At 39.0% G+C, this 72,089-nt stretch overlaps 2 protein-coding genes across 2 annotated transcripts; one reads left to right on the top strand and one right to left on the bottom strand.

Moving 5' to 3' along the window:
• The first annotated feature begins 29,531 nt into the window (after positions 1 to 29,531).
• LOC145738157 (uncharacterized) lies at positions 29,532 to 30,265 on the top strand. The gene is made up of 2 exons (XM_081993019.1): positions 29,532 to 29,755; positions 29,806 to 30,265. The coding sequence occupies exons 1-2, from the start codon at positions 29,589 to 29,591 to the stop codon at positions 29,966 to 29,968; spliced, it is 330 nt and encodes a 109-aa protein (XP_081849145.1). The 5' UTR covers positions 29,532 to 29,588; the 3' UTR covers positions 29,969 to 30,265.
• A 1,895-nt stretch (positions 30,266 to 32,160) lies between these two features.
• On the bottom strand, positions 32,161 to 33,463 carry LOC145738158 (uncharacterized). The gene is made up of 2 exons (XM_081993020.1): positions 32,697 to 33,463; positions 32,161 to 32,646 (listed from the first exon to the last, which is right to left on the bottom strand). Exons 1-2 carry the CDS (start codon positions 32,861 to 32,863, stop codon positions 32,484 to 32,486), a joined length of 330 nt encoding a protein of 109 aa, XP_081849146.1. The 5' UTR covers positions 32,864 to 33,463; the 3' UTR covers positions 32,161 to 32,483.
• Positions 33,464 to 72,089: the final 38,626 nt, after the last annotated feature.

Consider the following 72,089-nt stretch of genomic DNA (forward strand, 5'->3'; position numbering starts at 1 on the left):
AAAATTGTTGCAGTTCTGGTGGCTGTAACGAGTTGGCAGTAAATAAAGCAAATATGGTATTTTCAAACAATTTTATTCTGCATTTCAGCTAGCTTTTATTAATTAGAACTGGTTAAATATCTGCCGCAAAAGGGCTGCAGCTAATTGGTCTGCAAAAAGAAGAAAATAGTTATTATTTAAAAAATATATGCTTTATTGCTGTAAGCTTACTATTGGTAATTCGAAGGCCCCGGCCACGGCCTCGCCCACCTCCACGGCCTCGGTTCTACCTCCACCGACATCGATTCTGCAAAAAAAAAAAATACAAATTTTTCCGATTTATTTAAGTTTTGGTGGTGCGATAAATTTGTTGTAAATGTTAATTCTACATACCATCCGACAACAATAGCTCCTCTTCTGGGATGGATGCCAGACTAAACTCTGGCATCTCACCCCAATTTACAGCATTATTTTAGCTCCTGAAACAATTTGGTAATGTAATTGAAAAGCGGGTAATTTAAACAACCAACAATGTAGTCTAGTCTAGTGATCGACCGATATGAAATTTTGGACCCATACCGTTTTTTCCGTCCCAAAATAGGTAGCTTTTAATTCTTTATAAAAAAATGTCGGCCCCGCGAGGCAGATATTTTATACATATATCGGCCGCTATATCGGTATCGGTATCGGTCACTACTAGTCTAATTTTACTAAATTAAACGCTGGGCAATTAAAACATATCGCTTATACTTCAAAATATTTTAACTGAAATTTCTTTGAAAGAAATCTAGCGGTTTCTTTCAATTTGCCAGCAATTTAGTTACTTAACACCAGATATCATTGATGCTAGACCAGTATTTAATTACTTACATTTTTCCAGCAACTGTTGACTCCACCAACCAAATAAAAATGAATGCACTATCCAGCAAAATAACTGACGCCGGACAAAATTGGAATGGTCGAAACTTTAAAATAAACAAAGACAAAAATTATAAGAAAGACGAAGAACGAACATTTTTGACCGTTACACAAAGCGTGCCGACTTTTTTTTATTATCTCCGACACCAAGTCTTTCAGAGTGGAGAACTTTTGTCGGCAAATTAATCCGTGCTTTCCGCGAATTTTTTAAATCTGAATGTCATATGCGCTGGCTTGCTAGACTAGTGAATTCAAAATTGCCGCCCTCTGACGGGGTGTAAGGAGTTCTCACTACCCTCTAAAGATACATCATTATGAGCTCTATAAACGTACCAAAGGGCGTTGTGATACTATGATTAGTTTTGGATTAATTTAAATCTGAATGTCATATGCGCTGGCTTGCTAGACAAGTGAATTCAAAATTGCCGCCCTCTGACGGGGTGTAAGGAGTTCTCACTACCCTCTAAAGATACGTCATTATGAGTCCTATAAATGTACCAAAGGGAATTTTGTCACATTATTATTATTATTAGGAATAGTATTATTGAACGCGCTTATATGTAGATCGTAGATGTGGCCACGCAGCAAAACCTGATATACACCATACAGGGTAGGTAAGAAGCCTGTTTGTTGGTTTTGTTGTTGATTGTGCAGATGTTAAGCGTTAAGTAGATATATGTGGAATTATAGATATAAAAGGAGAATGCTGGAAATAAAGGTATGCAAATATGTTGTTCTAAAATGTCCTGTGGATAGTGAAAGAACGAAGTAACTGCTCACAATGTTTATTTAACACATTTTAAGTGAAGAAAAAAATAAGTCCGACGCCACTGACCGATCGGACATCTTCGGCTCCGGCTTGCTGGAATCCGGCTTGCTGCCTTCACACCAGTGAAAAAACTCTGCTGATGCATTTTTTGTATACATTACTAAAAATTTGTCTCGTCTGACAATTTTTTAAGGGTGGTTCAACTAACAAATTGGGCCTATTTTACAGATCTGTATCCTGTATATGCTGAATACTTCACTACTTTTCTATGTGGATGAGAAAATACAACTTTTATGAAGAAATTGACCTAAGTGAAGAGCAAATTACCCACTAAGAAGATTGCAACAACTTAATCAAGTTGAAGAGTGAAATTGTGTGCAATGGGTTCAACTACTTACATTAGAACAGTGAATGAAAAAGCAAGGTTTAAGGTCAGTATATTGATTTTATTGAAATTAACATTCAAATGAAAACCAATGCAGTTTTCATTATTGTTTTATGTTTAACAATTATCATTATACACTGCATTGCTCAACTTTGAGTTAATATGTATTATACAGTGTCTTTGTACAGTAGGTACTGCATAAATTTGATGAAATGGAAGGGACTTAAGTCTAGTTTATACGAAGGGAAAATCAGTCTCCAAAATCTGTACACTAAAATACCACTTTCGGCAAAAATACCATGAAATACCAACTTTTCATCCCAAACTTCCACAAATTACCACTATATATGCCGAAATACCATGGCCTTCCACGAACTATTACAAATTCCGAAAAATACCATGCACTTTCACCGAAATACCACGGACTTCCACAAAATACCCTACACTTCCACTGAAATACCGGTAAACTTCCATAAAATATCGAAGAAATTGAATAGAATATTGGTCTAATTGGTTCTAATATTATGATTCCCTGGTAAACAGAATAACAATATGTTCCAAGTTCCAAAATAAAATATATAGGTGTATGAATATAAGGTTAGTTCGTTAAGTTAATAGCAATTTAGTAGGAATAATACAAATTAATAAAATGTTTGTTATTACCTCCATATATTAAAAACTGAGTTAAAAACTAAAGTTCAGTAAATGAATATATTTATAGTACTTTTAAGTCTTAGTAAAAAAAAAAGTAACAAATGTAGTAGCTAAAATATTCAAAGTAAGTTATGCAAATCTTTCAGTTAAAATTTAAAGATATCAGAAAGGAACTTATGTTTATTGTATTAAAGCCGCATAACTAATAACAAACAAAAGACTAGATAACTATCTACAACTCGGATAAATTATTAATAACAGGTCAAATAATTATGCTGTCAAAATGTCAATTGTTGTACTTAATTATTTGATTCTATTGCAGCTTATCTCAAATTATGTTTGTAATTTTTATATTGTTTGTTAATGGCACCTAAATCATTACTACAAATTTGAAATGGACCCGATCCAATGAGTTGTATAGGACCGTAAAATATAAATTTTTTATTGACTTCTGTAATGTCATCATTTTTTGGCCAAATAAAAACATTTACCTCTTGTTTTAAAAATTTCATTCTAAAAACATCACCGTCAAGTTTCTCTACTACCCTTCCTACGTACCAGCCTTCATCATACAGAACCGCATAATAATGTTCTTTTAAAACCGATTTTGAAACACACTTCTCATTTTTGTGCCTCAACTTCTCGATCATATACTCTCGTTATTGCAATGCTCTGAGTCCGAGAAACTTTCAGAATCTGTCGAGTCATTTAGTGAGTAATCGGATTCAATATCCGTTTCTGGAAATTGGTTTTTGTTTTTTCGCTTACCACCCAGTTTGACAGTTTTTCTTGTACATTTTCGTAAAGTTGGATTCTTTTTAGTTGGATTTTTGGAAAGCTTAGTATTGGTAACAAAACGTCTTAATCTGTCAACACTGACCTTGCCTTTCCCTTCATAGAGCAACCAACAAAAAGAGGATTTTTTTATTATTTTGCTTTTGCCATTTGACAAATTTACTCTTACAAAGAATAATCTTGAAGATCTAGATTAAGATACATATATAGATTAGATTAATTACTTTTTTCTCGATTAAGACCTTCTAACACAGAGTCATTAATAATAAATGTCTTAAAATTATCTGTCAAATTGAGATCTAAGTTTCCACATGTATTAACGGTTTCACATTTTACGGAGTCATTCTCCTCGTCTTGCCAATTATTTGCAATGTCTACTATATTGCAATCATCATGTTCCAATTGCAAACCTAATTTTTGACATGTTGGCGTTTTTTTGACGTCGCAGATTTTCTCTGGGGAAAATAAATACATTTTGGAGATCATTTATTACGAAATTAATTAAAGAAGTCCTATCGATGCGACTCATAAAATCTTTTATGCTAAAGTTTATTACCGTTGAAAAATTTGAGGTTATAGAACGTGCAGATCGAAACAGCTCTTCGCATGGCTGACTACTAAGTAAACTGGGAATAAACATGTTGGAATCTAAATTGTCCGCGTTTTGAAGTGTTTTTATGAACTCAAGTAAAACATGTGCATTAATTTCGATACATGTATTGTAACGAAGTTACTAATTTTTTGTTAATATGTAGAATTAGATTAAAGAAAACAATGCGCAGCCTCACACGCTTAAGGTACATTGCGTCTTCGCGACAGAATGCGCGCAGCCGCGGTAGCGTAAACGAAGCAACATCGCGCCGTCGCGACTCGCGAGCTGGTAAACAGGTGATGCGCCGCGCGCTACATTAATCAGTTGATCCCGGAGTTCTTATCGAACCGAACCAACCGACGCTGCAGTCAGTTCATCCCGGACCATCGACTAGTGACTACCGACCGACGCTTCAGCCAGTTGAACGGTAAATTTTATTGTTCCTGGGGGCAAGCTTTGAAGGTGTAGGTATTTCGGAATCGTTTCCTTCGGACCGCCAGTACAGGATGTTATAACACTGCTGGTTAACTTCGAGGGCCACGACTCCGAAAACCACTCGGCGATTTGAGTTGTTTCCTCTGGACTGCCAGTACCGGATGTTATAACACTGCTGGTCAACTCCGGAGGCTACAATCTCACTATCGCCTAGGTATTTCCGAATCGTTTCCTTCGGACCGCCAGTACAGGATGTTATAACACTGCTGGTTAACTTCGAGGGCCACGACTCCGAAAACCTCTCGGCGATTTGAGTTGTTTCCTCTGGACTGCCAGTACCGGATGTTATAACACTGCTGGTCAACTCCGGAGGCTACAATCTCACTAACGCCTAGGTATTTCCGAACCGTTTCCTTCGGACTGTCAGCTCCGGCCGTTTTTAGCCCCCAACTGGTTAACTCCGAGGGCTGACCGTTTGAAAGCTGTTACTGATTCTCTGACCCCGTCTGTACCCCCAGAGCACAGTTTTCATACCGTCCGAATCTGTCATGCATACCGTAACCGTCTGTTTACCGTTTCGAAACCGTCCTAGTTCTCCGTACCGTTCCCCGTTCTGACCACTAGGTTGTGTTGTCCCCTTGTTTTCCGTTTCAAAGTTACCGTATTAATTTAGTTGGGATCTCCAGGTCCGACTGTACCGTTTATTAATATGAACACGAGGCTGTGTTGTTCTCTGTTTGTTCATTTGTGCTAGAGTTTTAAGTAAGGATATGAATGTTTGTTATTTTTCATGGTTAACACGACTTGTTTAATTTTGCTGACTACCCCGTGTTTCCTTATTTTTGTCCCACTCCCTTCATCCACTCACAGATAAACGTGAACTCTGTCTTCGACTGTGTAAAAGCTCCCCAGGTATACGAAGCGAGTTCCTTAGTTACGCTTCTTCAAATAAAACTAAGGTGGCGCCCGAGTTTCAAAGCACCTACCCCTAGGTGTGGCAAAAACCGTACCAGGACCGGTACGTAAAGGTCGTTACAGTATAACAATTTAATGTTATGAAGTTTTTTTGTAGAGTCAAATTAGGATGTCGTTTGACATGTTGCCTCCAAATTCTACACAAAAAAACTACATACCATATTTTGTATACTCGCTTCTCCACACTTTGGTCATTCCGTAAAAACGAGTCAATAAGATAATCCACTATTTTTAAAAAAGTTCTTGTTGCAGAAGTATCATCATTTTTCAACAGTGTCTGTACTTTCGGCGAGCAGATTCTTTCTGCAGAACTGTAATTCATTTTATCTTCAAGTGAAAGATCAGACTGTGTTAAAAAATCTTTTGTATTATTTTCTACAACGGCTTTTAAATGATCTACGCTAACCAGATACGGGCCCATTGCTAATTGAACATTCGAATTTAGAAGCCGTGTTCGCATTTTTGTTAAAATGTGCGTTTGATCTTGAATACATAATATATAGTTTCGATTGTCATTGTCATTGTCTAGATGATACCACAGTTTGGTGTGATGTTGCCGTGGAAACCTTAGTTCAGTTTTCATGGCTTTCAGTAATCTCGTGTCCCCGTCCGAAGAAAATCCTAATTATTCAATGTTATTAGCTGAAGCAAGTTCTCTCATTTTATGCCATCTTTGTGAGACATCAAGATTTGTGAATTTGTTGTCAGTACCAAATACCGCTAAACAAAAGGCTGGAGTCTTGGAATCTAATGGCTGTGCCATAACTACATATGCGTATTCAGCCTTACTAGCATTATTAAAGTAATATTTCATTTGATCCGCATTTCTAGCTAAATACGCAGATGAGTTTGGCATGCCATTCTGCAAAGGTAATACAAATCCCAAAACTTTGTTTGTTTTGGAATCATATTCTATTTTGCCGTTGATTCGAGTGGCATCTTCAGACACCCACACAATTCGTGGAAGATTCCTTTCTTCCAGATAAGTACTCAAACCTTTAAAGTTAAATTCCCCTTCTTCTATTTGCCCCATTTGTAAATTTCTTCGAAACCTGTACAATGTGGACAAAGAAGGCAATATATGTTTTAAGTTAGCTTGCGAAGTTTCGTATAACATATTTTTAAGCTGTTCGTCATATGAATTTACTTTGCTGTTACCAATGAAGTTTTTAGTGGCCACATCAACAAGAATTTCGAAAAATTTACTTTTTGTTAATGTTTCGGTTGAACTTTTGGTGCTCCGAAGTTCACAGTTATTAACTGTTTCGTTGATGCAGTCGGTTATAGTTGACATATTTATATTGTCAATAGTAGAATTTATTGCTTCCACAATATTAAAAAAATTTGTAATCAAAGGTTGGTTACTTACAGGCAATTCCCGTTTGCGGCGTTCTCTTTCTGGACGGCTATATTTTACCGCTGACCGAAATACCGTGGGCTTCCGTGAAATACCGTGGACTTTCACGAAATGCCACGAACTTCCGCGAAATACCGTAGACTTCCACAAAATACCATGGACTTCCGTAAAATACCAGTGAAATTCCATGGAATACTATGGATGTGTACACTAAAATACCACAGTGATTTCCCCCTCGAGTTTATATAAAAAAATTTAATTTTAGTAATAGTATTAATATTAGCACTAAGAATAGAATCAATGCTTATGACCAAAGGAGTTATAAAAAAAATAATTTAAATTTAGTATTAGTAATAATTGAATTCACTTAAAAACCAAATTTTTTTATGACTAATACTAAAATTAAATCTTTTTGCCTTTTTCGCACCTGCAGTAAGGTTAGGTTAGGCATTGACATGAATATTATCACAAAAGTGATAGTTTTTAGGTACATGATTTTATTAACAAAATTTTATCAAATGAGCGCTTCAATAGCAAAGGTAATCCCCAAAAAATCACTAAATAAATCAACGTTACTATCCCTAGCCAAAAGAAAATAATACTTAAAATTTCTTTTATAGCCCACACATTATTTTCCTGAATCTGTATCATACCCCAAAAAATAAAAATAAAAAAAAACTCAACTATTGTTTTTCATCCATCTCAAAACAGACCGGCGCCTCCACCAAATGTCACGTTTAATTTATGAGCCCTTCTGGATTCATTAATTAAACTAACTCGCGACGTCGCGCCGGGATCTCAGTTTTAAGGATGAAATCAAACAATGAGTTTTCTATTAAACACTTAAATTTATTAAACAAACATTTATAAGTGGGTCGGTACAATACAGTCACACTAAAAGTTAATAACTCAACAATTGTACTTACATGAAGACATAAGCTAAGGACTTTGTATTTTCTGGCGGCATGCTTAGTCACTTTCGTGTTGGAACAGTTCTGGAGAATGGACTACTTAACTTGATCTTCTTTTCCCGAAGAGAGTCGACATCTCGACTTCTTGGTTCAGCTGGTCGCACTAGTGTCGATTGGTTCACACTCATCCTATACTGCTGCGATCGGCGTGTTTTATACCCGATTGATCGGCTGACGTAGTTTGTTATTGTTCGTCGCCTATTTTCATATTCCTGCAAAGCAGGTGGTGGTGACTCATCACCGGTATGATGCACTCGGTGCATCATGGTGCGACCTTGCCTCGTGCGCTTAATATTTCGCAATCCTCGAATATTCTTATGTTTTTAAGTCAATAAGTCCATCTTTTGAATTAATGGATTTTCCATTCGTGACAATATCATTTTTCCATTGTAGTCAAATAACTTGTAACATGCGCGCTTAAACAAAATTAATACTTTGTATACAAAGTGTTACAAACTTCATGTCAGTTAGGGATAGACGGTACCTTATTATCGTTTATTTATTTTACTTATGCGGCACTGCATTCACAGCAGTTTTGTCATTTTATGGGCGAAACGGTCCTTTACTTTTTCGTCTCCAGTCACTTTCTTTGTGAGTGAAGTTGTTTCTTCTCCGTTGAAATCAAATAATTTTCCTTTTTTTTTCTCTGTGCCTAATCATGAGCGGTAAGTTGATTTGTGCTCTTTGGCTCGTTACTCGTAGGGTATGTAACCTCGTGTTTTCCTTTATTTTATAGACAATTTATTACCACGATTCACCCCAACTCCCGACAGTAGGTGCGCGAGTCGCGCATCGCCGCCCTACGTGTCATGGGCTGCCTGGGGCGCCCGTATGAACGGTGACAGGGGTGAAACCGATTCCCGACCACTCGTCACAGCAATCCGTGGGTGTCCCCTGAGCCGTCAAGGCCGCGACGCCCCCGGCCCAAGAGCAGGAACCTGCTAAAACGGGGGACAGGGCTGCAACACAGCTCGCTGATGAGGAGGCTCCTTCTCCCAAGCATGGAGCCACCATTATCATTAGTGGGACTAACTGCACTGTTAATGTTAATTATTATTAATTTTTATTTTATTTCATTTTTTATTTTTTTTTTCGTTTTTTTTTTAAACAAAATTTTTAGTCGTAATAAAATCTTTGGTGTTTAAAGTTGTCGCTTTTGTGTGTCCTTTCCCATCTTTTTTTTTTTTTTTTAATCTTATAAAGGCGTGCATTCTGGGGTCCAAAGATCATAATAGGGTAACATTCTGCTTCCGTGCACAACTTCCCTCTTTGCTTTATCTGATCTGCCCTTTTGTATCTCATAGTCCACGTCCGACATAATTCGTCTTATATAATAAGGTCCGAACCACCTAAGCAGCAATTTTTCACTTTTCCCAACTTTCCTTACCGGGGTGAAAACTTTCACTTAGTCACCTTCATTAAACTCCACATGTCTATGTTTACAATCGTAACGCAGTTTCAGGGTTTGGTTGTTTTAAAACAACTGTTTTAACACAGTAGTTTAAAACACGTTTAAAACACTGCAAATAAAACAGGTGGTGTTTAAATCAGTGCTTTAAAACTTATGTTTAAAACACTGTTTTTTTTTTTCAACTAATTAAAAGCTGATTATTATGCGCCTATATTTAATTTATTTAGTGTTTTCAATTCTTTGAGCCTGTGGTCTGCTGTATTGTAATTTTTAAATTAGAGTTTTTCTTGTTTTTTTTTTAATTTTTTTCAGTATGAAAGAACCAAAACTAAAAAAAAAATCAATTTGAAACATACATTTTAATGCTACTTTTTTAAAAGGAATATTTATGCACTAGGCAGCTACCAGCTCTACAAAACTTTATTGAAAATATAGTTAACTACATAGGAACAGAGGTATAACACCTGTAAAGTGTAAACTGTAAAAAAATCTGAACTTAACATGTCACATGGGTAATAAGTTATAAAAGTTAAAAGTCAAGGCCTTAAAAAAAAACATAAAAGCTAATCTTCAGCATTACTAGTAGTACTAGTAAGGTAGTGCCCACGTTCCCAAGCTAAAAACTATGAAAACTTTTACGTACATTATTTAACATTTTTATTTAGATGTTGAAACATGGTTACAAGTTTTGCAGCCTTATCGCCTCCTAAACGATTTCTTAATTTCGAATGTACTAATCCAAAAGAAGAAAACAGTCTTTCAACTCCAGCAGTAGATGCAACCGCGGAAAACAGCTGATTAACTAAAGACAATAGTTTACTTGAAATACACCGTTGTTGTGCTCGCCACCACCTTAAAGAAGTTGTATTTATTACAGTATTTTTTGCGAATAGATACTGTTTAAATGGTGTTGCTTTAGCTTGAAATGCTAGAACTTCAGGCATTATATCTGGATAAAAATCAGTAACATAAGTCATTGCCTTATCAACCTCTTCTTCCGTCAGTTGTTCCCCTTGATATTTGGGGTCCAATAAGTTAGCTAGTAAATGAGCTTCTGTAATAGCCATTTCATAACGTGTGCGCACCTTTTGCAGCTCCTTCTCGTCACTCCAACCTCCTCCTGGCTGAGCTTCTTTTTCAAAACACTGTATCACGTTTTTCCAAATTTCTGTGGCATCCGCTATATTGCAAGTATTGCGTTGACATTTATCCAATGCGACGGCAATGACTTTTAGCTTTGCCAAGTAATCCTGGGCGTTGCATTTTATCTGTATATTCTCGACTTTTGCAATTATATTTTTATCAAAAGTCAGGCGATTTTCTGTGCATATCTTGCTCAGAATATGCCGGTTGTCCAAATAAGCTTCGATAGTATCAGCAATTGTGTTCCATCGAACTTCAGAAGGCAAGACCAGCATTTTTCCACCTGCCTGACGATATTTGGCTGCAGGGATGTGGGTATTTCTAAAATATTTCACTATTTGCTTAATTATTGCAATGCCCGGTATCTCAACGTCTTGAGCTAACAAATTGAAAACGTGCGACGAACATCCGTATGTTATTACATCATTGTGGTGCGTCTGCAATTCTTCGGTCTCAGCGAGAGACTTACGCATTTTGGTCATATTTGCCGCATTATCGGTAACAAAACTCGTTACCAGACATTTGAATTCGTCATTGCATTTCTTGATGGCTGCCACTGATATTTGAAGCAAATATTCGGAATCATGTTTGTTATCTTCCGTGTTTATGGTATCAATTAAATATACTTTTTCGGTAGTCACGTCTGTAACCACTGCACATACAACAGGTTCTCTGTGGATATTGGACCACCCATCCAAAGACATGCAGACATTTTTACCAATCAACTCAGTTTTGAATTCATTACAAGTGTTTTCAAATACATCATCGAGAAGGGTAGTGCTTAATTTTTTTCTGGATGGAGGGTTGTATCCTGGATGTAAGAGTTCACATAGATTTTTGAACTCGCGATGTTCAATGTGATTAAATGGAGTATTTGTCGCAAAAAAATACTTGGCTATCTGAATGTCAAATTTCTGTGATTCCTCAGCAGATGTTTTAACCACAAAGTTATCAAGATTGCTCTTTTTTAGATGTGCAAGATGATTCTTCTTTTTCGGGGGTACGTCTACGACATCACCTTGCTGGCTTTGTTTGAAAGTTGAGTTACTACCACTAGATGAACTTGGACCTTTAAAAAAAAGATGCACTTGTTTAAAAAGCCTAGTATTTTTAATATTTTTAAAAGCTAAACAAAGTCAATTTTTATCAGTTGGCTTAAATAGTGGAGTTTATTCAGTTTCCTATGATTACTACTAAAATGTGCACACATATGCTCGACAAAATAGGTGTAGATCTATTGGAAAATATCAGTATGATCAAAGTAAAAGCACAGTGTAAAAGTATCAAAGAGGGAAAAAACTGTAATGGGAGTAAACGTTAAGCGTGGTGCCATTCGAAATCGGAAAATTGACATTTTGGAATAAACGAAAAAAAAGGTACGTGTGTGAAGTAAAATAAACCCTTTGTTCTTAATTAAAAAAAAATGAATCACACATCACATAAACTGAATAAAAGTGAATCAATGTTCATGTTGCGAATTGAATTGATCATAAGGCTTATAGATTACCTACCTGCATAGATCTCGAAAGTCTCGGAATTTGAATTCATTTTCCATTCATTATCTGAGGCATCCATTTCCACTATTTCATTTTCATCGTCGTCTTCACAGTCTCCAGACTCTTTACGAGAACAAATTGCATTTTGCATTCTTGCATTCAGCTTTAGGCACAGCTTTATTATTAGCATTCATTATTTTTATCTCATTAAAATGAACCCATATAGGGTCTCTTTTTCGACCCTGGCCGTGGCCAAACATCTTTTTCAAGTTTTACGATTTACAATATTTTAATGAGTAGAAAGAAACAAAAATCAACGGCCGCCCAGTGTCGACTTGTCCCAACATGCAAGATGCAAGTAAAGTGAGACAGTTTAAAGAATAAATAAAACAGTTAAATCCCCCACTCCGACAAATCGCGGCGTTTTGTTCTGGCGCCACGCGCCAGGATATAATTAAAAAGCGAGCATCTTCGAAAACGGAGGCGTGGCCAGAATGCGACGTTAATACACGGTGGTTTCCGGATTCCCAAGGTTGCCTGTATACTGTATTAGATAGCAAGATAAATATTGTTTTAAAACACTTTTTTGATTTTAAAACAATGTTTTATTTCACACGCAAGAAAAGACTGTTTTAAAACAAAAAACATTTTTGGTTAAAAAACAAGTTTTTTGTTTTTTTTAGAAAAAAACAATTTTCACCCAACCCTGATTTTGAAGCAAGTTCTCTAAATGATCAGGCAAACAGGCTGCTGCTGAAACTGCCACTAAGTGGATAGAATGGCAAATGCAACCATTAGAGATCAAAAACTGATTGGAATTTAATAAATACTGTTTGACATTTTCTTTCTTGCCCATCATTACGCTGGCATTGTCTGCACAATAACCAACTACATTTTTTTGTTCAACTTCAAATTCCTCTAGTGACTGTTTTAGCAGCGAATATAGCCCTTTTGCTGTGCCATGATCACTGTCCACCTCCTTCATACCAAGGACTTGAGTTCTAACTTCATTTCCTTGTATAAACTTAACTAAAATGCATAATATTTTTTTATTACTAACGTCACTAGCCTCGTCTAATAGAATTGATACAAATTTGTCTTTTACTTGTTGTTCTAATTCATTTTTTATGACATCAGCTAAGACATTTTTAATTATCATTGTACATTTTGTTCGGCCTAATTGTAAATAATTGGCCACCATCGAATCTTTAAAATTTATTTTACTAACTTCTGTAATGTTATCCACAACGTTAAAACTTAAATTATGCTCAGCTACCAATAGTGAAGACCGAAGGTTTGCCAAAACAACGTCTACATGTTCTCGATTTTGTGCGAGATTAGTTTTCATTATAGAATCGATTTTTTTTGAAAATTTAATATTTCTTTCTGCTATTTGATGTTTATTTGATTTGGAATGATAAACTAAGTCACTGTATTTAGCTTTGAGTTTAACCAAACACACTTTGCATTTGGCATATGTGTTGTCTTCACCATCACAAGGGTCACAAGCCTCAATCCAGTTTTGTAATTTTGGGTCCGTTAACCATTTCAGCGAAAATTTTTGAATTCGACTAACCGGATTAACTCTCTTAAGTTTCACCTGAGTAGTTGGAGAAGATTCATCTTGGAGAGTGCTGGCAGAGGTGCTGGCAGTGCTCATTGTCCGAGTATTTTCAAACATCTCCAAAGAAGTCCATTGCTGAATTTCAATATCTTCTGCAGGTTCGGCGCTCGATTTGTTCGGACTAGGGCTACTAGGAGTTTGTTTTCCTCTTGAACATTGTGTATGAAGGCGGCGTTTTCTTTTTGCCCGTTTTATCAGTTTGGCTTCATTGCTGTAGCTTAAGTTTTCCGAGTCGCTTGAAATCTTTAATACGTAGTAAAAATATGTTGAAATATTTTGAAACTTTTAGTCTGTTTTTTAGATTACCTGATCCATTGTAAACTAGACACACAGTACACACACAAAATGACGAGAAATTTTATTCGTTTCCGATTTTAGCAAACCGTAAAGAACAAATAATGTTAAATAAAGACTAAATCTTTTTGTCCGATTCGCAGTATAAAAAGAAGCGTGAACACCGTGCACTAATTACTACTCACAACCTTTTGTCCCTTTTGACTAAACTAAAAGTAAAAATCCGAAATAGGGAAATTACACGAAATCGACAGGGGAATCCCCTACCTAAAACAAATCATCGTCTTTAAAAACATGCTGACAAGGCTACTGGGTACTGGGGGAATTACCGGAACAAGTAAATCAAGAAGGGAGTTCACCGAATACCAATCCTTTAAAAAACTGTTATGCAGTTAAATGCGTAATAATCTAATTTTTAATATGTGGTTATTTTTTTAACATACCACTGCTTAATTTTTAATGTCTGAAAATATTTAAATTTCCGCTACCCAAGCTACAATATGTTAGTTCCGCCGCTACGCCGCTACATAGATCGAAAATCCGCTACAGTAGCGGAATTCCGCTACGGTTGGCAACACTGTTCTTCAGGATGTTTTATAGCCTGAATTATTTCCAAAATGTTTTCATCTTTTGCTTGTAATTCTGCAATGTTACGTATATCTAATAAAATGGTTGGTATTTCGTCAATTTCTTGTACTTTCGTATTCGCTGGCAAAACAGGATATCTGCTTACGCAGTCTGCATCTCTGTGAGCAATTCCTGATTTATGATGTACTGTGTAGTCTAATTCCGATAATTTTAACGCCCAACGCGCTAAACGTCCAGTAGTCTCTTTCAAGGTTTTTAGCCAACATAGCGCATGATGATCAGTCACTATTTTTATAGGTTTTCCATAAATAAAATGTCTAAAATAGGATAGCGCCCATATAGCTGCTAACCCTTCAAGTTCTGTTATAGAATAATTCTTTTCAGCTTTACTAAGGCTTCTACTTGCATATGCTATTGGGTGTAACGCATTTTCATGATCTTCCTGCAATAATATTGCTCCGATTCCATATTTACATGCATCTACCCTTAATTCACATCCTTTATTTGGTTGAAAATGTGCCAAAACTGGTTCACTAATCAATTTTTGTTTTAGTGTTTCAAACGCTTTGTCATGTATGTGCTGCCAATCAAATTTATTTTGTTTCTTTGTCAGATCATGTAAAGGACGTGCGATTTTTGCAAAATTTTCTATAAACTTCCGGTAGTAGTTACAAAGTCCCAAAAAAACTTTGTACACCCTTTACATTTTTTGGCCTTGGAAAATTTTCAATTGAAACTAATTTTGATTTATCAGGAAAAATTCCATCTTTCGAAATTGTAAAACCAAGAATATAAATTTTTCTCTTAAATATTCACATTTTTTAGGTTTTAGTGTTAGGCCTGCACTTCGAGGTCTATTGAAAACTTTACGTAATTTTTCCAAATGTTCATCTATTGTTTTAGAAAAAATTATAATGTCGTCCATGTAAATTAAAACTTCTTTCCATTTTAAATCTCTAAACACTACATCTCCTAACTGTTGAAATGTTGCCGGGGCATTGCACAATCCAAAAGGCATTACATTAAATTCCCATAATCCGTGACCTGGCGCTGTAAGGCAGTAAGTGGCTTAATTCTTCTTTTACTTTGACTTGCCAATAACCTGAATACATGTCTAACGATGAGAAATATTGGGCGTTTCCTAAGTAAGTCAAAATATCCTCAATATTAGATCCTGACCACGAATTTTTTACTGTTACATTGTTTAACTTGCGATAATCGACACAAAATCGCGTCTCTCCAGACTTTTTCTTTACTAATACGACGGGACTTGCCCAGGGCGAGTTACTTTGCCTTATTATATCGTATTGTTCCATTTCCCTTATTTGATTATCTATTATCTCTCTTTCTTTTTGTGCTACTCTGTAAGGTTTCTGTTTTATAGGTTTAGCATTCCCTACATCAATTTCATGTTCAATGACATCGGTTTTTCTCATATATTTTGGTGTTTTTGAAAAAACGTCACTATATTCTGAAAGTAATGTCTGCAATTTGTTACACAATCCTGGGTTCGTTATATTACTTAGATTATGGTCATTCATGGTAATCATTTCTTCATCATCTTCAGTTTCATCAATACAATGAACTGGAATTTTTGTTATATCCATTTCTATATTTTTCTCTAAATAACCGATTGTGGTATTTTTTAATATGAACACTTCTTTAAAACTCATATTTTTAATTTTGATGTACCAATTGTCATCTCTTGCAAAAACATTAGAACAAATCAATCCTCTTGGTCGTAGGTATTTATCGTTCTCGATAAAGCAGTACTTCGTGAACTCGTGCGGAGATAAGGCGCAGTTCAGTCGAACCGTTATCTCGCGACCAACCTTGACCATGTAGTCGGTTGCAAGTGTAACCTTCAAACTTCGCGCGGTTGACTCAATCTCGACGTTTGCAAATACCTTATTAGTATCTTCCATTTGTTCTATTTTTCCCATGTTGTTGTTGACATTGTTGCCAAAATGTAAAATCAATGGGTCAAGTTCATGGTATAATGTCACAGTATTGGTTAACAATTCAACAATTGTACTTACATGAATACATAAGCTAAGGACTTTTCATTTTCATTTTCTGTCGGCTGGCTTGGTCACTTTCGTGTTGGAACAATTCTGGAGAATGGACTACTTAACTTGATCTTCTTTTCCGAGGAGAGTCGACATCTCGACTTCCTGGTTCAGCTGGTCGCACTACTGTCGATTGGTTCACACTCATCCTATACTGCTGAAATCGGCGTGTTTTATACCCGATTGATCGGCTGACGTAGTTTGTTATTGTTCGTCGCCTGTTTTTCATATTCCTGCAAAGCAGGTGGTGGTGACTCATCACCGATATTGTCACGATCTAATTTTTAGTCGTAACGCGGGGACGTGTAGGCTGGGGTCGTAGTCAAGTTAAACTCAAAGATTGGATAACAAAAACAACAACGTTTATTCATAGAGAAAGATTAAATGAATACTGAATTAATAATACTGAATTTATAAAAAGCATTGTCAGACATAAGTTGGTCTAATTCAAATTATCTTGTACTTACATGACGATTAATTCACAAACCATTTTGAACGAGGGTAAGTGTCAGGGTAGAGTTCCCTTAACTTTCGCGACCGAACCGTTTAGTTTTGCGGATAATTTCTGACTAACTCTTCCTTCCAAATTTCTCGGCTATTTATTGTAAGGTATTGCGATCCCTTAGTCAGTTCAATTTCTTAATTGCTTGTCTAAGCACTTGGATCATTGTCCGAACAATTGATGACTTATTGCTGACTGGCGATTGCAACACCTTAGCTAGCTTCCGTTCTAAAAAGGTTCGATTGCTTATTTTGCAACTCAAGTGGTCGACGACTTGTTTCGGTCAGTGGCCGATTATTTGCTGAATAAGTAATTAACGAAAATCTACTTGTGACACATTCCCCCGGCCGACAAAAGGTAGTCCCTAGCTTTTCACAATCTTAAAATTAAAAATAAATCATAAAATGTAGTATCTATGGACATAAGTTCCGATAGGTTGATAAAAAAAAAATAAATTGCGTTATTTTCGTTAGTATCCCGTTCATACCCCAAAAGAAAACATATAACAATAAAAATAAATGTTTTTGTTATTTTCTTACCTCTAGAGTTTGTAAAAAAAAAACTTAATGTCTCTATGCTTTAACACTGAGGCGGGAGACTTTTCACTCGCGATTCACTAATATTCCGCGCACTATTGTTTGTTTGGGGATTCTATTTTCTTTTCGCGGCACTTCACTGCACTAAACATGCCTTCTGAAGACAATTTGGACGGTGTCTGGAGCCTGGAACTACATATCTGTTCACGTTGGATGTGCAGGTGGAACAATTCCCAGAACTATATTTTGACGGTTGCCTGGAACCGATGATGGTAGGATGGTACTGGCCGAGGACAAAAATATCACTAGAGCAACATATTTTCTGCCTTTCTGCTCTGCTTCTCGGTCTTTTGGCTAAGATCAAAGTGTAGGCCCTTGTGCTGGACCTTTTCGCTAAGATCAAAGTGTAGCTCCCGACAAAACTTGACGGGAGCCGATTTGGAATCATCCCCCGCGGCAGGTCACCACGGCCCCGTGTGTCTATTCCTACCGCGGCCACGATCACAAACCGACTCAACTGTGGTCGCGGTCTGACGTCCCGTGGCTGGTTTTTCATCGTCAGCGTTTCCAGTCTCCTTAGAGAAATGCCCGGACCTTTAACTTTTGCTGATTCTAGTTTCCATTTCCAGTGGCGTGTATTAGTTTTTACCGAGTCTGATCCAAAGCCTTGATCGCTCTTCATTTTGTAGTGGTTTCCTTCTGGCTTCTTCGCGTAGTAACTCCCGTCAGTGTTAAACGCAATAAAAAAAAACGTATTACTACCTACTGCTAATTAAATCTTAATGTCTAACATTCCCGTTATAATCATGAAATCCCTCGTAAAATATATAGGCATATTGATAATAGCCTTAGTTAAGTTATGCACTAAAAAAAAATAAATCCCTTTGTTTTTCTTAAATATGATATAAACCTATATTATAAATTGTCCATTTGCCTACCACTGGTTTTATTTTGATACATTGTAAAGCCTTACTGTAATTCTTCGAAAACTTGCAATATGCTGATCAAGCTCTGCTTGCTCATATCATTTCATGTGAAAACAGTTAACGTCCTAATATTGAAACTTTGTAATCTTTTTCTTACGTGCCCCGTTTGACTTTTATAAAGTCTTCAAGTTACATTTTGCAATCGTTTATCTATTACATTTAGCAACTCATATAATTTTTGAAATTGTAAACCCGTGGAATTTAACGCCCCATATTTTGACTACGGTACTTAATTACCGCATATGCTCGTAGTGTATTTTTTGCCCCAATATACTTTTTCTTTCATTTGCCCCTTATTATTTTTATATAATTATTTTGTTTCTTTACATACCATTATGTAATTATTAATCTTCGCGCGCGCTTTTTATTAATTATTCTCGTATGCTGGATTGTGCAAGTTAGAAATGAAATAACGATGATATTTATTCATCAGCAGTTTTTTGTGAACGTTCGTACCGCGATGACTTAAATAACAAAGTGATTGTCATCCGCTTGCAGCATAGGAGAAGAATTAATTGTAGATACATGTATCATTTTTTCCTTTTTCCCTTACTAAATAAAAAACACTTGCGTACTTTAGTACACTCTATTTGGGCTAATACTGTTTCGCCTTGGGACAGTGAGCGTAATTCTTTATTTTCTTTTAATTCGAGCGTAAAAATTTTTGATTCTGTAGAGCTTTTATTTTCGCCCATCTTAGTCATTTCAATTCTTTCTTTTTCTTTTGTAGGCGATTTTGGATTTCCACGGCGTCTGCTTTTCCTGCAGTTTACTACGTATTTTATGAGTTTATGTGCTATAATAATTACGAAAAGAATGAGGCACGCACAAGTAGTATAAAAGAATACATCATGTAGATATTCAGAGGATGCTTCCCCTTTTTTGTCTGCTCTTGCGGCAGCTACTAAATTTGACGCTACTATTACTCTATTTTGACTTTGTATCAAATATACTACAAGAATTGACAATATGATATTCCACACCAGGAATATTGTGTCACTGTGCAGACCGTATCTGTCACTATAAGTATTCTCTTGGCTTATTTCGTCAATTTGGTCGATTACTGTCCTGACTAGATTCTCGTTGCTAGTCAGATTCAAGTGCGGTATTTGCAGGGACCAATTCGTATTTAAACATTCTTCTATGTTTTTATAAGTAACATTATTTGTTATTTTAGGGTTAAGTATGAAAGACTGTAGGTTGGACCATGTCGCTGGGATGATGTGGATAGCCATTGGTTTGAGAGTTACGACGTCGGGACAGGGAAAACGCTGAGGAATGATACTTTTGCCTTGCGCTATCAGTTTGCAATTACAGGGCAGTTTTATCTTAATTGAGCCCTGGTGGCTGTAATTTTTTGGTATTGTTGAACTGGTTTCGCCGCATTTGATAATCGTTGTAGGGTCGGGGTGGGTAATAATGTATGTTTCTTCTGCTATTTCGGAAATTATTAGTGAACTTGACGTGTGGCAGTTCATTGGACAGAAATGACTTAACTCTTGTACCGTACATCCCTCGTACAGTTTTTTCTTGCACATTCAGGACCTTGGGTATTATCTGATGAGAATCGTGGGATGAAATCAGATTTGCTTCTGTAGGTAATATTGGTTCTCGTCCGTATACTAACATAAAAGGTGAGAATTGTGTCGTATCTTGTCGGCTTGTATTGTAGGCAAAGGTGACTTGGCCCAAATATTCGTCCCAATCTGTCTGTTGCGTGTTTGTATAGATTGATAACATGTCCGCCAGTGTCTTATTTAATCGCTCCGTGAGACCATTCGTACTTGGGTGGTATGCTGTTGTGAATTGTTTAGTTGTACCCATTTTTTTTAATAATTCGTTGACTAATTCGGACTGAAACACCTTTCCTCTGTCGCTAAGTAAATATTTTGGTGCTCCGTGTCTTGTTACTATATTTTCGAGTATAAATTTTGCTACGGGTCCGGCTTTTCCGTTCGGTAATGCTTTTGTTTCAGCCCATCTGGTTGCGTAATCTGTTGCGACTGTGGCTTTGGATGCCGTGGAGGCGTCGAGAATAAGCCACTCATGTAATATTCAACACTAACTGTTTATTAGGCAGCTACAAACGTGATATTACATAAAAAAAAAACATCTTAAAATCTAGGTCGTACGAATTGGGTTGTAATCGCGGATCGCCAAACCTCTCTTGCCGCTCTCTGTCACTGTCAAGTCCCCCCCGTCGATGTCCGGGGTCTGTCTATTGTCGTCTACCGACGAGGTCCGCGGTGTTGCCAATACGATCAGCTGACGCTGATCTGGGGCGAATGCCAATTCGCCACAGGGCTCCCCCCCAGTGAACAACCCCGGCGGTTGTGAACGATGAAAGGCATGGAGTTGTAAACGATTGGCGTAAGAATGTTCTTCCAACAGATGGTGGGATGCTGGAACGTAGGCTGGCTTAAGTCTGTCCATAGAGACTCGTTGCTGAACATTCTTGACGTCTATGGTCAAAAACTTGTCGTGGCGCTCCACCACTTTGTACGGTCCGCTATAGGGAGGCGTTAGCGGGGGCTTCACTTGGTCTGCACGAACGAACACATGCGTTGCGGTTTGCAGATCTGGGTGGACGTAGGCGGTGCGAGCTGCAGTTGAGTGATCACTTGTTGGTTGTGGACGTAATGCCCTCATGACGTCGCGTAATCGCTGTACGAAGAGATGTTCGTCTGGTCTATTTTCGCTGGGGACAAGTAACTGTCCAGGGAGGCGGGCGGGCGTACCAAAGACCATCTCGGACGCGGTGCAAGCGATATCCGGCTTGAACGTATTGCGGAGGCTGAGTAACACCAGAGGGAGGGCTTCCACCCAAGAAATCACATCCGCGGCAATCAGGGCTGCCTTAAGTGTGCGATGGAAGCGCTCGATGCATCCATTTGCTTGTGGGTGGTAAGCGGTCGTCTTAATGTGCTGAACGCCGAGCATGGCGTTGAGCTGTCGGAAAAGTTGGCTTTCAAATTGGCGGCCTCGATCTGTCGTCACCGTCGCTGGAACACCAAAACGGGAAATCCAACCCTCCAGAAGTTTGCTTGCCACGGTCTCGGCGGTTATTTCCTTAATCGGGATAGCTTCTGGCCACCTTGTAAAACGGTCAATGATCGTAAGAAGGTATCGGTAGTCATGACTCGGTGGAAGGGGTCCTACAATGTCTAAATGAATATGAGTGAATCGATCGTCAGGCATACCTAGTGGTGCTAGCGGTGTCCGAGTATGTCGTCCAACTTTGGCTCGTTGGCACTGGAGGCATTCTCTAGCCCAATGCTTCACTTGGCGGTTCATGTTGTGCCAAACGAAACGCTCTGCAATCATCCGCAACGTTGCGGCGTATCCTGGGTGTGCTTGGTCATGAAATTTGCGAAAAATGTCTCGCTGGAAAGCAGCTGGCACATACACGCGTATGCGTTCATTTTGTATAGAACAGTACAGCGGCTGCTGGCTATCCGGTGGAGTAATACGTTGAAGTCGTAAGGAACTGTTTGGGTCACGTAAAATTCGTTGCAGGTCATCATCGGTAGTTTGGGCATCAGCAAGGCGGTCGAAATCAATTGTAACGGCTGCGGCTACCGCGTCTAGTTCGGTGCGGGAAAGGCAGTCAGCAACTACATTATCTACTCCTTGAACATGTCGAATGTCGGTGGAGAATTGTCCTATAAATTCCAGCTGTCGAATTTGTCTCGGGGATTGACGATCATGTCGTTGTTGGAGAGCATATATTAAGGGCTTGTGGTCAGTGTAGATGGTGAACTGTCTTCCTTCGAGAAAATGGCGGAAGTGCTGAATGCCACAGAATATAGCTAGCAATTCTCGATCATAGGTGCTGTAGTTCCGTTCGGTCCTAGATAGCTTACGGGAGAAAAATGAAATCGGTTGCAAGTGTCCGCCAACCAGTTGTTGCAGTACGCCTCCAATTGCAGTATCCGATGCGTCGACAGACATACTAAGTTGAGCATGTGGTGCTGGGAAGACTAATTCGGAAGAGGCGGCTAGGAGTTCTTTGACTCTCGAGAAAGCTTCTGCTGCGGTGGGTGGTAGACTGAGGTCACGCTGGTTCCTCTTTTGAAGAGACAGAAGCTCAGTTAGAGGCATTAGCTCTGTCGCGGCGCCTGGTAACCAACGCCTGTAGAAATTCACCATCCCCATAAAGCGGCGTAGCTGTCGGTAGGTCGTAGGCTGCGGAAAATCTCGTATGGGACTGACTTTAGCAGGTAGGGGCAAGATACCCGTTGGTGAGATTTTTACACCTAAGAAGTTAGCCACTTGGGTTCGAAATCTAGATTTCTCCTGGTTAATTTGGAGTCCGTTTGATTCCAGAATGCGGAGAACTATTGCTAGGTGCTCTTCATGGTCGACCTCCGTTGCTGAAGCTACCAAAATGTCATCAACATAGACATAGACAAAGGGGCATCCACGGAAAAGATGGTCCAGGTAACGTTGTAGGGTTTGAGCAGCGTTCCGCAACCCAAATGGCATCCGTAGGAACTCATACAACCCAAAAGGCGTCGTCACCGCCGTTTTTGGGACATCTTTCGGGTAGACCGGAATCTGGTAAAATGCACGAACGAGATCAATAGTCGAGAAGATTCGCTTACCGTGCAGTTGATTAGCAAAATCCTGTATGTGTGGTATTGGGTACCGGTCGGGCTTGGTAACAGAGTTCAGGCGGCGAAAATCTCCACAGGCGCGCCACTGGCCGTTGGATTTCTGGACCATATGCAGCGGGCTGGCCCAAGGTGACTTTGACGGTCGGATAATGCCAGCTTGCAAAAGGTCGTTGAACTCGTTACGAGCTACTTGCAGACGATCTGGTGGAAGCCTACGCGGCTTGGAATGAACTGGACTGCCCGTGGTTTCTAGGTAATGTTGTACCATTTCGGGATCTCCGGGGAGGGAGATTGAGCGCTCATAAGGGTGAGCAGTGGACAGCCCTACTTCTAAAGCTCTGACCCTTCGGGAAATGCACCTTACGTTGGCAGGTACCTTAGGACCTATAAGTCGTTTGTTACGCAAATCTACTGAAATGCCGAAATGTGACAGAAAATCGGCGCCTAAGATTGCTGTGGTAACATCCGCCACCACGAATGTCCAGGTAACTGGGCGTTCAAGACCAAGGTTGAGAGTCAGCTGTTTCTGTCCGTAGGTCCTGATGCAAGATCCGGTTGCAGAGTACAGATAAATGTCGGTGGGCTGGATAGCTACACAAGCTTTTCGAGGCAGCACGCTGACGTCGGCACCTGTGTCTATAAGGAATGCAGTTTTGTTTACCTGGTCGTTTATAAAGAGGCGACGTGGTTTAAGGGGGGCGACGGTTGTCGCCACTACTGCACCCCCTGGTCGTTTTTTGAAAACCTGCAGGGTGGTCTGCATTTCTTGGCCTTAGATCCAAATCTTTGGTGGAAATAGCAGATGTCATTATCGGGAATAGTCGTCGTCTTCGTCGTCTGGACAGATTGAGAGGAACCCTGGGTGTCGCATTGCTGTTGAGGTGGTGAGTGCCTCTGGTTTGTCTCAACCTTGGTGGCTAGGGCACTTATTTGGTTAGTTAAGTCAGTTACTACCTTCTCCATTGAGGTTTTTGTTTCTATGGGCATAATCGGGGAGTTTGCACTAAGTGTAAACTTGTCAGCCTTTTTGGCAAGTTCTTCTAGGTCGCCGTCGAGGATGGAAATAACGCCCCTGACCTGAGAAGGTAAACGATCAAGCCAAAGGTTCTTTAATACCTGTGTACTGATGTTATCTAGGGCGAAGGCTTGCATACGGTGTAGCAATTGGCTGGGTTTGAGGTCACCCAGTGTCATCTCCATAAGTCGATGGATCTTCTCGTCATTACTGGTGCCGTACCTGTCCAATAAGCGAGTCTTCAGGTCGTTATAGGCCCTACCACTAATAGGATTCCGCAAAATGTCAGACACTTCAATCAGAACGTCACTGTTCAAGCTTGCAACAGTGTGATCAAATTTACACCCATCAGATGCGATCCTAGCTTGTCTGAATTGTGCTTCTAGGCGTAGGAACCATAGTTCGGGTTCGGCCCGCCAGAAGTCAGGTACCTTTATACCCACTCGGGCAATTATGGTGTGGTCCTGGTCGAGAGCATGGTCAACCTGATCGGTGCCGGCAGTCGGGGCTTGAGGGGTGTCCGAACCTTCCATCGTAAGTTCTTGTCGGGTATTTGTGGTTGGGTGAACTGGGGCCCTGGCTTCTGTCGTTGGTCGCGCCTTGGCCGTCGTCGGGTTCACCAATGTGGCTTTGCCGTCGTCGGGGCTTTGCCGTCGTTGGGGTCACCAGTGTGTAGGTGACGCGCACGTGTTCTCGCCTTTGTCGGGGTCACCAATGTGTAGGTGACGCGCACGTGTTATCGCCTTTGTCGGGGTCACCAATGTGGCTTTGGATGCCGCGGAGGCGTCGAGAATAAGCCACTCATGTAATATTCAACACTAACTGTTTATTAGGCAGCTACAAACGTGATATTACATAAAAAAAACATCTTAAAATCTAGGTCGTACGAATTGGGTTGTAATCGCGGATCGCCAAACCTCTCTTGCCGCTCTCTATCACTGTCAAGTCCCCCCCGTCGATGTCCGGGGTCTGTCTATTGTCGTCTACCGACGAGGTCCGCGGTGTTGCCAATACGATCAGCTGACGCTGATCTGGGGCGAATGCCAATTCGCGACAGATTCCTTAAAATTAGTATTTGATCGTCTTAATTCCTTTAACATGAAAATTCAATTAGACAAATCTGAATTCATGAGAAAAACTGTTGAATTTCTTGGACATGTTGTAACTCCCGAAGGAATAAAACCCAATAAAAACAAAATTCAAGCAATTCAAAATTTTAAAATACCAAGTACTCCAAAAGAAATTAAATCTTTTTTAGGTCTTGTAGGTTACTACAGAAAATTCATAAAAAACTTTGCCAAAATTACCAAACCTTTGACTCACTGTTTAAAAAAGAACGTAAAAATTGTTCATGATAAACCATTCATAAACGCTGTTAATTTATGTAAAAATATTTTAACAAATGATCCAATACTACAACACCCTGACTTTCAGAAACCTTTTATTTTAACAACAGACGCATCAGACTATGCAATCGGCGCTGTTCTATCCCAAGGATCAGTTGGAACTGACTTACCAATTGCCTATGCCAGTCGAACTCTAAACCCAGCTGAATGTAACTATTCTACGATTGAGAAAGAATTACTAGCAATCGTATGGGCTACTAAATACTTTAGACCATACCTATTCGGACGTAAATTTATGATTGTAACTGACCATAAACCACTCCAATGGTTATTTTCTATAAAAGAGCCAAACTCAAAGTTAGTCAGATGGAGATTAAAACGAAGTTGTTGTTGTAACGAAGTTACGAATATTTTTCTGTTTGGTTTACTAAGCCGTCCGTTAGTACCGTTGGATTTGCGGCGATATGCAGATAAGGGATCTATTAATAGAAGCCGTTTAGTAAAGTAACCAGTGCTAGTACGTTGCCAAAATACGATAAGCCGTATTATTAAGTTATTATATTTTCTCAGGATTGGCCAGTCCAATTTTTACCATTCTTGTTGGAAACCATTGGTAGTATTACAGGGTTTACAACAACGCTGCAGTATGATAGCGCGTAATAGGAAATTAGTGGTTTACGACTTTCCTTGTAATTGTAATTCGCGAGTTGACGTAGCTGGCTAGGTTGGCCGAAGCGTACCGTTTTCCTGCAGTACTGCGTTTCAGTACGCGTCACTCGAGTAGGGCCGTGTTTCCCACTACCCGAAAGTGGGGAATCAGACTGTCTATAAAACTGGCGTGCGCCGCCAGTTCGTTCTCTGTTGAGATCGCTAGCTCCCCCGAGCAACATCTCAACCTCCCAGCAGCACCGCCGCAACACAGTAAGTATACCTGTTTAGTGGTTAGCTCTCCTAGTGCACTGTGTATCTGTTATTTGAACACCGAGGCTCGCTAGACCGGGTGTTCGTTCCTTGTTTACTCCAACCCTGTAACGCCGTTTGTTGTAGCGTCGTGGTTCGCTAGACCGGGCGCTGCTGTAACGTTCACGTCACCTGTTTTCATTGCAAACGCTACATGGTTCGCTAGACCGGGCGTTTGCACCGTTATTCCCAGCCCGGCCATTTTTCCGGCCCTTTTACTTCAGTAGCATCGTGGCTCGCTAGACCGGGTGCTACGCCATAGTTCCGGCATTGTAGGTTTCTGTACAAACACTACATGGTTCGCTAGACCGGGTGTTTGTATACTTTTCCCCGATAGGCCAATTTCCGGCCCTAGTTCACTCTGTAGCGTCGAGGTTCGCTAGACCGGGCGCTACACGATAGTTCCGTATCCAACACAAACGGTACATGGTTCGCTAGACCGGGCGTTTGTGTCATTTAGTAGTCCGGCCGCACTTCCTGGCCCTGTCTTTTGTTGACTACGCTACATGGTTCGCTAGACCGGGCGTAGGAGGCAAGTTTCTACATCCTATTGCCAACAAGAACCACTACAAGGCTCGTATAGACCGGGTGGTTCAGTAATACCCTGTTACAACTCTTTTACCGACCCGTGACACCGTAACTTTATTTGCACTAGGACGGTTAATTGCTTAGTTGTAAACGTAGACCTGCATTGACCCTGTGATTAACTTTGATTCATTTTGTACCTGTAACATTCATTGCACTGCGTGGCTTTTAACTTTCTGCATTATACCGTTGACCTGTTTTTGCATCGCATCCGACCCGTACCGTAACTAAGTTGCACACTCTCACTCTCGTTCTTGTTTAATTAAGGGGAGGGGGGATTTAAGATACGTTTGTTTGCATAAGTATTTGCTTTAGTTAAGTTTGCTGGCATTGTAAGTTAATCACATAGAATATACGTTAGTTGATTGGTACTTTTGGCTTTTATTAGCGTTGTCACCAACTGAACCACTGTTACCACAGATTGTCGGGAACCTTGTCTCCAGCTGTTAAAAAGCTACCAAGGCATACGAATTGTGTTTCCTGGTTCACATTTCGAAAACTCTAAATACTTTCTTAAAACCAGGTGGCGCCCGAGGCAATTCTCATTAACTTTTGTTCTAGAACATACTTTAATTCGAACTCCCGAATAAATAGCGTCACAACTGCAAGAGTACGATTACACTATTCAATACAAAAAAGGAACGCAAAATTCCAATGCGGACGCACTTTCGCGCCCACCTAAGGAAATTTACCCTATAGATGTGACAAATTCCCCACTGATGTCTGCTACATGCGATAAAAGTGAAGAAGACAAAATTAAAGATGAATACTTATGGCTTGATAGAGTAAAACATTTCTTTGAAACTCAAGAGAATGTATTCAATTCAAACCCACAGAAGATCAAACCTAAGCCAAAAATTCAAATAATATCGGATGTTAAAATAAGATCCCCATTTCCAACAAACAAAAATTCATCAACAACAGACACAGCTAGTGAAGGAATAACTGAAGAAATCACTGAAAATCCAATAAGAGAAGATAACTCAGATACGATAACAATACACACATCACATGAAGATCCAATTTTAGGAGCACCTTACGTCCATAAGAGTTTAAATACTTACACAAATCAATTAATATTCAAATGGACAGATAAAGAAAAACCGTATATTAACAAAACTAAATTGTTTGATACGAAAAATCGAATAATCATCTTTATAAACAAAGATCCAACCTAAATCAAATTCAAACTGACTATGTTCACGAACTAGCGGAAACATTTAAAACACTTAATGAAAACATTACGTCAAAATTAAATGCAAAAAAGGCAAACGTTTTGAGTAAATTAAATGAAAAACGCGAAAATGACCCTGAAATACCCGTAGGTACTAAACAACTAATATCTAAACCAGTAAAATTGAAAAAGAAGTTACAACCTAAATATACATTAACAGAATTTAGAAATCAAAGGCATCCTAAAGATGTTAAAAGAAAATTGTAATTTCAGGAAATGAAAAATGGACTATTCTTCATATTTCTACCGTTACTCACCAACGCTCAGTACCGGATTGAATCCATTACTACCAATTTTGCAAGGAACTAGTTATATAGTGATAAGTAATTACCATATTTATTACCATATCAATCTCACCAACATTAAAGAATGTTTAAGGACAACTGAAAAAACACTTTTACAAACCAACAAAACCTTGGACAATTCAAACAAACCTTTGTACAACCTTTTAAAGATTAGAATTAACGATTTGTTTGATCAAGTGAATTCAATTAAATCATCTGTAAATCACTATACTACTCCTAGTAATAGAAGTAAAAGAGGTTTATTCAACTTCTTAGGAAAAGAAGTAGTAGTCCATTTTCTTTCAGTGGAGTTGTACAAGTACAAAAGGAAGGGAATGACACGCAGTCTTCTCCACAATACTTTATTACGACCTTCAAAAGGTAAGGCCTGCTCTACTAGTTTCGGACATATAAATGGCCATCTTCAGGAGCTACAAGAATAACTTACTCTACTTATGCGTAACAGGTGTTTAACAAACGGGAAAAACCTACCTCAACTCGACAATTAATGTGCGGGCTGTCTTTCTAGAAAGGGGGAGACAGTGAGACCCATGTTGTAAAGGTTTGTGAATTTAAGGTTGTTAAAAGTGGGAATAAAGCTATAAAAAAATTTAACACGTGTAGTATAAATTAAAAGGGTTTTAAAAAATTGAATAATTACCTGAATGGAGAAAAAAAGAAAAAACTGACACTACATCCTATTTAAATTCAAACACAAATACTTAAAATTAAAATTAGACCCATTTTAAGGGCTGGGTTAGACCCTATGGAAAAAAGATAAATTTAAAAACCAATCCACCATCCACGGCAGCGGCGATCGAACAGGAAACAAAATGGTGATTTTTTAAAAAACTTTGAAAAAACCGCAGTGATAAGCCGTTAATACAAAGGCAGGAGGAACGTTTAAGAGGGGATTACAATAAAATCAATAACCTAGGTGACAACAGGTGGGCAGTTCTGCAACCCACAAATCAATCAAAGATTAACAATAAAAGGTTAAAGCTGCAACCATTTATACAACAAGATGTAAAGTTAAAACCAGAAATAAACAATGCACTAACCAACAAACATGTGGCGGGTGGACAACGCAATGAGCAAAAAGGGGGTAGCCAAGGGCTCAAATAAGATTTTAAACCCCGCAGAAAGTGCAAACACCGACCAACACGCTAGTGAAGGAGGGGATGTTGAAAGATGGGGTGCTGGGAGTGTTTACGAGGGATTAGGAAGCATTAAAAGGTGAGGGACTTAAAAAAGGAAGTTGATGGATGGTTAAGCTGATCATTCAGGCAGGTGTGCCCACCATCATCAGAGGCCCTGTTGATCTCAAGCACCTCAAGGTGGTTAAGGAGGCTGCCCTTTGCACACACGTGCAGAATCTTGAAACCCTGTTCAGTATTGAAGGTGTGGCCATTCAGACGAAGATGCCGAGAAAAATTAGATTTCATATAGCTAGTGTTTAGGTTGGGGTTGTTAGTGAACTTCAAGAACTCCCGAGTGTGCTCGTGAATACGAGTGGAGAACCTCCTGCCCGTCTGACCAACATAGAGAGCATTACATCCAGGAGTGCAACAGGACAGTTGGTAAACGCCTGATTTATGCAGTTGAGGAGTAGGATCTTTGGAGTTAAAAAGGAAATGTCTGGAGGTGTGGGAAACTTTGAAGCAAATATTTATGTTGTTAGACCTGAAAATATTTTTCATCTGAAGTGAGAGAGGGCCTAAAAAGGGGATTGAAAAGAATTTTGTATCTTCAGATGTGTCTTTGTGTATTAATTTCTTATTGACAAATTTTTTAAAATGGTTAAAATAAATTTTATTGATTAATATATTGGGAAATTTATTATTGGTTGCAACTGTTTTAATCCAAGAGAGTTCTAAATTAAAATTTGTTTCAGACATTGGAATGTTAAATAGGCGGTTAAAGAAACAGTTTAGGGACGCAACCTTCTGATTGAGAGGATGATTGGATTGGAAGGGGATAATGCAGTCCGTACTGGTGGGTTTGTGATAAATGGAGAACTCAATGTGATTATAAGACCTGTAAAGCAAGATATCAAGGAAAGGTAGTTTATGGGATGACTCTAATTCTATGGTGAATGAGATTGAATGGTGTAAATTATTGAGAAATATGAATAGTTGTTGAAGGTCATTAGGGGACCCGTCAAAAATACAAAAAATGTCATCCACATATCTTTTGAAAAAGAGTATTTTATTGAAGGAGGGGTAGGATTCTAGGGAATGTTCAATGTTGGACATAAAAATTTCTGCTAGTAGAGGGGAAAGGCAAGAACCCATAGCTAGACCCCCGGACTGTGAATAAAAGGTGTTGTTGAACTGGAAAAAGTTTTGATCCAGTACCAGAGCCACCAAGGCTATCTCAATAGGTTTCACGCCGGAAATCTCTCATCAGTGCATCCTGCCTGGTGCAAAGCGGAGAACAGGAACTTGTCCACACTGAAGAAAAAAGTCAAAGACAACGACTTGGTGGTAACAAAAGCCGACAAGGGCAATTGCGTGGTAGTTCTTGACAGAACTCAGTATGTGGACAAGGTCTTGGACTTCCTAAGTTCGGACTCATTTGAAATTCTAAACACATCCCCTCTGGACAAATTCCTGGTGAGATTTAAGTCAATTATTAATAGAGTCCAGACTACACTAACACCACTGGGCTTTAACAAATACAAAATCATACCTATCAACCCATCTGTTCCCAAACTCTATGGTCTTCCCAAAATCCACAAACCCAATATCCCCATCAGACCAGTAGTTTCCTTTTGCGGCTCTCCCTGCCACCACCTCTCTGGTTGGTTAAATGATATTATCCTTAAAACAACCGGATTTAAAAGTAAATACTCAATAAAAAATTCTTTTGAACTTTGCTCACAACTTAAAGACCTAACCATTCCTGATACTGCAATCATGGTCTCCTTTGATGTTTCCAACCTCTTTCCTAGCATCCCACCCCTCGATTGTTTAAATTTTGTCCGAGATCTGCTGTCTGCTTCCGAAAGTCTGGACCCTTTCCAGGTGGAAGACTTACTAGCCTTGGTGGCTCTGGTACTGGATCAAAACTTTTTCCAGTTCAACAACACCTTTTATTCACAGTCCGGGGGTCTAGCTATGGGTTCTTGCCTTTCCCCTCTACTAGCAGAAATTTTTATGTCCAACATTGAACATTCCCTAGAATCCTACCCCTCCTTCAATAAAATACTCTTTTTCAAAAGATATGTGGATGACATTTTTTGTATTTTTGACGGGTCCCCTAATGACCTTCAACAACTATTCATATTTCTCAATAATTTACACCATTCAATCTCATTCACCATAGAATTAGAGTCATCCCATAAACTACCTTTCCTTGATATCTTGCTTTACAGGTCTTATAATCACATTGAGTTCTCCATTTATCACAAACCCACCAGTACGGACTGCATTATCCCCTTCCAATCCAATCATCCTCTCAATCAGAAGGTTGCGTCCCTAAACTGTTTCTTTAACCGCCTATTTAACATTCCAATGTCTGAAACAAATTTTAATTTAGAACTCTCTTGGATTAAAACAGTTGCAACCAATAATAAATTTCCCAATATATTAATCAATAAAATTTATTTTAACCATTTTAAAAAATTTGTCAATAAGAAATTAATACACAAAGACACATCTGAAGATACAAAATTCTTTTCAATCCCCTTTTTAGGCCCTCTCTCACTTCAGATGAAAAATATTTTCAGGTCTAACAACATAAATATTTGCTTCAAAGTTTCCCACACCTCCAGACATTTCCTTTTTAACTCCAAAGATCCTACTCCTCAACTGCATAAATCAGGCGTTTACCAACTGTCCTGTTGCACTCCTGGATGTAATGCTCTCTATGTTGGTCAGACGGGCAGGAGGTTCTCCACTCGTATTCACGAGCACACTCGGGAGTTCTTGAAGTTCACTAACAACCCCAACCTAAACACTAGCTATATGAAATCTAATTTTTCTCGGCATCTTCGTCTGAATGGCCACACCTTCAATACTGAACAGGGTTTCAAGATTCTGCACGTGTGTGCAAAGGGCAGCCTCCTTAACCACCTTGAGGTGCTTGAGATCAACAGGGCCTCTGATGATGGTGGGCACACCTGCCTGAATGATCAGCTTAACCATCCATCAACTTCCTTTTTTAAGTCCCTCACCTTTTAATGCTTCCTAATCCCTCGTAAACACTCCCAGCACCCCATCTTTCAACATCCCCTCCTTCACTAGCGTGTTGGTCGGTGTTTGCACTTTCTGCGGGGTTTAAAATCTTATTTGAGCCCTTGGCTACCCCCTTTTTGCTCATTGCGTTGTCCACCCGCCACATGTTTGTTGGTTAGTGCATTGTTTATTTCTGGTTTTAACTTTACATCTTGTTGTATAAATGGTTGCAGCTTTAACCTTTTATTGTTAATCTTTGATTGATTTGTGGGTTGCAGAACTGCCCACCTGTTGTCACCTAGGTTATTGATTTTATTGTAATCCCCTCTTAAACGTTCCCCCTGCCTTTGTATTAACGGCTTATCACTGCGGTTTTTTCAAAGTTTTTTAAAAAATCACCATTTTGTTTCCTGTTCGATCGCCGCTGCCGTGGATGGTGGATTGGTTTTTAAATTTATCTTTTTTCCATAGGGTCTAACCCAGCCCTTAAAATGGGTCTAATTTTAATTTTAAGTATTTGTGTTTAAATTTAAATAGGATGTAGTGTCAGTTTTTTCTTTTTTTCTCCATTCAGGTAATTATTCAATTTTTTAAAACCCTTTTAATTTATACTACACGTGTTAAATTTTTTTATAGCTTTATTCCCACTTTTAACAACCTTAAATTCACAAACCTTTACAACATGGGTCTCACTGTCTCCCCCTTTCTAGAAAGACAGCCCGCACATTAATTGTCGAGTTGAGGTAGGTTTTTCCCGTTTGTTAAACACCTGTTACGCATAAGTAGAGTAAGTTATTCTTGTAGCTCCTGAAGACGGCCATTTATATGTCCGAAACTAGTAGAGCAGGCCTTACCTTTTGAAGGTCGTAATAAAGTATTGTGGAGAAGACTGCGTGTCATTCCCTTCCTTTTGTTCTTAGGAAAAGCTCTCAAATATCTGTATGGTACATTAGACGCAGATGATGGAGACCGATATGACGACAAATATATTAACATTCTTCATGAAAATCAATTAACAATTGATAAAGACATAACTGCCACGCAAACTATAGTTAAGCAGCTAACTGAAGACGTTGACTCTAAGTTAAGCGACATAAAAATAAATCAGCAAAATATACAAATCAAGATTAACGAATTATCACGTATGACCCAGTCTACAGGTACAACATTATACGTTATCACGTTACTTGATAATATTGAAAACAATATTCGCGTGCTAAATGAAATAAAATCCAATGTTCAGACCGCGATCAGTTTTGCAGAAATTAATATAATGCATCACAGTATATTCAAGTATCAAGAACTGCAAAGCATAATTTCAAAATTGGAACAAAAAAATCGTATCCCTTTTGATAACATAATCAAGTATTATGAAGTTGCTTATACAGACGTGACAATAAAGAAAGACTTAGTTATTTTCTATATTGCAATTCCTTTAATTTCTGGAAATCCATACGAATTCTATCAATTGTATCCAATCCCAGTTAATAATCAATTAATGACCTTGTAGAATCGTTATCTTTTAAAGTCATTAAACGATTTTTTCAATTCAAAAGAAAATTGCCAAAAGATTGAAGAAATAACCTTATGTCAAGCAAGTCAATTAAACAGAAATGAACCATGCGTTTTACAGATGTTAAAGTGGACATACAATTAAAACCCCTCGAAAATGAAACCCCATTTTCTCAGTCTTAAGGAGGGAGGAATTATATGACCATTTATATTATTTTATCATTATAATATTGTTCTTCAGACGTTGCACCGTCAGCATTTACTGTAATCTTTATAAATGATGCAGCGCAGCATTACATTTAGTCATAATTTCTGTCTTAACCAGTGCGGTAATACACATATTGCTTTTCGTAATTTCGAGTTTTATTTTTAAAGACGCTAGTTGCCGAAAAGTAAATAAAATTCTGAATGTGCAAATTGTAAACAGATTATTGAAGATGTAAAATCAATAATTTTATGTACATTATGCAAAAATGCTTACCATGCAAAGTGTGAAAGTATGGAATTGCGTGGGTTTCACACCAAGAAAACTGCGTGGAAATGTAAGGCATGTATCGCCAAGGGAGGTGACAGGCCAAGGAAAAGAAGCAGGATTGAGGAGAATTCTATAGATCAAAATACTAATGAAATGCATAAAAAATTCGATTACTTAATTGCCGAAAATGCCATTTTAAAACAGCAAATTGCTGAGTTGAAGAGTTTAAATTATAATGGAAAATGTTTAACATCTACCATGCATATCAAAGTCTTATGCACATGCGGTCGTCAATAATAATAAAGTATTGGTTGTAAAGAAAAAAAGTGATCAAAGCGAACCGAAAGGAATCAAGGAAGATTTAAGACGAAAAGTAAATCCAGTAGAAATAGGAGTTGGCGTGTCAATGGGTCGGAGTACAAAAGGAGGTGGAATCATATTAAATTGCGGAAATGAAAAGGAAATTTCTAATGTGCAGACTGAAATTCAAAATAAGCTCGGTGATCAATATCAAGTTGATCGACCAAAAATATTGAATCACCGATTGAAAGTTGTTGGTGTAAATGAAAATGAGTATGCTGTTGGTGATGAGCTTATCATAGAAAAAATTATTAGACAAAATGACCTAAGCGCTGATAGAAGCGACTTTAAAATGAACTTACTCAGAAGAACCAACGTATTTAATAAAAGATTTAATTTAGTTTTTGAGGTTGACTCAGCCACATATGACAAAATTATTTCGAAAGAGAAAGTAAACTTAGGAAGGAATCGATGCAGAGTTTTCATTGGTTACGGGGTGATACGTTGTCTAAATTGTTGTAAGTACGGTCACTTGAGCAAAGCCTGTAAAGATAAGCAAGCTTGTGGTAAATGCGTTAGTGATCATAACTCAAATGTGTGTGTAAATAACTTTAAAAAATGTAAAAACTGCGAAGACTCAAATCAAAGATATGGGTTAAGTTTAAGCACGGATCACACTGTGTGGGATGTGACTAAGTGCGAAGTTTATAGACAGAGTGAACAATTGCAATGTAGGAAGTTTATACAATAGCAATTAAATTCTTTGCAGAATTATGCAAATTCCGATATTGTATACCTAAATTGCCAAGGTTTCTTAAATAATAAGGACGAAATTCTATTGCTGATAAGGAATTGGAAACCGAAAGTTATTCTCATGTCAGAAACACACGTAACTGATGATATACGTGAGTCAGAACTGAAAATTGAAGGGTACCGAATCGAACTATGTAAATCAACAAACAAAAGAACGGGTGGTGTAATTGCGCTGATCAATAATGGCATTAAATACAAAATGCGCAATAGTGAGTGCGTGCAAGATTCGGTGTGGCTGTTGTCCATTGAAGTTATTGCGGCTGAATCAAAGTATCTCCTCAGTGTGTTGTACCATTCACCACAAAAGGAAAACGCTCAGTTTGTGGAATATTTTTCAGACTACCTGGAAAGGGTAAGTGAATATGAGGGAATAATTGTAATAATGGGAGATTTTTATTTCGATTTACTCAAGCCTAATTTCTATGGTACCAAACTTATGGAAAAGGTGTATTTAAAAGGTTTCACGCAGTTGGTCAGCTCACCTACCAGAATAACTATAAACAGCGCTACACTAATTGATTATATTATTACAAACAATAAATATCTACCGCATTCGGTGCATCTAACACCGAAAATCAGCGATCATAATATACTTACAACATCTTTAAAAGAGAAAATAAAAGATGATAATTATGTAACAATATTGTTACGATTTTCCCGTGGGTTTACCGCGTTCCCAAATTCACTACTACCGCGGTTGACACCTCGTCTTTTATATTCGCAAACCACGTTCTAGAATGACCGCGAAACGCTTCGCGGGTTGCCTTGAACATTAAAGAATCTTCCAGGTGACGCTTCCTAACTGTGGCCTACTTTAATACGCGCCCGGCCAGATATTACGGCGCATCGATTTCATCCCGAAGCGAGCGCTCGTTAAGAAGTATCGAGCATAGTAGGCCCAAACCGTAACACTGCCCCCCTCTTAAAGCTGATCGTCTCGATCCGCTTCATCTAATCCCTGGTATTTCTTGAGTTTGTCCAGATGGACAATTTTCATCTTGGCTTTGGGGCTGCGTTGGACTCTGTACACGACATCGTTTAACCTTTTTACCACATTGTAAGGTCCCTCCCAAACAGGTGTTAATTTCGGTGATTTGCCTTTCTTCCTCTGAGGGTTAAACAACCAAACTTTATCATCCTTCTGGAACCCTCCCGAATTGGCCCTCAGATCATAACGAGCTTTCATCTTGTCGCTAGTTAGATTCAAACTTTCCCTGACCAGATCATGGATGTTCAGTAATCTGTCTTGCAACTCGTCAACGTAGTTCTCAATGTTCGTGCTTTGGCCTGTTGGAGATCCGAACACCACATCACATGGAAGTCGCAGTTCTCGACCAAACAGAACTTTAGATGGTGACTGTCCCGTTGAGTTGTGGACTGCTGCTCTATAAGCCATCAAGAAGAGCGGAATATGCTGGTCCCAATCTTTCTGATGCTGATCAACAACCTTTGAGAGATGTTGCTCTATGGTCTTATTAAATCTCTCGACCATTCCATCCGACTGAGGATGAAGCGGCGTTGTTCGGGTCTTCCTAATGCCTAGCAGGTCACAGAGCCTCTGAAAGAGCTTGGACTCAAAGTTTCGTCCCTGATCAGAGTGTAACTCCAACGGCACACCAAATCTACTGAAGACATTTTCGACGAGAATATCAGCGACCGTGCTGGCTTCTTGATTTGGAATCGCAAACACCTCAGGCCATTTGCTAAAGTAATCCATTGGAACAAGAATGTACTTGTTGCCTCTGTTGGTCTCAGGAAAAGGCCCAGCAACGTCTATGGCTAAACGTTCGAACGGCAATCCTACGTTGTACTGCTTCATAGGTCCCCGGGATCTCGTCTGTGGTCCGTGGCTAGCTGCACAAATGGAACATTGTCGACACCATGATTTCACGTCTTGGCAGTAGTTCACCCAGTAAAAGCGTTGCCGGATTTTGTCCAAAGTCTTATTTACTCCCAAATGAGCACCAGTCTTTCCATTGTGCATTTCCTCCAGTACGTTGTCGACCCTTCCTCTGGGAACTACCAGCTGCTTCCTTATCTCTTTTCCAGCGGCACTCTCCCAAGCTCTTTTTAGCAAGCCGCCTTCAACCACAAGCGAGTCCCACTGAGCCCAAAGTGCTTTGAACGTCAGGCCTTTGCTAGAGATTTCTTGCCATGTTGGTCTTGGCTCGCTTTGTTCCTTTCTCAACAACAATGGGCCTATGTCGCTGTCTTCTAGTTGATCCTTCCTAATCTCATCGGGACTCCATTCATCATCGGTCTTCAGCTGAACCATTCTGATGGACACAACGCCTTCACGTTGTTCCGCTTTCTGGCGATGTTTGCATTCTTCGGCGCAAGGTCTTCTTGATAGAGCATCTGCGTTATTATGCAGCTTTCCGGGTCGATGCTTGATGTTGAAATTATACTGCTGGAGTTTTTCAAGCCATCTTGCTACTTGTCCTTCCGGTTGTTTCATTCCGAGGAGCCACTTGAGTGGCGCATGGTCAGTCCTTATCAAAAATTCCTGTCCGTACAAGTACTTGTGAAAGTGATCTGATTTTACTATTGCCAGTAGCTCTTTTCTCGTTACACAGTAGTTCCGTTCTGCTTTGGTAAGTTTCCTACTGAAGTATTCTATGACATGTTCTTCTCCGTTTTGGATTTGAGACAATACAGCTCCGATACCAGAATTACTGGCATCTGTGTCTAAAATGAACTTTCCTTTTGGTTGTGGATAACTGAGGATGGGACTGGAGCAAAGTGATGCCTTTAACCTTCTGAACGCCTGATCACATTGGGTATTCCAACAATAGGGTGTTTTGTCCTCAGTAAGTTGATGTAGCGGAGCTGCGATGTTGGCAAATCCTTCCACAAACCGTCTGTAGTAGGTGGCAAGTCCTAGAAAGCTTCTGAGTTCGTGTTTATCCTTTGGTACTGGCCATTCTCTAATTGCTTGGATCTTCTTGTCGTCCGTCTGGATTCCGTCGACCGTCACCACATGCCCAAGGAATTCGACTTGCTTTTGGAAGAACCAACACTTTTTGGCGTTCAATCGAAGATGGGCACCACCTATTCTAGCAAATACTTCTTGCAAGTTGTCCAGATGTTCTTCAAAAGTTTTTCCCATCACCATGATATCGTCCAGATAAACCAAGCAAGTCTTCCAGTTAAGGCCACGAAGCACAATTTCCATTAGTCTTTCAAACGTAGCAGGAGCATTACAAAGTCCGAAGGGCATCACATTGAACTGGTACAGCCCATTTCCAGCAGAAAAAGCAGTCTTCTCCTTATCTTGCTCCTCAATGCCAACTTGCCAGTACCCACTCTTCAAATCTAAAGTAGAAAACCAACAGGATCCTGCCAAAGTCGTCAGTGTGTCGTCGATACGGGGAAGTGGATAGCTGTCCTTTTTGGTCACGTCATTCAGTTTTCGGTAATCTACACAAAATCTGCTTGATCCATCTTTCTTAGTGACCAGAACAACAGGTGATGACCAAGGGCTGCAGGATTCTTCTATAACTCCGTCGTCAAGCATCCTGTCCACTAATTCCTGCACTTCCTGTTGTTTGGCTATTGGTAGTCTCCTAGGTGGTTGTCGAATCGGTTGTGCATTGCCGTGCATTACGTCGTCTGAAAAAAATGTTTGCTGGACTGGACTTTACTTCCTCCATTTACAAGTGATTTCCCAATGAGGCATCTTCCTGGTCGGTCCGGGTTTCGTACAAGTCCAACACAGCTCCCAGAATTCTGCTCCAATTGTCCAATAATTATTTGATCGGAACTGCCGCTTATTTTTACTGTCTGAGATGCCAAAACATTAATGGGTGACTCACAGCGGTGACTGGTTGACAGGATGAACTCTTCACTTCCAAACCTTAGGATATTTTGTTCGGGATCAAAAGAAAATCCATGTTGACGAATCAGGTCCATTCCCAGAATAAATTCATCTTCAATATCCGCTACTAACACAGTGTGGTAAAACGTAATCCTTCCAAGGCAAATCTTGACTGTTATTTCTCCTAAAACTTTAGCCGATTCTCCAGTCACAGTGCGCACGAGAATACTTCTTCGTAAAGGCTTAATTTGACTTTTATCCACAAGGTTTGACCGGATCAAAGATACTGCCGCACCGGTATCCAAAGTAAAAGTAACGTTCATCGCATCCACCTTTCCATCTACGTTCAGGCTTCCCATTGATCTACCCAGGCTTCTGATGGAGATAATTCTGGGGGCTTTGTCTTCGCTAGTCAACATTCGCCCCGTAATGTTGACTAGTGGGAGTTTTCCTGGTCCCTCCTGGATGGTTGTACGTCCCTCGTTGGAGAGCGGGACGGTATCCTTACTCGACAATCTCGTTTGATGTGTCCCGTACGTCCGCATCGATAACACTCCACTCTAGTGATCGGGCGTGACCGTTCTAACTGTGTGGAAAGACCATTTCCTAATGCTGCCATTTGTTGCACTAATTGGCCGAACATTGATTTAATTTCATTCATTGGTGTAGCAGCATGATCGGCTGGCGGTTCTCTCTCCTCTTGAATAGTCACGGCCCTGATCCTTGGCTTTAAGTCATTGCACGCAGCTTCAACTTCCAGCGCTCGAACTAGTAATTCGCTGCTGTCCTTTGAACATCTTCAGCATTTTCTTTACTTCCAGATCTCGAATCCCATCTACAAAACACTGTGCCACAAGTTCTTCTTGGATTTCATCCGGGACGGCTGGGTAAGCCAGATGCACAAGGCGACGAATTTCGGCCTCAAACTCTTGTAAATTTTCACCAGTTTTCTGCAGTCTTGCCTTTAATTGTGTTTGGTACACTCCTTTCCTATGCTGATCCCCATAACGTCGTTCTAATGCAGCTACTAATGCGTCATAGTTGCTTTGTTGGGCGATAGGCAGAGTCTGTAACAGCTCCAATGCAGGTCCTCGTAATGCCACCACCAGTGCTACAGCCTTTTCCTCGTTACTCCATCTATTTGCATTTGCAGCGGCCTCAAATTGGAGTTGGTACGTTGCCCATGAAGTTTGACCGTCGTATGTGGGAGGCTTGATCTTGTTGAGCCCGTTTCCGGTGATTACTGTAGAGCTGGCTCCTCTGCTGTCAATTTTCTGCTCTAAGTCACGTAACTTTATCTCGACATCATTCTGGATTTTATTAATGTCCTCCCGAACATCATTAATGTCCTCCCGAACATCGTTCTGAATTTTATTAATGTCCTCCCGAACATCGTTCTGAATTTTATTAATGTCCTCCCGAACATCGTCTAATTTTACCTGAATGTCATATTCCATCTTTTTGAGACTATGGGATACATACTCTTGGATTTCTGTTTTGGTCCCCGCTAGACCATTCAATATTTCTACGTTACGTTTTTCTTGCCGCTCTCTATCTTCTTGACGCATTTCTATATCTTGTTGTAGCATTCTTTCTTGTTGTTGTCGAATCCTTTCTTGTTCTTCCTTGTCTTGTTGTCGAATCCTTTCTTGTTCTTCCTTCTCTTGTTGTCGAATCCTTTCTTGTTCTTCCTTGTCTTGTTGTCGAATTTTTTCTTGTTCTTCCTTGTCTTGTTGTCGATTTTGTTTAAGCATTTCCATCATAGCTGCAAGTTGGGCCTCCATGTTTGCACTTTGACGTCTTGTTATCGGCATAAAATAAATTTAACACACCACTGTTTCTAAAATCTCTAGTCCGGTTCTGAACACTGTCTTTAACCCGAAGTTTAGTTCCAATTCACGTCGCACTAAAGTCTGATCGCACTTCTGACACCAATTGTTACGGTTTTCCCGTGGGTTCACACAAAGTCAATTTAACTCAACAATTAATAAATTTATTACACTTCAAAACACTCCGTACAATAATTAACACAGCTACTAAAAACACTACTACAATTCCACAATTATTCCACTATTTAAACTTAACCGCGTTCTCAAATTCACTACTCCCGCGGTTTACACCGCGTCTTTTATATTCGCAAACCACGTTCTAGAATGACCGCGAAACGCTTCGCGATTTGCGTCGAATTTTAACGATTGTTCCAGGTCCGGCGCTTCCTAACTGTGGCCTACTTTAATACGCGCCCGGCCAGATATTACGGCGCATCGGTTTCATCCCGAAGCGAGCGCTTGTTAAGAAGTATCGAGCATAGTAGGCCCAGACCGTAACAATACATTCTATTTGACTAAGTATTGTACAAAAATGTTCAAAGGTTGGCTTGAAAGGAAGATTTGACAAAACTTTCATTAAATGCCTTTTGGCACACTTTATGCCGGCCTCCCAAATGCCTCCGTGATGTGGAGAATACGCGGCTATAAATTTCCAATTGATATCTAAATCTGTACCAAGTTGTTTGATGATACAATTTTGATTAGATTTTAGGAATTGTCCAAGTTCATTCAATTGGTTGTTTGCACCTAAAAAGTTGCTTCCATTATCGGTGTATACATTCAGTGGCTTGCCTCTACGAGAGATAAACCTCTGAAAGGCTTGTAAAAATGATGATGTACTTAGTTCTGTTGTTAGCTCTAAATGAACAGCTTTAACAGTTAGACATATAAAAAGACATAAGTAACACTTTCGAGTTTTTCCTGCTCGACCAGCATGATCTTTGTAGAAAAAAGGTCCAGCATAATCAATTCCTACATGAGTAAAAACTGACATCTGTGGCGATACTCTAGCTGCTGGTAAGTTCCCCATAATGGGCTTAACAAATTTGGGATTAAATTTGAAACACACTATACATGTCCTGACGACCTTTTTTGCCAAATTTCTTCCAGAAATTATCCAGTATTTTTCCCTAACTCTTGACAAAAGTAGCTCAGGCGCACAATGAAATGATGAAATATGCTTTTCTCTCATGACTAACAATGATAAATGATGCTTTCCTGATAAAAGAATTGGATGTTTAATATCAAATGAGTATGGTGCATGTTTCAATCTACCCCCCACCCTGACAACATTATCTTTCAAGAAAGGTGATAGAGACAATAAATTGCTTGTTTTAGAAACATTGCCTGTCTTTTCTAGATCATTAAGATCTTGACCAAAAGACTCTTTTTGAGCAAGTTTGATCAAAATATCTTCAGCTGACCGATGCTCTTCAACGGACAACTGGTTCGTCTTCCTTTTGTCATGTTGACACTTACAGTTATGGATAAAACGCAGAACTAATGCCATAACCGTCCTAATTCGAGTAAAAGAAGAAAATCGGTTAAATGGAAACAATTGAGTTGTAACTTGGACAAAGACTTCAACGTTCTTTTTAGTTTCTGGTAGTTGTAGTAAGTCTATTGGCTCAGAAATTGTTATGTCAACTGGCCACTCAGATCGAGACTGGTACAACCAAGTTGGTCCGGTCAACCATTTTCGTTGTCTTTCAACGAGCTGTTTAGGAGAAGTACCTCTTGAGACAAGGTCAGCGGGATTTAGCTCCGTAGGTACATAATTCCACATTTCAGGAGGAGTCAGTCCTTGAATTTCTGTGACTCTATTCCCCACAAAAACTTGAAATTGATGTGGTGATGATCGTATCCAAGCTAGTGCCACAGTTGAATCACACCACATGAACGAATCGTCAATTTTAAAAGTCAATGATTGTGTCACCTTTGAGAAAAGTTTAGACAAGAGCAATGCGCCGCAAAGTTCCAATCGAGGAATGCTTATCTACTTTAATGGGGCGACTCTTGTTTTTGACACTAGAAGATTGACAAAAACATTTTGATTTTTATCAATTGTCCTTAGGAAAATGCATGCGCCGTAGGCATATTGAGACGCATCGGAAAACCCATGGATTTCAGCGCGAACACAGTCCTTACATGTAGCTTGTCTAGGAATATTCAATTTGTTTAACTCTGGAAGTTCCAGTCGAAAAGATTTCCACTTACGAGCTAACTCGGTGGGCACTTTACCATCCCAAGGTATATTTAATGACCAAAGTTTTTGTAAGAACATTTTTGCTCTTATAACGACTGGACTTAAAAGACCAAGCGGATCGAAAATCTTTGCCACTTCGGACAAAATAACGCGCTTAGTTACTTTGGCATGTGGAATGATAGGATGTATGAAAAATGAAATGTAGTCTGAACTAGAGGACCAAGACATACCCAATGTTTTGGTTGAATCAGAAGATCCAAAGTAAAACTCGTCTGAAACTGCTTTTGAGTTATTTAATGAACTTAAAATGGTTGAGCAGTTAGATCGCCACTTCCTTAATTGAAATCCAGCGGATTCCAGAATTGAGCTGACTTGATTTGCTAGATCAATGGCTTCACTAACTGAATCAGAACCGGAAAGAAAGTCATCAACGTAAAAGTCCCTTTTTAAAGATTTGGCTGCAAGAGGATGTGATTGCAGATGATCTAGACTCAACTGAAGCAAACATCGCGTGGCCAAAAAGGGTGCACTTGCTGTGCCATAGACGACTGTATTCAAGGAGTATGAAAGAAGTTCTTGATCTGAATTTGATCTCCACAAAATCAACTGAAGAGGTTTAAACTCATCGGCTACTAGTATCTGACGATACATTTTACAAATGTCTGCATTAATCACAAAGGAATGCTGTCTGAATCTTAGTAATATAGATACTAAGTCTTCTTGAACTGTTGGTCCAACCATCTGGATTGAGTTATAAGAGAGACCACTTGAAGATGCAAATGAGCTGTTAAAAACAACCCTGAGTTTTGTAGTGGAACTATCTTCTCTGAAAACTCCATGATGGGGTGAATAAAAGGTTGTTTGACCATCAGAAGGTTGAAAAGGTGACATGTGCTGTAACTGCTCATATTCTGTCATGAATTGACAATACAAATTCTTTAATTCGGGCTTATAATTTAAACGTTTTTCTAATGAAAAGAATTGCTTTGCGGCTCCATCTCTGGAATGACCTAACTTAGAAATAGATTCTTTAAGTGGAATGGAAACCACAAACCTACCATCTTCACTTCTACGAACAGTATCAATAAAGTGTTGTTCTGCCATCTGTTCTTCCTGAGACCATGGACATTTAGTTGCAACTTCTTCCAATTCCCAAAATGTTTGAAGTTGAGTTTGTATTTCATACTGACTAACAAGATGACAAGTTGAAACTTGTTGGGAGTTGCGATCAGACATCTGACTTGTAAATGACCCTGTCACAATCCAACCAAACTTAGTGTTCTGTAACACTGGCAAACCAGGTCCTAAGTTTCGGAATCCTTTGCACATGATTCTCCAGAAAACTTCGGCACCAATCAGCATGTCAATGTCTTGCGACAAGTAGAATTTAGGATCAGACAATGAAACATTGGAAGGGATATTAATCGAATCATGCCTCAAAGAAAAAAGTGGTAGTTTATTTGTTATCTTTGGTAAAATGAAACATTGAATGGAAACATTAAAATTTGTCTGAAAGGAACAAACTTGAAGTGTGCAACCTTGTGAAACCTTGACATTTGCTTCGTCTATGCCAGTGACTGAAGTATTGGTTTCAAACTTGGATAAAGACAACTTGCTCGCAAATTTACTGGACACAAAATTAGACATTGAAGCATTGTCAAGCAACGCACGACATAAATGAGATTGTCCTTCAGAATCCACAACGTTTACCAAAACGGTTGCTAGCAAAACTTGACTTGCACTAGATATTTTACACACTGTTGTTTCCTCGGGTTGATCAGTTACTGAACTGTTAACTTGTTCAACCAATGTTAAACCAACTGGATTTACTTGAGGTTCTATTGGGTGTAATAAGGAGTTATGGTTTTCAGAACATCGTCTGCAGGGTCCAGATTTACATTGCGAAATAGTATGACCTTTTTGAAGACAATTTTCACAAAGATTTAATGATTTTACCCTTTCCCATTTTTCTGGCAAAGTCAATGAAAGAAATTCAGGACACTTGTAAATGGAATGATTTTGGGAACAATGATAACAAGCAAATTTTCTTTGAAAATGTTTGTTATCTCTTTTTTCATGTGAATTAGATAAAAGACATTTTTGAGGATGATTGTCACGTTTTTGAAAGTTGTTAAAATTAGATTTGTCATTTGCTTTGTGAGACGATTTTTGAAATTCGTGTAAATTAACTTTCTCTAAAAGATTTGCCCTTGATACTAAGAAAGATTTTAATTCATCAACAGTTGGCAAATCGCTTGCACTTTCATGTTGTTCCCAGCTAAAAAGAGTTGTCTTGTCCAGTTTGCTAGTCACTAAATATATAATCATTGGGTTCCAATGCAACGTACTTACACCCATTGATTCTAACGCTCGTAATATCTTTGACAAAGTATCTACCAAACTGCGCAAGTTAGCAGGAGCACAAACTTTAAGATCTGAAATGTTAAATAAACTTCTAATATAATTGTGTATCATTAGACGTTTATTGTCAAAACGCTCGCACAAGATCTTCCACGAAATTTCATAATTGCTTTCTGTTACTTCAAGTGACTGAATACATTGTAAAGCAGAATCTTTTAATGACGTTCTCAAATAGTGTAACTTTTGAACAGCATCCAAATTATCAACATTATGAATCAATGATAAAAAGAGTTCTTTGAATTCTAGCCACTGATTAAAATCACCTGAAAACTTTGGCAACTCGATAAGTGGCAATTTGACATTTAATGGCTTAGTACGTGAACTTGAACTAGTAGAATTTACCACATCACTAGGATTCTGAGTTGACGGCACAGAGTGACTTGATATATCAAATATAAACTGTTTTGCATCCGAGATGACCTCATAGTACTTGCTTTCAAAGGTGTCACCTGGATCTTCTTGAAATCGATCAAAGTCAATTCCTTCCAAGTCAAATTGTACGTTATTAAAATCACGCAATAAATGGCTTTCAATGTCCTTGAGACGAGTATCTAGCTCTATTAATCTAGACGGGTTTGGAGAATTTTTTAAAGCATTTAAAAAGGAACTAAACCGCACCAATTTCGTTTGTAACATATCTTTTTTACGCTCCAAGTCCCTAATAGCAACTTGACTGTCCATTTTGGACTGCTCTTGACTAGCATCCTGTCTGCTTTTCCTAGAAGTCATATTTAATATCTAACAGTACACTTTGACCAACTTAGACTAGGAAAACCGACAAACAAAACCTTAACCTTATACGCAAAGCTAATATCTAACATTAACTTTAAATGCAAAAAAAGACTTCTGAATTCTGAAGTATCACTACAAACATTTAAGTATTACGTAATGTTAGCCAATGAAAGACAAACTGTAGATGCAACGCTAGATAAAACTATAGAAGATATGTACATATACTATACATTAACTACGTTAACCAGTTCGTAAATGTAATGAATAAATCCGTTTTTTACGCACAAATTGAAGTGATTTATCCGAACGCGACACGAAAAACTACGCAATTCCGCGAAACGCGACCCTGACTAGAACAATACTTTTTCGGAAAATCAGCAACTCTGGTACTTACATGAACTTGAGACTCTGGAACTGAGCTCCTTGCTTCAACTGCACTTGTATTCAATTTTAATTGACAGTGACTAATGCTCCAAACTGCACTTCTTGTTTGGCTGTCACTTAACTTGAACCTTGATCAGTATTTAAAGTCTGAATTTGAGTAAAATGTGTCGTTACCGCCCTGCTGCGGCTGGCAGTTTTATTAACGTCGTATTTACTTCGGTTTATTAGGACAAATAATGGTATCCGCTCTCGAAGGACCAAATAATGGTGTAATTTCTGAACTGAAGTTACCCCCGCCTGTCTGAGATGGTCTGGATGACCTATACAGTATTTGCGAAATGTGAATGAAACAACGTACTGGTTACAATGTGAAATTTATTAATAAACCTTGAAACACTACGACACATTTACTCTTAACGCACCGCAAACGATACACTCGCGTGCGCGTACTGATCAAGACTCCTTTTTACATTTCTTGCGCCGGTTAGCAACCGTAGTTCCAGACACCGCCGCCCGCTCCCCGCAGTCCCCTTGAAAAATACGCGATGTATTTTTACGGCTTTTTATGCGGAGTTGCCAATATGTGCATGCTGATTATTAACGTTCAACACTTAGGGTCAATTATCGAATTATGCAAAGTGTTTGATTTGTGTCAAGAATATTATAAATAGATTGATACAGCAATGTGATTTGATTGATTATTGCGAATGTTTGAAAATATATTTTCATATCTTCATGCAGTAGTTTAGCTTCTTTAATAGCTTGTTCAATCTGCAAAATTCGCGATTTTAAAATGATTTCATTGTGAGTGATGTTTGATATCATTTTTTGAAACTTTTGAACTGTTGAATCTATTAATGTTATTCGATTGATTGCATCGGTCTTAAGTTTGTTTTGCATTTGCTGCAAAGCCGTAATTTTTATGGTTATTTCCTCAGCATCATTCTGATCTAAATTTCCAGTTATGCTTTTAATGAAAATTCCTAATGGGTTAAATAATCCTCGTTTACTCTGTGTTTAAATTCGAAGGTAGGGATAATTTGCTTCAAAAGGTTGTCAATTCTGTTTTCCAACATGTGTAATGAAAACAAAGCATTATTAAATTCTGATGTGTTTTTAGTAATGCTACTGGAAAGATGTTGAGCTTTATTTTTTAATGATTGGTATTGATCAATTATCGGCTTCAACTTATATTCTTGAATAAATGTCCAATGGTCAGATATAATTTCAGCTGTTCCAATTTTAAAGGGTAGTATCCCTGGATGTTTGTCTAAATTATGAAGTTTTATTCTTGTCCCGAAGGTCCAGCCAAATCTGGAATAACAGATTTGATTTTGGTTTCATTAATATGAATTACTTCAATTTGATTATTTTTAGGATTTTTGATTTTGATTTTATTATTTGGTAATATTTCCTGAAGAATAAAAGGGCCTAAAAATTTACTTTTAGTTTTAGCTGATCTATCTCCAGATTTCTTTTAAACTTGACATCCGACAGTTAGATCGCGGTTTGTTTTATTTTCATTAATTTTATTAATTATTTGTACTTTGTTTGTTTGACATTTTTCACTGATTTTCTCGTATAAAATTTGTGTATTATTTTTGTGATTGTTAATATACTCTGTGTAAACGTGAGAGGGTATTAATTTCATTGGGTCTCTTGAATCTGTGTGTCCGAGTACTAATTCAAAGGGTGTAAAATTGGTACTTGAATGAATAGTACTATTATAAGCAATTATTGCATAAGGCATTAGCTTAGTGATATTAGCGCGTGAATCAGATTCATTAAGAATTCTTAAATGTTCAATAAGAGTTGAATGTAATCTCTCTACAGGTGAATTAGATTCATGATTATAGGGTGTAGTAAAATGTATTTGTTTTCCATGTGCATTCAATAATCCTTTTACAACCTCATTTTGAAATTCGGAACCATTGTCTGCAACAATTTGTTGTGGAATACCGAAAAACTGAAAGAAGTGTATTAATTGTTCAGCACACGATGTAGCATTTCCTGAATAAAGCAAAGCTTGTGCAGCTTTTGAGAATTTGTCTAGGAAAGTTAGAAATTTTTGATTCCTGCCATAAACGTGTCTACATGGATTATCTCAAATAGCTTTGTTGGCGTTTGTGTCAATATTAGTGGTTGATTAGGCGGTCTTCGATTATATTTTGATCTTTGACAAATTTCAAAATTATTGATATAATTGGTATCGTCAGTTTTTAAGGATTTCCAATAATAATTGGATTTTAAATGATTGTAAGTTTCCTGAATTCCGCGGTGATTGGTTTTACCTTCATGTCTATGTTTAATCATTAATTGACGTTCTTCTGGATGTACGTTGTTAATTAATTTTGAACATTCAACAAGCTTGGCTTTATTAAAATAATTTTTCATGCAATGTTGAAAGTATACTCTTAGTTCTTTCGAATAAAAGTAAACGTATTGTTACGATTTTCCCGTGGGTTCACACAAAGTCAATTTAACTCAACAATTAATAAATTTATTTACACTTCAAAACACTCCGTACAATAATTAACACAGCTACTAAAAACACTACTACAATTCCACAATTACTCCGCTATTTAAACTTTACCGCGTTCCCAAATTCACTACTACTCACTACACCACCACTCTCTCTCGTCGACGCCGCTTCTTTTATATTCACAAACCACGTTCTAGAATGACCGCGAAACGCTTCGCGATTTGCTTCGAATCTTCCAGGTGTGGCGCTTCCTAACTGTGGCCTACTTTAATACGCGCCCGGCCAGATATTGCGGCGCATCGGTTTCATCGAGTATCGAGCATAGTAGGCCCAAACCGTAACACTGCCCCCCTCTTAAAGCTGATCGTCCCGATCCGCTTCATCTAATCCCTGGTATTTCTTGAGTCTGTCCAGATGGACAATTTTCATCTTGCCTTTGGGGCTGCGTTGGACTCTGTAGGCGACGTCGTTTAACCTTTTTACCACATTGTAAGGTCCCTCCCAGTGTCGTTGCCATCTTTGACTTAATCCTTTGCTCCTCCTGGGTTGAAACATCCACACAGCATCACCTTCCTTATAATTGCCACCAGTTGGTCTGTGGTCCAGTGTCATCTTCATACGGTTGTTGTTTGGTTTCATCTTCTCTCTCTCAAGTTCCCGAATTGTGCTGGATCCCTTCTGTAACGAACACTGGTCACATCGTTTACACCATTCCTCAACGTCCTTTCTGAAGTTAATCCAGTAAAATCGATCTCTTATTCTAGCCAAAGTCTGGTTTACTCCAAAGTGTCCTCCTCTGCGACTGTCATGTAGTTCTCGCAGCATATTCTCTTTGCAGGAATTGGGCACTATTGTTTGGTAAACAAAGCGTTTTCCGTCTGGACTTTCCCATTTGCGAGTAATTAAGTCATCTCGCAGTCGAAGCGAATTCCACTGCAACCAGAAACCCCTTACTGTTGGTCCATATCTGGAAATCTGTTGCCAATCCGGTTTCAAATCCTTCTCCAACCATCTTCTGATTACTTTCAAATCAGAGTCTGAGCGCTGTCCTTTTATTATGTCTTCCTTAGAAACGCTGCTCTTCATTCTTTTTGAAGCCTCTTTATCTGTCACCTTCGCGATTTGACCAATCCTCCAACCATTATGAATTTGTCCTTTCCGGTACCTTAAGTCACTATCCAAAGCTTGACGATCCTCTACATATCGCGGTAAATGTCCTTCCGGGTTCTTCATTTCCTGCTCCTGGTTACGCCAGTTCTGCGGGGTCGGTAAACGAGACTGCTGTCTGCAATTCCATTGGTAATGTCCTTTACGTCCACAAATATAACATGTAATGTTTCTTTTAACAGAGGAGTTCCGGTGATTTGTTCTAATGTCCTGATTTCGTCGGCACTGTGGGTTTGGAGAACAAGACCGCTGTCTGCAATTCCTTCTATAGTGTCCTTTGCGCCCACATCGATAACATTCCACTCTAGTGATAGGACGTGATCGTTCTAATTGTGTGGACTGACTATTTCCTGATGCTGCCATTTGTTGCACTAATTGGCCTACCATTGCTTTAATTTCATCTATTAATGTAGCAACATGATCGGCTGGCGGTACTCTTTCCTCTTGAATAGGCTCTGGCTTTAAATCATTGCACGCAGCTTCAATTTCCAGCGCTCGAATCAGTAATTCGCTGTTGTTGCTCCCTTTGAACATCTTCAGCCATTTCTTTACCTCCGGATCTCGAATCCCATCTACAAAATACTGTGCCACAAGTTCTTCTTGGATTTCATCCTGGACGGCTGGGTAAGCCAGATGCACAAGGCGACGAATTTCGGTTTCAAACTCTTCTAGATTTTCACCAGTTTCCTGCTGTCTTGCCATTAATTGCGTTCGATACAGTCCTTTCTTATGTTGATCCCCATAACGACGTTCTAATGCAGCTACTAATGCTTCATAGTTGCTTCGTTGGGCGATAGGCACCGTCTGTAACAGCTCCAATGCAGGTCCTCGTAATGCCACCACCAGCCACATGCTACAGCCATTTCCTCGTTACTCCATCGATTTGCATTTGCAGCGGCCTCAAATTGGAGTTGGTACGTTGCCCATGAAGTTTGACCGTCGTATGTGGGAGGCTTGATCTTGTTTCCGGTGATCACTGTAGAGCTGGCTCCTCTGCTGTCAAATTTCTGCTCTAAGTCGCGTAGCTTTATCTCAACATCATTCTGAATTTTATTAATGTCCTCCCGAACATCAATCTGAATTTTACTAATGTCGTCCCGAACATCATTAATGTCTTCCCGAACATCCTTTAATTTTTCCTCAACATCACACTCCATCTTTTTAAGACTATGGGTTACATACTCTTGGATTTCTGTTTTGGTCCCCGCTAGAACGTTCAATATTTCTTCGTTACGCTTTTCTTGCCGCTCTCTATCTTCTTCTTTGTCTTGTTGTCGAATTCTTTCTTCTTGTTGTCGAATCCTTTCTTGTTCTTCCTTGTTTCGTTTTCGAATCTTTTCTTGTTTTTCTTTGTCTTGTTGTCGAATTCTTTCTTCTTGTTGTCGAATTCTTTCTTCTTGTTGTTGAATCCTTTCTTTTTGTTGTCGAATTCTTTCTCCTTGTTGTCGAATCCTTTCTTGTTCTTCCTTGTTTTGTTTTCGCATCTTTTCTTGTTCTTCTTTGGCTTGTTTAAGCATAGCTTCAAGTTGGGCCTCCATGTTTGCACTTTGACGTCTTGTTATTTAACACACCACTGTTCCGAAAATCTCTAGTCCGGTTCTGAACACAAGTCTCTAACCCGAAGTTTAGTTCCAATTCACGTCGCACTAAAGTCTGATCGCACTTCTGACACCAATTGTTACGATTTTCCCGTGGGTTCACACAAAGTCAGTTTAACTCAACAATTAATATCTTTATTAATACTTCAAAACACTCCGTACAATAATTAACACAGCTACTAAAAACACTACTACAATTCCACAATTATTCCGCTATTTAAACTTTACCGCGTTTCCAAATTCACTACTACTCTACACTACTAACTAACTGTCGTCGACGACGCCGCTTCTTTTATATTCGCAAACCACGTTCTAGAATGACCGCGAAACGCTTCGCGGGTTGCCTCGAATCTTCCAGGTATGGCGCTTCCTTCTGTGGCCTACTTTAATACGCGCCCGGCCAGATATTGCGGCGCATCGGTTTCATCGAGTATCGAGCATAGTAGGCCCAAACCGTAACAATATCTTATCCCCTAATTTACCCTGGTTAATGTAGTATAATTCTAACTAAAGGAATTTTGTTCCTTACGCACAAATCTAACTAAATATTGCAACTCTAAACTTTCGTATATTAAGCCAACATTATAAGTCCAGATTTATAGTCGAACCAATGATATGCTAATAAAGTGGTTGACCACATTCTATGAATAGGCGTATTTATTTTATGACCTTGATCTTAGGATGGCAGTTTTTGCCCTGTGGTTCTTAACGGTCGTAGTTCGATTTATTCTTCCTCATCCTCAGTTGGTGCCCTAGGAGTTTTTGGTTTTAATCCTTTTTTGGCGATGATATGCTTTCTAAATCGCCAACTTCCAAAGACTATTATAGCTACTACTGCCGTGAGTATTAGTGTAGTAATCACACTTGATATTGATGCGTGATGTCTTAAGTTTTTCCAAACTGTGTGTTGAAGTTCTTCTTGGATCTTCTCTTGTTCCTCAAAAAGATCATTAATTTCTTCGTCGGGTTCTATAATGTCCTCATTCTCCGTTGTAGAGTGAGATGTTTTGCTGTGAGGTGTGGGTGTTTTTGACGTCAAATTTGCCTCCACCGGCCTAATATAGCCGGCAATGACTGGAACGCTCTGTATTCTCGCCGGTGATAGTGTCGCTGTTCTAGTTACTATCACACAATTCTGTGATATTGTCACGAAGGATAATAAATCAAATTTATTACTTGAACGGAAACATTAAAAAATGTTTATATTACTTGAGCGGAAACATTAAAATTGTGGAATGCGGTCGGAGTGCAACTGCAATTAAGATGCATTTGCTGAATTGCGAAATAATGTGGAATGTTTTCCAAGTACCGATGGTCGAAGGTCGTCACGAGTTGTCGGCTAGACGAGGCCAGGTCTGGGAGTTTTGATTGGTGGAATCAGTGTCTGGAATGCTATAAAAAAGAGGTTGCACCCTAGAGAGGGGTTCAGTTCAGTTGAGTCCAGTTCTTTTCAGCCAGTCCAGTTTGCTGTGCACCACGTTAGTGACCGAACCGCAAATGTCAATTAGACATGTCCGTAACGCTCAAGTAAAGTTAATCGTGAACGCGCGTCAAAGTGACCAGTCTCTCTCCAAGATTCTGTCTTCTATAGAGATGTAAGTATGTTTATTGTACTTCTATGTTGTGTGTTAATTTACGCCTGGTTTATTATAATTTTATTGGGAGTTAGTAACGTTTTCGTTGGGTTAGGAAACCTGTTATTTTATTAGCTAGTAAGTTAGGAGTTGTTAGGTTAAGGTACTTATTCAATAGAACTTGATGGTAGAGTTAACTGTGTTTTATTTTCACGCTGAATCGAGATCCCAGGCAAATAAGTTGAATTAAATTCAACACGTCACGCTAGTCGTGACATATGGTGGAGGCGCCGGGTAATAGCGGAGGTATTTCTAATAAAGCGTCTCAAGAAAAAGATAATTCATGGTCAGCTAAGGAAATTTTGATTATTATTTTTTTGTGCATGGGGGTATCAATGCTGGTGTATTTTAGCATTAGAAAGATTATTAGTTTGTTGAATAAACAAATTCGCAAAGAAATTGCTAGGAATAATCAAATCGTTTAAATTTTGTCCGAAAACTTGAAAAATCGAAATAATTAAAAATACTGCCAAACATTTCGTATTAATTTTACATGAGTGAACCAAGTGACAAGTCACGAGTACGAACTCGCAGTAGAGCTCAAAGTGTATCATACAAAGAAACATTTGTTTTGCAACAAGCACTAGCCCAAGGAAGAAACCCCGAAAAAGTCTTAAAAGAGTTGAGAGAGTTTAAACCCGCGCATCATAGCTCAACTGTCGGTTCCTCTGCTTCTGTACAGGCATCGATATCTGCAGGTGCCCCAGAAGTTGACAAAACAACTTCTATTGTCAGTTTAACAAGTAGTGAGGACGAGAACAGCCCTTTCGAAAAAACTGTCGTAATGAAACCCCGCGAATTCAAACAACCAAAGCTTCGACTTCCCGAGTTCAGAAAGCTAAAGATTCCAAAGCAAGATCACGATCCCCAGAACAGTTTTTTAAGCCAAGAGCTTCATTGAGTAGGACTCCGCCTAAACCGCGAGAATCAGAAGAGTTCTGGCAAGAAAGTCCCTTAGAAGTGATAGTGCCAGAGCCTACCTCATCCCGCCCCACAGATTTATTACAAGGTTGTAATAATCCTTGCCCACCCCCTGTAATTCAAGAAAGAAACAGTGTAATACGTCCTAACAATACTGCAGCAATGGCTAACATGACTTTACAGGTAGCTTTGGCTGAGCCAAAAACTCCAGCTACACCAAAGTTTACATGCCCACCTACATTTAACCCATCTATAGACTCTCCCATTATTTTTGTGAATAAATATGAAAAGCGGCGATTGCAAACAGCTGGTCGGAAAACCACAAAATTTCCTACTTAGCAAATTTCTTGGAAGGCCCGGCTCAGACATGGTTTGATGGTTATATTAACGAACCGGCAAACCAGGCAAAAACATGGACAAATATAAAAACGGACTTTTTAAAAGAATTTTCTGGTGAACAGCCATTAAGAAAACTAAAGTTTCGATTAAATACACGAAAACATCAAGACAATGAGGATGTTAAAAAATATTATTTTGATTTACTTGCGTTGGCAACAGAAATTGACCCGACAATGTCTTTTGACACGTTTAGGGACCATTTTGAAAATGGTTTACACCCATCCTACTATGAAATGTATTACTTGCTGAGTTCAGGTAATCAAAATTTTAATGACTTAAAACAGCTAGTGTTAAAGCTGAGTGACATTAAAAAGAGAACCCTGGTGAATCAGATGACACGTGATACGGCACTGCTTTCCGTGTCCGATGCGTTAAATAACGAGAATCAAATAGTCAGGAGCGGACCGGGAAATACAACAAATTTTCCTCGCAGAGATGGCAATCCAAATAGAAATCGAGTCTATTATAATAGTAATAGCACAGGGAGAAATTTCGTAGATAACAGGAATGTCACCAGTAACTGTCCGAACAGGAATTTTGTCAACTATCGTGGAAATTTTACAAGAAATATGCCACCAAGGAACAATGCCGTTAATAATGGTTCAAATAATGGCGGTCAACGGCCATATTACCAAAATCGGAATGTGCAAGGGAATAGAAATAATGAGTACAGAGGTCCAAATTATGGAAACAGAGCACCTTACCGAAATCAAGGTAATAGCTATTTACCTAATACAAGAACACACGATGGACGCATTAGATGCATTAATTGCAAAAGAATAGGGCATGCATCATGCAACTGGAATGCAAACAGTTCCAGAAATAATTCAGATAACCGTCGAAATGATCGGGTATATCAAAACCCAAACGAAAGAGGACAATTTCGTCAATAGGAAGCCCTAACGAGATTGTCCACCTGTCATCAAAGGGCGTCAAAGGAGGGTTATTGTATGTGCATTTAAAAGTAAATAATCAAGAAAATGTAAATGTCGTTCTAGACACTGGAGCGTGTAAAAATATTGTGGATTTAAATTATATTAATAATATGTATTCTTTGGAAAATGATGTTGAATTAATTACGGCAGGCAGTTACCCTCTTACACCTATTGGAAATTCACAAGTGACGATTGAAATTAATAATAAAGAGATATGCGTTGAAGCATTAGTGGTTAAAAATTTGTCCAAAGCTCTAATTTTGGGACATAACTTTTTGACGACGACAAAGTCAGTCATTGACTATAATAACAATAAAGTGACATTGCAGCATGGTTCGGACAAATTGATCATAAATTTTGGGGATTATGATTCAACTGAAGAATGCGATCCACAGCAAGATTTGTTCGTAAACATAGCAAACGAGCCAACAGTAAATTCCCTGAAAATTACCGTCGCCGGCGATTACGTGTTAAAACCCGGGAATGACATAGTTACCCGATTGAACTTGAACCTACAACCATCTGACTTAGCGGAATATTGTTTTATTGAGAAAGATAGTTTTTAACGACCGAGAGGTCTTATTTGCGTAGGATTACCGTTTTTGCAGAATGGACATTTTTATATTAAGCTTAAAAATGTCGGTCATCGTAGAATTTTTGTAATAAAAAATTCCACGATTGGTAATCTCGAGAAAACAATTAAAATGGACATGACAAAAATTCCAGTTTGTTGTATTAATGAAACCGAAAATGATGAAGAAATAATTACCATGAATGACCATAATCTAAGTAATATAACAAACTTAGGATTACAGAATAAATTGCGAACCCTACTTGCGGAGTATAGAGACGTTTTTTCAAAAACACCAAAATATATGGGGAGAACTGATGTGATTGAACACGAAATTGACGTAGGAAATGCTAAACCTATAAAACAAAAACCGTACAGAGTAGCACAAAAAGAAAGAGAAATAATAGATAAGCAAATAAGGGAAATGGAACAATACGATATAATAAGGCAAAGTAACTCGCCCTGGGCAAGTCCCGTCGTATTAGTAAAGAAAAAGTCTGGAGAGACGCGATTTTGTGTTGATTATCGCAAGTTAAACAATGTAACAGTAAAAAATTCGTGGTCAGGATCTAATATTGAGGATATTTTGACTTACTTAGGAAACGCCCAGTATTTCTCATCGTTAGACATGTATTCAGGTTATTGGCAGGTAGTAAAAGAAGAAAGTAAGCCACTTACTGCCTTTACAGCGCCAGGTCACGGATTATGGGAATTTAATGTAATGCCTTTTGGATTGTGCAATGCCCCGGCAACATTCCAACAATTAGGGGATGTAGTGTTTAGAGATTTAAAATGGAAAGAAGTTTTAATTTACATGGACGACATTATAATTTTTTCTGAAACAATAGATGAACATTTTGAAAAACTACGTAAAGTTTTCAATAGACTTCGAAGTGCAGGCCTAACACTAAAACCTAAAAAATGTGAATATCTAAAAGAAAAAATTAATATTCTTGGTTATACAATTTCGACAGATGGAATTTTTCCTGATAAATCAAAATTAGTTTCAATTGAAAATTTTCCAAGGCCAAAAAATGTAAAAGGTGTACAAAGTTTTTTATTTTAGGACTTTGTAACTATTACCGGAAGTTTATAGAAAATTTTGCAAAAATTGCTCGCCCCTTACATGATCTGACAAAGAAACAGAATAAATTTGATTGGCAGGACATTCATGACAAAGCGTTTGAAACACTAAAACAGAAGTTAATTAGTGAACCAGTGTTGGCACATTTTCAGCCAAACAAAGGGTGTGAATTAAGGGTAGATGCATGTAAAGATGGACTAAGAGCTATATTGTTGCAGGAAGACACAGGGAATAAGTTACACCCTATCGCTTACGCAAGCAGAAGTCTTAGCAAAGCGGAGAAAAATTATTCTATAACTGAATTAGAAGGATTAGCAGTTATATGGGCACTTTCATACTTAAGACATTTTATTTATGGTAAACCTGTAAAAATTGTAACTGATCATCATGCTTTATGTTGGCTAAAGACATTAAAAGACACAACAGGTCGTCTAGCTAGATGGTCATTAAAACTGTCGGAATTTGATTACACGGTGTGCCATAAATCAGGAATTGCGCACAAAGACGCTTACTGTGTAAGTAGATATCCGGTACTCCGGTACCAGATATGGATAAACACGACGTTGAAGAAATACCAACATTTATTTTGGATACTCGTAATGTCGAGGAGTTACAGAAGAAAGATGAAAAAATTTCCCAAATAATAATGACAATCAAAAACCCGGAAAATGCTACAATTGGTTTACGTAAGCAGGCAAAAAACTTCAGGATTGAATCCGGAATCTTATACCGAGTAAATCCGAATGATTTAGGTCGAGATAAGCTATTAGTAATACCACAACAGTTAGTGGGAGAAATTTTATATTCTCACCATTCGGAACCGCTGAGTCATCCCCATGTCATTTGGGAATAGCAAAAACGCTATCAAAAATTAAGCAACGGTATTATTGGCAAGGGTTGCAAAAAGATGTTGAAAATTTTGTTAAGGGTTGTCCAGATTGTCAAGCTAGAAAAGGTCAGCAAAATCAAAAGCCGATAGGATTTTTACACCCAATTCCTGTGGGAACACCATTTGAAAAGGTAGGAATTGACCTTTTAGGCCTTTTTCGCCGAAGTAGCAATGGTAAAACCATGATAGTGGTAGCAACAGACTATGCAACACGTTGGGCAGAAACTGAGGCGTTACCGAGTGGAAAAGCAGGGCCCGTAGCAAAATTTATTTTGGAAAAAATGATTACGAGACATGGAGCGCCTAAGGAATTATTAAGTGACAGAGGAAAAGTGTTTCAATCAGAATTGGTGACAAAACTATTGAAAGAAATGGGCACTACAAGTCAATTTACAACGGCATATCATCCAGCGACAAATGGTCTTACGGAGCGATTTAATAAGACTCTTGCAAATATGTTGGCAATGTACACCAACACAAATCAGTCAAATTGGGACCAATACTTACCACATGTAACTTTTGCCTACAATTCAGCGAAACAAGACAGCACGCAATTCTCACCCTTTATGTTAGTATATGGACGAGAACCTGTTTTACCAACTGAAGCGAACATTATGCCGCATACTGAATCTCTTGATAGCAATCAAATGAGGGAAACTAGTCTGGCAATACGTAATTTTGCTGCTGAAAACATAAAAAGACGACAAAACATAGATAAACTTCGTTATGATTGTAAACATCGGCATGTGGAGTTTAATGAGGGTGACCAGGTGAAAGTTTTCACCCCGGTAAGAAAAGTTGGGAAAAGTGAAAAATTGCTGCTTAGATGGTTCGGACCTTATCATATAAGACGAAAAATGTCGGACGTGGGCTATGAGATACAGAAAGGCAGATCAGACAAAGCAAAAAGAGAAGTTGTTCACGTAAGCAGAATATTACTATTATGATCCCTGGACCCCAGAATGCACGCCTTTATAAGGAAAAAAGATGGGAAAAACACACAAAAGAGACAACTTTGAATAACTAAAGAGTATATTACTACTAAAGAAAAAAAAAGGAAACAAACAAACGAAATAAGATAAAATAATAATAATAATAAAAAAAGATAATAATAATAATAAGAGGAAAAAAAAATACAATTAAAATTACACATTTACAAAAAATACAATAAAATTGATAAAAATTGATAAAAAAAAGTAATGTGAAAAAAAAACTCAGTAATGGTGGTGGTGGAAGTAAATGCGGTGACCAGTACCATTTATGGTTACCTGGTCACCAGACCACCAAGTTGGAGAATTGCTGTCTCTTGAGGTTGTCTCCTCAATATTATTGTCCGCCGTTGGAGCAGCAATCCCGTTCGGGAGCCGCTCTTTGCGGACCGGGGGCGTCGATGGCCTCGTTGGCACTGGTGACCCCCACGCAGAGGTGTTAGATGAGGGTGACGGATAAGTGACACCCTGGTGCTGGCCAATGGACGGTGAAGCGGACCTGGCACCATGTCCCTATCATTATCAGACCAAACGTCGGCGAGCCCTTCACCAGGGCGGCGCATTGTTAAAAGTCTCCGGAAGTGCCGGAGACGGCAACCCCTTCCAAACCCAGTTTGGTTGTCACTTGGGGGGCAAGATTGTGGATCTTTAGTTTTGAAAAGAACAACAAATTGGATTACTTTATAATGTGAATAACAAAGCCAACAAATTTACTTACGGTTCATGATGAAAACACGAAAAAAACACGAGCTACTACACTCAAATGGAGTTAAAAGAAAAAAACGACTGCACTCGCAAAGGCACACAAAGAAAGTGACTGGAGAGGAAAAAAGTGAAGGACCGTTTCGTCCATAAAATGACAAAACTGCTGTGAATGCAGTGCTGTATAAGTAAAATAAATAAACGATAATAAGGCACCGTCTATCCCTAACTGACATAAAGATTGTAACACTTTGTATACAAAGTAATAATTTTGTTGAAATGAAAATATTACGTTTGTTGGGTACAAACTTCACATACCGAGTGGTACCTAAATTTGAAGTTACTGAGCTCAGGGATTTTTATTCTCTTATCCGCGTCTGAATTTAATGGCCAATTGAAAGATTCACGAACGGATATTAGTCTAATTTTCCTCAGTTACACCAAAAGTGTGTAAAATGATTATCTAAGCGCGCGTGTTACAAGTTATTTGACTACAATGAAAAAAAATGATATAATTAAAATGGCATACTTGGACAAAAAATACGAGGGACGTCGAACAAGTAAATACTTGAATAAATATAAATGTCAGGGGTATGTGATAATGGGAGGATAGACAGATTAAAATAACGAGTTTTCGTTTTATTTTAGTGTTGGATATTTTTAAATACCAGCATAATGTATTCGGTCGAAACAAATGCATCAAATGGATAATATGCGACCGCAAGCGAAAAAGTGCTGACATGAAATTAAAAGAATATAAATAATTCCATCGCTGTGATTTGCATTTTAGTTAGCGAAGTACCGTGATAGTACCGCGAGTGCGTTTCCTTGAAAAATACCGATCGAGAGTTTATAAAAGATGGAGTGGATTGTGATGTTTCTATATTATGCCCGATGTGTTTCGGACATAAATGTCAAATTACATTTATATGACATGGCGTTATACCATTTATGGGAGTTACATCAAGAAATACAGCGACCAGGAATAGTGTATTTGGGAGTCACAAAGGCGTTGCTAGCACTTTGGACCCAAACAATTCACGTAGAATACCAGATGATTCATATTGAGTTAATGATGAGACAAGGAAGAAACCCTACGGAAAGATGTGGTTGTGCAATCTGCGCACCTCCGAGGGTGCCATTCTATCAACCAAGACAATTTTGGGAAATTTGGGGAAATCTGTCTGTGGATGGCTGCGCATGCAATGTTTGTGCGTACAGAAGGAGTTCACAAATCAGGCGGCGTGAACTACATCAACCTCCACGACCCCATTTGCCACCGAGAATGATGGGACATCCATTTAGGGTGCCATCAAGAAGTGAACCTACATTAATTGAAGTGCCGAGGGTGACTTTGCGACCGAATTGGAACCCTGTTGAGCCACCACCGAATACAGCAAACATGACAAATTGGACTCAGCAGGTGACTACCACTCCTCTTCGAAGACGAATAAATCATACACGTGTACATGGTACGGCACCATATCAATGCCTATACGTGAGGAAAGAAATGAAGACCAGTTGAACACTGATCAGGCGAAACCCGGAGAGACCCAAACCGAACAAAACAAGTGAAACAGTTATTGTTCAATATTTTATATGTATATTATATACTATATATTTAAAGTTTATCTATATAATAATGACTATTGTAGCACGAAGAAAATAAATGATATTTAACCATTTTTCTTGTTTAATTAAAGGTAAGATGGGTAAAGTTAATACAGGCGTAATAAGTTATAAAAGGCGTCAAGTACGTCACTGTTATTGATATGATAATGATGACACAAACGTTACCCTGACCTACCTCAAAACCGCTGACAAGACAAAATAAACCGAGTATAGGTTGTTTACACTACTTAGGTAGAGTGCATTTCAAACCATAGGGTCGTTAGACAACCGTAAATTTTGTTTTGTGTTTACGTTTTGATAATTTACTTTCTTATTTTGTTTACAGATAATCTAGGGGAGAAGCAATCAAAATTTGGCACAGATTGACAACGAACGAGTGAAATCCAGCGACCAAAGTAGTCCCAACAGAGGTATAATACCTCAAAAGTATCAAATATGCAGACTAGAACATTAGCGGAATCGATATATTCCGGTTTTGAGACGAAAGAATACAAATTGGCACAGATTGACAACGAACGAGTGAAATCCAGCGACCAAAGTAGTCCCAACAGACGTATAATAGCTCAAAAGTAACAAATATGCAGACTAGAACATTAGCGGAATCGATCTATGCCGGTTTTGAAGCGAAATCGATCTATGCAGGTTTTGAGACGAAATAATACAATTTGGCACAGATTGACAACGAACGAGTGAAATCCAGCCACCAAAGTAGTCCCAACAGACGTAGAATAGCTCAAAAGAATCAATATGCGGACTAGAACATTAGCGGAAACGATCTATGCCGGTTTTCAGACGAAAGAATACAAATTGGCACAGATTGACAACGAACGAGTGAAATCCAGCCACCAAAGTAGTCCCAACAGACGTAGAATAGCTCAAAAGTATCAAATATGCAGACTGGAACATCAGCCGAATCGATCTAAGCCGGTTTTGAGACAAAGGAATACAAATTGGCACAGATTGACCACAAACGAGCCAAATTCAGCGTCCAATGTGGTCCCGACAGACGTAGAATAACTCAAAAGTATCAAATATGCAAACTAGAACATTAGCGGAATAGATCTATGCCGGTTTTGAGGCGGAATCGATCTATGCAGCTTTGAGGCGAAATAATACAATTTGGCACAGATTGACAACGAACGAGTGCAATCCACCGACCAATGTAGTCCCAACAGACGTATAATAGCTCAAAAGTGTCAAATATGCAGACTAGAACATTAGCGGAATAGATCTATGCCGGTTTTGAGGCGGAATCGATCTATGCAGCTTTGAGACGAAATAATACAATTTGGCACAGATTGACAACGAACGAGTGAAATCCAGCGACCAAAGTAGTCCCAACAGACGTATAATACCTCAAAAGTATCAAATATGCAGACTAGAACATTAGCGGAAACGATCTATGCCGGTTTTGAGACGAAAGAATACAGATTGGCACAGATTGACAACGAACGAGTGAAATCCAGCCACCAAAGTAGTCCCAACAGACGTATAATACCTCAAAAGTATCAAATATGCAGACTAGAACATCAGCGGAATCGATCTAAGCCGGTTTTGAGATAAGAATACAATTTGGCACAGATTGCCAACGAACGAGTGAAATCCAGCTACCAAACAGACGTAGAATAGCTCATAAGTATCAAATATGCAGACTAGAACATCAGCGGAATTGATCTAAGCCGGTTTTGAGACGAGAGAATACAATTGGTACATTGACAACGAACGAGTGAAATCCAGCCACCAAAGTAGTCCCAACAGACGTAGAATAGCTCAAAAGTATCAAATATGCAGACTAGAACATCTGCCGAATCGATCTAAGCCGGTTTTGAGACGAAAGAATACAATTTGGCACAGATTGACAACGAACGAGCGAAATCCAGCCACCAATGTAGTCCCAACAGACGTAGAATAGCTCAAAAGTATCAAATATGCAGACTAGAACATCAGCGGAATTGATCTAAGCCGGTTTTGAGACGAAAGAATACAATTGGCACAGATTGACAACGAACGAGTGAAATCCAGCCACCAAAGTAGTCCCAACAGACGTAGAATAGCTCAAAAGTATCAAATATGCAGACTAGAACGTCAGCCGAACCGATCTAAGCCGGTTTTGAGGCGGAATCGATCTAGGCAGGTTTTGAGACGAAATAATACAATTTGGCACAGATTGACGAATGAGTGAAATCCAGCGACCAATGTAGTCCCAACAGACGTATAATACCTCAAAAGTAACAAATATGCAGACTAGAACATCAGCGGGATCGACCTATGCCGGTTTTGAGACGAAAGTCAAATTGGCACATTGACAACGAACGAGTGAAATCCAGCCACCAAAGTAGTCCCAACAGACGTATAATAGCTCAAAAGTATCAAATATGCAGACTAGAACATTAGCGGAATCGATCTATGCCGGTTTTGAGGCGGAATCAATCTAGGCAGGTTTTGAGACGAAATAATACAATATGGCACAGATTGACGAATGAGTGAAATCCAGCGACCAAAGTAGTCCCAACAGACGTATAATGGCTCAAAAGTAACAAATATGCAGACTAGAACATTAGCGGAATCGATCTATGCCGGTTTTGAAGCGAAATCGATCTATGCAGGTTTTGAGACGAAATAATACAATTTGGCACAGATTGACAACGAACGAGTGAAATCCAGCCACCAAAGTAGTCCCAACAGACGTAGAATAGCTCAAAAGTATCAAATATGCGGACTAGAACATTAGCGGAAACGATCTATGCCGGTTTTGAGACGAAAGAATACAGATTGGCACAGATTGACAACGAACGAGTGAAATCCAGCCACCAAAGTAGTCCCAACAGACGTATAATACCTCAAAAGTATCAAATATGCAGACTAGAACATCAGCGGAATCGATCTAAGCCGGTTTTGAGATAAGAATACAATTTGGCACAGATTGCCAACGAACGAGTGAAATCCAGCCACCAAACAGACGTAGAATAGCTCATAAGTATCAAATATGCAGACTAGAACATCAGCGGAATTGATCTAAGCCGGTTTTGAGACGAGAGAATACAATTGGTACATTGACTACGAACGAGTGAAATCCAGCCACCAAAGTAGTCCCAACAGACGTAGAATAGCTCAAAAGTATCAAATATGCAGACTAGAACATCTGCCGAATCGATCTAAGCCGGTTTTGAGACGAAAGAATACAATTCGGCACAGATTGACAACGAACGAGTGAAATCCAGCCACCAAAGTAGTCCCAACAGACGTATAATACCTCAAAAGTATCAAATATGCAGACTAGAACATCTGCCGAATCGATCTAAGCCGGTTTTGAGACGAAAGAATACAATTTGGCACAGATTGACAACGAACGAGTGAAATCCAGCCACCAATGTAGTCCCAACAGACGTAGAATAGCTCAAAAGTATCAAATATGCAGACTAGAACATCAGCGGAATTGATCTAAGCCGGTTTTGAGACGAGAGAATACAATTGGTACATTGACAACGAACGAGTGAAATCCAGCAACCAAAGTAGTCCCAACAGACGTAGAATAGCTCAAAAGTATCAAATATGCAGACTAGAACATTAGCGGAATCGATCTATTCCGGTTTTGAGACGAAAGTCAAATTGGCACATTGACAACGAACGAGTGAAATCCAGCCACCAAAGTAGTCCCAACAGACGTAGAATAGCTCAAAAGTATCAAATATGCAGACTAGAACATCTGCCGAATCGATCTAAGCCGGTTTTGACACGAAAGAATACAATTTGGCACAGATTGACAACGAACGAGTGAAATCCAGCCACCAAAGTAGTCCCAACAGACGTATAATAGCTCAAAAGTATCAAATATGCAGACTAGAACATTAGCGGAATCGACCTATGCCGGTTTTGAGACGAAAGTCAAATTGGCACATTGACAACGAACGAGTGAAATCCAGCCACCAAAGTAGTCCCAACAGACGTAGAATAGCTCAAAAGTATCAAATATGCAGACTAGAACGTCAGCCGAACCGATCTAAGCCGGTTTTGAGGCGAAAGAATACAAATTGGCACACATTGACAACGAACGAGTGAAATCCACCGACCAAAGTAGTCCCAACAGACGTATAATAGCTCAAAAGTGTCAAATATGCAGATAAGAACATTAGCGGAATAGATCTATGCCGGTTTTGAGGCGGAATCGATCTATGCAGCTTTGAGACGAAATAATACAATTTGGCACAGATTGACAACGAACGAGTGAAATCCAGCGACCAAAGTAGTCCCAACAGAGGTATAATACCTCAAAAGTATCAAATATGCAGACTAGAACATTAGCGGAATCGATCTATTCCGGTTTTGAGACGAAAGTCAAATTGGCACATTGACAACGAACGAGTGAAATCCAGCCACCAAAGTAGTCCCAACAGACGTATAATAGCTCAAAAGTAACAAATATGCAGACTAGAACATTAGCGGAAACGATCTATGCCGGTTTTGAGACGAAAGAATACAAATTGGCACAGAATGACAACGAACGAGTGAAATCCAGCCACCAAAGTAGTCCCAACAGACGTAGAATAGCTCAAAAGTATCAAATATGCAGACTAGAACGTCAGCCGAACCGATCTAAGCCGGTTTTGAGGCGAAAGAATACAAATTGGCACAGATTGACAACGAACGAGTGAAATCCACCGACCAAAGTAGTCCCAACAGACGTATAATAGCTCAAAAGTGTCAAATATGCAGACTAGAACATAGCGGAATCGATCTATGCCGGTTTTGAGACGAAAGAATACAAATTGGCACAGATTGACAACGAACGAGTGAAATCCAGCCACCAAACAGACGTAGAATAGCTCAAAAGTATCAAATATGCAGACTAGAACATCAGCGGAATTGATCTAAGCCGGTTTTGAGACGAGAGAATACAATTGGTACATTGACAACGAACGAGTGAAATCCAGCGACCAAAGTAGTCCCAACAGACGTATAATAGCTCAAAAGTAACAAATATGCAGACTAGAACATTAGCGGAATCGATCTATGCCGGTTTTGAAGCGGAATCGATCTATGCAGGTTTTGAGACGAAATAATACAATTTGGCACAGATTGACAACGAACGAGTGAAATTCAGCCACCAAAGTAGTCCCAAGAGACGTAGAATAGCTCAAAAGTATCAAATATGCGGACTAGAACATTAGCGGAAACGATCTATGCCGGTTTTGAGACGAAAGAATACAAATTGGCACAGATTGACAACGAACGAGTGAAATCCAGCCACCAAAGTAGTCCCAAGAGACGTAGAATAGCTCAAAAGTATCAAATATGCGGACTAGAACATCAGCCGAATCGATCTAAGCCGGTTTTGAGACAAAAGAATACAAATTGGCACAGATTGACCACAAACGAGCCAAATTCAGCGTCCAATGTGGTCCCGACAGACGTAGAATATCTCAAAAGTATCAAATATGCAAACTGGAACATTAGCGGAATAGATCTATGCCGGTTTTGAGGCGGAATCGATCTATGCAGCATTGAGGCGAAATAATACAATTTGGCACAGATTGACAACAAACGAGTGAAATCCAGCGACCAAAGTAGTCCTAACAGACGTATAATAGCTCAAAAGTATCAAATATGCAGACTGGAACATCAGCCGAATCGATCTAAGCCGGTTTTGAGGCGAAAGAAAACAAATTGGCACAGATTGACCACAAACGAGCCAAATTCAGCGTCCAATGTGGTCCCGACAGACGTAGAATAGCTCAAAAGTATCAAATATGCAAACTAGAACATTAGCGGAATAGATCTATGCCGGTTTTGAGGCGGAATCGATCTATGCAGCTTTGAGACGAAATAATACAATTTGGCACAGATTGACAACGAACGAGTGAAATCCACCGACCAAAGTAGTCCCAACAGACGTACAATAGCTCAAAAGTATCAAATATGCAGACTAGAACATCAGCGGAATCGATCTAAGCCGGTTTTGAGACGAAATAATACAATTTGGCACAGATTGACGAATGAGTGAAATCCAGCGACCAATGTAGTCCCAACAGACGTATAATACCTCAAAAGTAACAAATATGCAGACTAGAACATCAGCGGAATCGACCTATGCCGGTTTTGAGACGAAAGTCAAATTGGCACATTGACAACGAACGAATGAAATCCAGCCACCAAAGTAGTCCCAACAGACGTATAATAGCTCAAAAGTATCAAATATGCAGACTAGAACATTAGCGGAATCGATCTATGCCGGTTTTGAGGCGGAATCAATCTAGGCAGGTTTTGAGACGAAATAATACTATATGGCACAGATTGACGAATGAGTGAAATCCAGCGACCAATGTAGTCCCAACAGACGTATAATACCTCAAAAGTAACAAATATGCAGACTAGAACATCAGCGGAATCGACCTATGCCGGTTTTGAGACGAAAGTCAAATTGGCACATTGACAACGAACGAGTGAAATCCAGCCACCAAAGTAGTCCCAACAGACGTAGAATAGCTCAAAAGTATCAAATATGCGGACTAGAACCTTAGCCGAAACGATCTATGCCGGTTTTAAGACGAAAGAATACAAATTGGCACAGATTGACAACGAACGAGTGAAATCCAGCCACCAAAGTAGTCCCAACAGATGTATAATAGCTCAAAAGTAACAAATATGCAAGTCAATTTACAACGGCATATCATCCAGCGACAAATGGTCTTACGGAGCGATTTAATAAGACTCTTGCAAATATGTTGGCAATGTACACCAACACAAATCAGTCAAATTGGGACCAATACTTACCACATGTAACTTTTGCCTACAATTCAGCGAAACAAGACAGCACGCAATTCTCACCCTTTATGTTAGTATATGGACGAGAACCTGTTTTACCAACTGAAGCGAACATTATGCCGCATACTGAATCTCTTGATAGCAATCAAATGAGGGAAACTAGTCTGGCAATACGTAATTTTGCTGCTGAAAACATAAAAAGACGACAAAACATAGATAAACTTCGTTATGATTGTAAACATCGGCATGTGGAGTTTAATGAGGGTGACTAGGTGAAAGTTTTCACCCCGGTAAGAAAAGTTGGGAAAAGTGAAAAATTGCTGCTTAGATGGTTCGGACCTTATCATATAAGACGAAAAATGTCGGACGTGGGCTATGAGATACAGAAAGGCAGATCAGACAAAGCAAAAAGAGAAGTTGTTCACGTAAGCAGAATATTACTATTATGATCCCTGGACCCCAGAATGCACGCCTTTATAAGGAAAAAAGATGGGAAAAAACACACAAAAGAGACAACTTTGAATAACTAAAGAGTATATTACTACTAAAGAAAAAAAAAAAGGAAACAAACAAACGAAATAAGATAAAATAATAATAATAATAAAAAAAGATAATAATAATAATAAGAGGAAAAAAAAATACAATTAAAATTACACATTTACAAAAAATACAATAAAATTGATAAAAATTGATAAAAAAAAGTAATGTGAAAAAAAAACTCAGTAATGGTGGTGGTGGAAGTAAATGCGGTGACCAGTACCATTTATGGTTACCTGGTCACCAGACCACCAAGTTGGAGAATTGCTGTCTCTTGAGGTTGTCTCCTCAATATTATTGTCCGCCGTTGGAGCAGCAATCCCGTTCGGGAGCCGCTCTTTGCGGACCGGGGGCGTCGATGGCCTCGTTGGCACTGGTGACCCCCACGCAGAGGTGTTAGATGAGGGTGACGGATAAGTGACACCCTGGTGCTGGCCAATGGACGGTGAAGCGGACCTGGCACCATGTCCCTATCATTATCAGACCAAACGTCGGCGAGCCCTTCACCAGGGCGGCGCATTGTTAAAAGTCTCCGGAAGTGCCGGAGACGGCAACCCCTTCCAAACCCAGTTTGGTTGTCACTTGGGGGGCAAGATTGTGGATCTTTAGTTTTGAAAAGAACAACAAATTGGATTACTTTATAATGTGAATAACAAAGCCAACAAATTTACTTACGGTTCATGATGAAAACACGAAAAAAACACGAGCTACTACACTCAAATGGAGTTAAAAGAAAAAAACGACTGCACTCGCAAAGGCACACAAAGAAAGTGACTGGAGAGGAAAAAAGTGAAGGACCGTTTCGTCCATAAAATGACAAAACTGCTGTGAATGCAGTGCTGTATAAGTAAAATAAATAAACGATAATAAGGCACCGTCTATCCCTAACTGACATAAAGATTGTAACACTTTGTATACAAAGTAATAATTTTGTTGAAATGAAAATATTACGTTTGTTGGGTACAAACTTCACATACCGAGTGGTACCTAAATTTGAAGTTACTGAGCTCAGGGATTTTTATTCTCTTATCCGCGTCTGAATTTAATGGCCAATTGAAAGATTCACGAACGGATATTAGTCTAATTTTCCTCAGTTACACCAAAAGTGTGTAAAATGATTATCTAAGCGCGCGTGTTACAAGTTATTTGACTACAATGAAAAAAAATGATATAATTAAAATGGCATACTTGGACAAAAAATACGAGGGACGTCGAACAAGTAAATACTTGAATAAATATAAATGTCAGGGGTATGTGATAATGGGAGGATAGACAGATTAAAATAACGAGTTTTCGTTTTATTTTAGTGTTGAATATTTTTAAATACCAGCATAATGTATTCGGTCGAAACAAATGCATCAAATGGATAATATGCGACCGCAAGCGAAAAAGTGCTGACATGAAATTAAAAGAATATAAATAATTCCATCGCTGTGATTTGCATTTTAGTTAGCGAAGTACCGTGATAGTACCGCGAGTGCGTTTCCTTGAAAAATACCGATCGAGAGTTTATAAAAGATGGAGTGGATTGTGATGTTTCTATATTATGCCCGATGTGTTTCGGACATAAATGTCAAATTACATTTATATGACATGGCGTTATACCATTTATGGGAGTTACATCAAGAAATACAGCGACCAGGAATAGTGTATTTGGGAGTCACAAAGGCGTTGCTAGCACTTTGGACCCAAACAATTCACGTAGAATACCAGATGATTCATATTGAGTTAATGATGAGACAAGGAAGAAACCCTACGGAAAGATGTGGTTGTGCAATCTGCGCACCTCCGAGGGTGCCATTCTATCAACCAAGACAATTTTGGGAAATTTGGGGAAATCTGTCTGTGGATGGCTGCGCATGCAATGTTTGTGCGTACAGAAGGAGTTCACAAATCAGGCGGCGTGAACTACATCAACCTCCACGACCCCATTTGCCACCGAGAATGATGGGACATCCATTTAGGGTGCCATCAAGAAGTGAACCTACATTAATTGAAGTGCCGAGGGTGACTTTGCGACCGAATTGGAACCCTGTTGAGCCACCACCGAATACAGCAAACATGACAAATTGGACTCAGCAGGTGACTACCACTCCTCTTCGAAGACGAATAAATCATACACGTGTACATGGTACGGCACCATATCAATGCCTATACGTGAGGAAAGAAATGAAGACCAGTTGAACACTGATCAGGCGAAACCCGGAGAGACCCAAACCGAACAAAACAAGTGAAACAGTTATTGTTCAATATTTTATATGTATATTATATACTATATATTTAAAGTTTATCTATATAATAATGACTATTGTAGCACGAAGAAAATAAATGATATTTAACCATTTTTCTTGTTTAATTAAAGGTAAGATGGGTAAAGTTAATACAGGCGTAATAAGTTATAAAAGGCGTCAAGTACGTCACTGTTATTGATATGATAATGATGACACAAACGTTACCCTGACCTACCTCAAAACCGCTGACAAGACAAAATAAACCGAGTATAGGTTGTTTACACTACTTAGGTAGAGTGCATTTCAAACCATAGGGTCGTTAGACAACCGTAAATTTTGTTTTGTGTTTACGTTTTGATAATTTACTTTC

This window comes from Ips typographus, linkage group LG15 (genome assembly GCF_016097725.1).
Source record: "Ips typographus isolate SLU linkage group LG15, UJ_Ityp_2.0, whole genome shotgun sequence".
In the NCBI taxonomy this organism is placed as follows: domain Eukaryota; kingdom Metazoa; phylum Arthropoda; class Insecta; order Coleoptera; family Curculionidae; genus Ips; species Ips typographus.

What these genes read in the sequence shown, in the direction of transcription:
- LOC145738158 (XM_081993020.1), bottom strand. Translation starts at nt 32,863, where the DNA reads ATGTGGCGGGTGGACAACGCAATGAGCAAAAAGGGGGTAGCCAAGGGC. An exon ending in GGATTAGGAAGCATTAAAAG is followed by an intron (nt 32,647 to 32,696) that starts GTGAGGGACTTA and finishes CTGATCATTCAG; the next exon opens with GCAGGTGTGCCCACCATCAT.
- LOC145738157 (XM_081993019.1), top strand. Translation starts at nt 29,589, where the DNA reads ATGTGGCGGGTGGACAACGCAATGAGCAAAAAGGGGGTAGCCAAGGGC. An exon ending in GGATTAGGAAGCATTAAAAG is followed by an intron (nt 29,756 to 29,805) that starts GTGAGGGACTTA and finishes CTGATCATTCAG; the next exon opens with GCAGGTGTGCCCACCATCAT.